This window comes from Tetrao urogallus, assembly GCF_951394365.1.
Source record: "Tetrao urogallus genome assembly, chromosome: 1".
Lineage (NCBI taxonomy): Eukaryota > Metazoa > Chordata > Aves > Galliformes > Phasianidae > Tetrao > Tetrao urogallus.
Genome location: NC_136813.1, coordinates 111,986,947 through 112,059,035, shown reverse-complemented (window position 1 = coordinate 112,059,035; position 72,089 = coordinate 111,986,947).

Below are 72,089 nucleotides of genomic sequence, written 5' to 3'. Positions count from 1 at the left end.
CCCACTTTCACTTGTGTTCTTGAATCAGATTTGGGAAGTAAATGAACAGAAACGGGCATTATTATATATCCCAGGAGAGCTGGTGCTTTCCAGAATGCTGTCTGTATTTCAGAATTGCTGTGCTTTTAATTGTCTTGCAGCCCAGCTTGTCTTTGCATCCAGTGGGTTTTCTCTCTGGCCTTGTAAAATCCATGAATTTATGAAGTATACTAGACAAGAACCCTTTGCTCTATCCTGTGCCATTCCTAACTTGTGACACAAATAGAAACAAGACTAATTCTGTAAGATTCTCGTGAGAGAGGAAGGTATGTGAGGAAAACACTGTCTAGCCTTCTGAGGTCTGAAGTCTTAGGCTTGTTTCTTGGATTTAATTCCTTAGCTGTGTCACAAGTTTTGGACTGCTCAGTTCCTCTCCCTGGGCCGTGTATTCCAGTTTTGAAGTCATCTAGATTCTCTGTGTTAAATGTTTATGATTTTCTTTGTCACTTAGAGTCTGTGAATTGTCCCTTATTTTGTAGAAGGGGAATTCACTTCCTAGTGGTGTCGACAGCAGAAATATGTGAACTGTCCACTTCTGTTATGGTCATGATGAGGTCTAGATTCACCACTAACCATATCAAAAGGAGGCTTACGATGGAGAATATATGACTACCAACTGCCCTTTGCTCCTAAGAAATAGGCTTTTGCATTCTTTGTATCCTGGGAAGGAGAATCATTGTTCTGAAAACCATGCGTATTCACAGCATGATGTGCGTGATGAAGAAGGCGCTCAAAGAAAGAATTAAAGCTAGGATGACATCAAAGCAATTCTCCCTTCCATGGTGGATTAATTACGACAGAATGAAACACCAGCTAACTTGAAAATAAAAGCCCATGTGTGTAAGTAGACTATGGCAGTTTATTCTAAAAGTGAGTTCTTCTCTCACTCCTCAAACTACAGCTCCAACAACATAATCTCCTACTTTGCTTTCTTTGACTCACCTTCTCAAATTTGCTGGCCAACCCATATTGTTGCTTTGAGATTTTTTTGCTGTTCTGTGTCTCTTGGTTGATTCTCAGAGCTGTAATAGATAATTGCTGGACCTAGTATCTACTGATACTACATTGTGCTTGGCATGTGATATAAAGGGATGTTACTTCAGTGCTCCAAGCCTCTCAGTAGACTTTGAGATAAAAAGTTCAGTGTCCCAGCTGAGCACCCAACACACATAGTAGTTACATAAGAAAATGGGAAGAAAGAGCTTTTCAGGCAGGAATCTAAGGAGACAACCTCAGTCTATGTCCTTCTTAAGATGGACACTATCCTATACGTTAAAAAACAAACAAACAAAAAAGAAGTGTGACTAATCTTTTTTTTTTCTTCATTTTATATGTTACTTTATCTTAAGTGACTTACCCTTGCCCTTGTGTGGTGCTGTTCAGCATGCAAACATTGCAGATGAAAACAATCCCAAGCTCCAAACAGATAGTGCTGACTTCTGCCTCAGGAACTGTCACCACACTGAATTGCATTCAGCTGGTGAAACAATTGGGGAAAATAAGAGTTATAGAGAGTAAGTAGATGAGTACTCAAATAACAATCAAAGTAAACCGTGTGCATAAAAGGGATGTAAGACTCAAATCCCAAGCACATAATGTGGAAGCCAATTTGTAATCAATGGCTTTCTTTTCACATGTTCAATGAGGAAATATTTGTTTTCCAATCTCTATGCATTGTAAGACAAGGTGGACTGCTGTTTGAAGCATATTTTGTGCTAGTGACTTTTTCTCTAGTCTTGGGCAAGTTAGTGATTTTGTATGATTTTTGATAGCTGGAAACAGTGGTACTGATTTCTGCCATAAACAGCTTGTAAAAATGTTGATATATTAGGGGACCAGAACACAGTGATCTGAGTAATACATTTGTCTGGTACATTAGTAACATCTTTGTGAGCTCTACTTGTTTCCTTTCCCAAAGAAAATGTACTTGCATACAAACAAAAGTACATTTTCAACTTTTATTTCAGTACACGAACATGAAGACAGAAGAGAGACATGCAGTTGCACAGTTGTGCTAAATATGTCCTCCATTATTTGAGACAAAATTAGCTTTTGGACTCTACTGATTAGAACAAGACAGTGAGTTATTATTGAGAATATCAGTGATAGGAGAGAAACATTCTCTGAGCTTTATACCACACTTCCCATTCTTTTGTCAGCTTACATTATAAATAAATAACAAAGCAATTTGACACATGCCCATTGATTAAAAATAAAAATTGTCAGAGTGAGAGGAGAAAGACAAAAATATGAATTATTAATAACAATATTAAGCAATGCAAAAAAGATGCTTAACATGCAGGAAAGTCCCTGAAAAGTCACTTAGTGAAGGGGAAGAAAAGGACAGCCACAAAGACCTTGCCTCCACTACTTTGTGGCCACTTCCTCACTACTAGTCTAGCAACTTGATCCTTGAAGGTCAGGGTGGCCATATGAGAAAGGAGGGTGATTCTGTTAATTTTGTTATCTTGTTCACCTCTTCTCTACTATTTCTAACATGCACTACCAGCAAGCATGAAGACCTCATGCAAAGTATGGAGTAAATTTAAACTGATCATATTCATGACTGAATTGACTATATTGTGTTTTTGAGCAATCTTCTTGCCAGTGAGATTTGAACAACTGATTGATGAAACTGACATTTTTGTGGCAGAAGCTAGGCTAATTTAAACTCTTTCTAATTTGGTATATCACAGGTACCTGGGATTTAGTAAACAGATAGTAAGGTATGCAAAAGTATTGTTACTGCTAGTTGTAGTGTGTTCTGTATACAGTGTATTGCCCCAGTTGATGTATCAAACTCTAGCTGGAGTAATTATGCATTTCTTTTCCCACCTTCTGTTGCTTATTTTGGTTGCAACTATTTCAATGCTTTCATTTACCAGGCCAGTTTGCATGGCTGCTGGGTATACTGACCATCCTAGCAGTACTTAATTTTCTATCTATGGAGATCAGATTTCTTTTTTTTTTTTTTCCTTTTAAGTGGAAAGGAAGAGAAAGTATACTTGCAAAGAGCAAAAAAAGTAACTATGCGACTTCTCTGAAAACTGTAGAATCTCACTTAGTGACAATCCTGCTTGCTGAAAGATGATGATAATGCATGCTATCACAATAGAAGAGCTAATCAGAAAGTCTTCCTGGTCAGGTACAACCAAAGGTCCTGTTGTGGTTAAAATAATGGTGTTTGTAGTGGAGCATCGTATGTTTCACTTCCTCATGTCCAGTCGGAAGATTACATTATGTGTAACTGGAGAGATGATATCACAACGAAAATGACTGCAGGAGTAGTAAAGCTCCTAGTCTGTGCTTATGATGTTAATGTTTTGAATTAACAAACTGTTAATGAATTCACAACATGATCTCCTATTTATTGTGTTTTAACTCTGGAAAGCTCCCTTTTAAGCATCTTTGGTTCAAGTAGGGGCTAAGCACTTGTAGCTTTTATGGGTTTCATTAAGAGTCAGAAATGCTCAGAGCTTCTGAAAATGAGGTCACTAGCATTTAGTTGCATATGGTGCAGGTACTTCCATCTTATCTCCTTATTTCAACTTCGGTTGCAGTTAGCTGGAGAGTAGTAGGTACTCAGAGGTGTGATTCACCCTATCACAGTGAAAGGCATCCAAAATACTCTTGTGTAAATGCCCACTTCTGTTCACAGACTGTAAAGAAAGTCTGGATGAAGCAGTTAAAAAGTTAACCAAGATTCTTCTGTGTGTGTGCCTTGAGCTGAGTAACTGAAATTAGGGAGTTGTTCTAGAAGTCTTAGACTTGGCTTCTCTGGTTCTGTCTGTAAAATTGTTTTGTATGTTCTGAGAAAGTCATAGAATTGCAGAAAAGGTTTGGGCTGGACTGGAAAGGACTTTGTAACTTCTAGTTACAACCTACCTCCCACTAGAGCAGGTTACCTAAAGCCTCATCCGGTCTGGCTTTGAACAGGGATGAGGCATCCACAGCTTCTCTAGGCATCCTGAGCCAGTGCCTCTCAACCCTCTAAATAAAGAATTTCTTCTAATGTCTTCTTTAAATCTGCCCTTTTATTTTAAAGCCACTACCTTCTGTCCTATCACTGTACTCCGTTAAAGGATCCCTCTCCAGCTTCTTGTAGAACTCCTGCAGGTACTGGAAGGATGCAGTGAGGTCTCCCTGGAGCCTTCTCTTCTCCAGTCTGAACAAGCCCAGCTTGCTCAGCCCCTCTTCACAGGAGAGGTGCTCCAGCCCTTTGAGTATCTTCATGGCCTCCTTTGGACATTCTCCAACAGCTGCATGCTGGAGGTCCTAGAGTAGGATTCAGAGCTGCAAGTGAAAACTCATGAGAGCAAAGTAGAGGGAATCACTTCCCTCTCTCTGCTAGCCACGCTTCTTTTGGTGCAGCCTGGGACACAGTTGCCTTTCTGGGCTCCAAACACATGTTGTCGGTTGATGTCAAGGTTTTAATCCACTGGTATCCATAGGTCCTTCTCTACAGGGCTGTTCTCAATCCACTGTTTCCCATCCTGTATTTATTCTTGGCATTGTACCTACCCAGAAGCTGGACCATGCACTTGGCTTTGTTGAACCTGGTAAGGCTCTCACAGGCCCACCTCAGTCCTACTGAGGTCTGTCTCAATGGCATCCCTTCCCTCCATTGCATTGATTGCACCACTCAGCTTGCTGTCATCTGCAAACATGCTGAGGGTGTACTCATTCCCTTTGTTCATGTCACAAACAAAGCTGCTGAATAGTACTGGTAAGACAGACTTCTCTTATTTGGTACACTATGTATAGAGGTAAAAGTTCTTATTAGCTCCTAAATAGTTTTCATTTACTTTCTACTTTTGCATGCAGTATGAGTAAATGTTAGCGCTGAGTGATTGTGTCAGTTGGTCTCAGCATGAGTACCACACACTATTGCTAAATTTGGCTTTATAGGAATTACTGGTTTCTCTTAAATAATTAGTACTTCTAATCTGCTAGATCTGGTCCTCAGGGTTTTGGTGAACATTAATTTGTACATTAAAAAACTGAATTTAAGATAATGTTACTGGTTTGGAAAAGTTATATGAACCAATATTTGCTTAGCAGAGCCCAAGCACAGAACAAACTGAATGAAACAGAATGGCTTCTGTGGCAGGAGTGAGGTGATGGAGAAGGAAACAGCTATCCTTTCTCGCACGTACCCAGTTCTGTAGCTGAAGTCAAATAAAGACATGTAAAGAGATACTAGCATGCTATGCCTAGCTCCCCTGGGACTGGAAGGCAATCATTTCATAAATCTTCTGGTACCAGATTTAGCCTTATTCTAAAATATTTTTCAAACGTCTGCAAGGAAATTTTTAAATGTTTAAAGAATTTTGTCTTCTGATGAGTTTCTTAAGAAAATGAGTTGGCTTTAAAATTAAGCAAAGAGAGTTAAGAGAACCTTTGATAAGGAATGTTAAGAATCTGGGAGAAAGCACTTTAATAATACTGCTATAGTAATTTTCATCAGTCTTACTACACCCATGTGCAGTATTTCTACTCTGTAAACTGAAGCATATTTATTTAAATGATTTGCCAAATATCTTATCATGGGTAAGTGGCAAGCTGCAAATGGAACCCAGGAGTCCTAATTTGATTTCTTGTTGAATTCAAAGACAGTATTCAAAGCCTCTGAAAGAAAAACACTCAAGAATTCAACAGTAACACTCTGCGTGAGGAGTCTCCCATTTCAATAAATGTGTGGTTATGATATGTCTGTACTTCACTGACCAAGGTCCCTGAGGTTGCTTTCAATCCAAACCCATGTCTCCTTTGTGGGTGCACATTGCACTACCAGATCTTTCAGTGCTCTGAACCAAAAGTCTTGTTCTTAATGGACATACTGGGGAAAATACAGCCATCTAAAAACACCACTACTGCCAGTGAAAAAAGCAAGCATGAGTGAAATAAAATCTGTAGAGTCATATGAGTACGAGCTGCAGCTTGAATGCTTCTATCAGTGCTGGGTTTTGGGGTTTTTTTAGAGAAGTGAAGATCAGACAGCAGAGGATATTATTTATCTTAAAACTCTGTTCTATCTATTTGCCATCTCTGTGAGATCTTGAATAAATATAGATAAGTCTCTGTATTTTTAAATTTGTATTTGGAATTAGACAGCACACTGGATGAGCTTTACAGAGAGGTATTTCAGTGGGAGGTTTTTGAGAAAAGGCTCTACCCATCAGTTTGTCTTCCCAGTATATTTTGTAGTACATGATGACAAAAGGTGAGAGCAAGAGCAAACAATAACCATCTTAGAAAATCTCTGTGAACATTTGAAATCAGTAGGCTAAGTTGGCTGGTGTGAAAGTCTTGCGTACATCTAGTCCATAAAATCCAATCTCATAATCTTGAAAGGAAAATTCAGGAGTCGGGGGAAATGTAGTTCGACTTGATTTGTACAGTCAGGACTTATGTTTGTGAACTTCTGTCAGGACTGATCTCAGTATTTATATAAAATATAAAACTGATGTTCTTCCTTAGAATTCCAGTTTCTGCCAGAGTCAGAAGAAATGTTGTGTGTTACAGCCAGTTTACTTTGCAGAGATAGAGTATGAATTTCCTCAGTCGGGACATGGAGAGCATAAAGGGGAATTCCACGAGCAGTTTCTTATTAATATCTAATTTTGTGTGTGTTTGGCCAGAAACAGAAGGAATTTGATTTTCTTACATTTGTGCTGAGATTAAGACGGTCTGAAGAACAGATGGAAAGGTACAGCTTAATACACATGCGCTAGCTGTCTGTACAGTAAGTACTCAGTGCATTTGCTTAAACACAGATATTTGGTACAACTTGATGCATCTTCTGACCTCTTGCTGCTTTTCCCAAAAGCCAGGAATCTCAGAAGTGGCAAGTCATATTTGCTAGCTGTGTCCAAATATGTTGAAGCTGTAAGGCTTTTGCAGTGGCGCTTGAAAGCTACGTTGAAGCAAATGATTTGAGCCCTAAAAATAAAACTTCGCATATTTGTAACCACCTCTGGCACATGATTTAGCGATGACAATGCTACCATGTGATGGTTCAGGAAAAATCCTTTTTCTAGGAGCTATTAGAGGTGAAAATACAGATGATAGATGTAGACCCATTGATTTCATTAATGATTACTTGATTACATTGGTGATCCTCTGGCATTTTAGGTCAGCACTTAGGCCAGGATTTTTACCTATAAATAATCATTCTGTGTATAATACATGCAGTGGGCGTGATGAACAGTTAAGAATAATTAGTATACAGTTTAACTTAGCTGACACACTTGTGCTGAGTGGTATGAATATGACTTGAATTCTCACACTGGTATGCATTCGTGCTTACTATTGGTAGACAAAAAAAGTCTGGAAGTTAAATTGTGTTGTAACTTCTGTATTAATCATAGTGTCTGTGTAACAGATGTTTTTAAAAAGTGAGAATTTAAGTCCATGTTATTGTAGTTTGTGCAGGTTAGGAAGATGTTCTAAATATCTGCAGTTTATTAAATTCTCTAGTATAAAGGAAAAATACATATTATCTGAAGTTACTCAAAGGAGTATACTGTATGTTTTAAGACATCAGGTTATAATTTTATTTTTTTTCTTTTTTAAGATGCAATCCTTATTAGAAGCAACACTGTGAAGTATGAATCTTTTTCTTCTATTTCCCATAGTAGTACTCTTCTACAACTATTTTCTATCATGAAAATAAGCATAATGACTTTCAGAAACTTTCTCTTCTGCCCTTATTCCAGCAAACCTCCCATTGACTTCTGTAAGTATTTTACCCAAGTAGAGTCCAAATCAGAGCTAGCAAGATACTTCAGGCTTTTATGCTCTATTTAAAGGAACTTGAAAGCATAGATTTCTTCAGTGTTGAAATCTGAGGAGCTCTTAAATACTGCCAACTGTTTCTTAACCTTTTCCAGAAAGCAATCTATAGATACTTTCTGCAGAAACCTGTATTTTGTTGATCAGGTCTGAAGGATTTTGCTTTGTGAAACTTCACCTAGAACCAGACCTGCAGAAAAGAGATTACTAAGATCAGTTTGTTTATCTTCTTCTCTGATGTGTTCGTGTTCCATACTGGACAGTTATATTTGCTCTACCTTGATAAAGACAAAGTTCATGGTCTTTGCTTACACTGTGAAATGTACTTTGATTGTACACAGTATTCAGTGAATTTGGTGAAGACTCTGTCCATTAATTTTGTGACTTAATAATTTATTTTCTGGTCAATATTCAGGAGAGAAGATAAAAACACTCAGGTTCACATCCCCTATTGTCCTTGGGTCATGGTGTAGACTCTGGCCAACTGTTTCTGATGCAGAAGGTTTAGTAACTTTGATTAATTCATGATCACAGAGTGCTTTGGGCTCCTGGGATAAAAAGCAAAATAGAAGTGCAAAGCATTATTAATGGAAAGTATGCTTGACATGCTTAGTATACTATATTAAATATCATTTGGGGTTGAGTACATTAGAAGAGTGCGAGTAACTCAGCTGAAGGTAGTTATGGTGATGTCTCTAATTGAGAGAAACAGATTCTTAATCAGTGTATCACAACTACAGCCTTCATGGTAACTTCGTGGTTAGGTTTATGGATCGATTTTATTCCTCTGAATAACATATGGCCTAGAAAGTAGGTGCTGACAGCATCTTCTGAGTTTGGGGAACATATGCAGTTACTTCTGGTTTTGATGTCTGGGAATTTCTCTTCCTCTCAAGTCTGGATTTAACAATCCTTCAGTTGCCATTTAATTTCAAAGAGCAACAGCATTCAATGAAGCATGTATTCTCCCCTTCTCCTAGCAGTTGGTAGTAGTAATTTCTGTTTCTTTAGGAACTCTGTAAAATATAACGTGAATTCTGGATCTATGTACACTGGGACAAATCTTATTTGTTTTGAACTTATAGTAATACAAGATTTTCCACTGTGTCCCAAAGCCAGGATTCAGCATTTTAGGGTCTGTTCCTGTGTTTTGGGAAGCACTGATGGAGAGCTCTGTGAAATCATGGGTACATTACAGCACCAACTTTTCTTCAGAGCAGCTCAGCTACAAAGCTCTATTAGTGGAATTTCAGTGTTTATGCATAATGTGAGATCCAGAGGGATGTGCACATCTACATTAATATTTTGCTTTGCTGGCAATGGTTGCAGTTTTAATGAAAGTGTCATAAGACCTGGTGTTTTCCTTAAAAATTCCACTCTTGAAGTAAACAGATAATGTCAAGAACCTCAGTTTTTCTTGTGAAAGTTTCTAGTCCTCGTGATTGGAAAGAAGACACTGAATCATGATCAAAGCATAACGCAGAGACTTAGAAATGAGAAAAAAAAAGATATAAATATAAGTATAAAGCCTGATACTTATTAGATGGGTTAAAAAAATTTTAATAACATGTTTAGAATTTTCAGGGGGAGAATGGTGAAAGACGGAAGGGAAACAGTATGAGATCAGCATTGGTGGATCTCATTTGCACTTCATTTTGATTTTGGTCTGAAAAATAGTTTCATGGTCTCAATACCAGCACTGAAATCCCTGTGCAAGTTGAGTATCAGCAGCATGACCTGGAATAAAATTCACACCTTCACACCTCTATAAAGAACGACAGCAGTGGGGTTTTACTGCATATTTTGCTAGCCATTTAAACAAAGATTGCTTAAATTATGTTCTGTCTGTGCCTGTGTCCATAATATTTGTGTTACTTATCGGTGTTTTCATTAGTTGACCAAAAGGTGCACTGTCGTCATTCATTTGAATGGTGTTTTCTGCCTGTTTCCTTGGGTTTCTTTTCCTCTCTGTACTCACAAGTACTTGGGCAGTGAAAGTACTAGTTCAAATAAATGTCAAAAGCATTATTTTGTTATATCGTGCTGGTTTAATTCTTTAAATGGGGACTGTGTATTGGTAAAAGGTATCTGCCCATTCAGACTCTAGCTGTTAGGATTGCTATAGGAATTACTGGATGAAAACTGTACTGCAAGATACTGAGGGTCTTCTGTGGCTTTGAAAGCTATGAAATAGCTCTCAAGATTTAAAATGAATGTTTATGAATTTTTTTCTCTCCAAATTCCATTACAAAAATAACAATAACAATAAAACTTCAAATAAAATAGTTCATTTGCCTAGGGAATTGTTTAGTTTGTTATTTGGATTGTAGTACTGCCCCAGTTCCCAAACAGAATTAGGGTCTGTTTGTAGTAAATGTTTGAGTAGAAATTAAGAGGTTGCCCTGCTTTAGGTCTTCATAATCTACATCAGAGATTCATACAAATGAGAGGAGACATTGCTATAGGCAAAATGTCAAAGGACATTTTGGAGATAATCCTGTTGTAGAGATGGGCCAAGCTATTCCAAGGCAGCTTTGAATCATGCAGACTGTGGTAGGCACAGTACCTGTTCTGTGGATGACAAATCTCTATAAAGTGAGATTCTTTCCTTTTCCCTTTTCCCTCTCTCCTCTCTCCTTTCTCCTTTCCTGTTTCCCCTTTCTCCGTCCTTTTCCTTTTCCTTTTCCTTTTCTTTTCCTTTTCCTTTTCCTTTTCCTTTTCCTTTTCCTTTTCCTTTTCCTTTTCCTTTTCCTTTTCCTTTTCCTTTTCCTTTTCCTTTTCCTTTTCCTTTTCCTTTTCCTTTTCCTTTTCCCCTTTTCTTTCTCCCTTCCTTTCCCCTTCCCTTTCCCCTTTTCTTTCCTTCTTTCCTTTGCTCTTTCATTTTTAAATGCTGAAGATCTTGAATTCTGCTGAAAAATTGACTGTCAGAATATTTCTGATATTCAGCTGACAGTTTTGCATTTAAAAAAAAATCGTAATGCTGTCAGTAAAAGAAATTTTCTGCAAAACAAAAAAAAAAAAAAAAGCACCCATTCAGCTGCAAATAGATTGAATTTTTCACACACACACACATATATATTTTAATTAGCCTTTGTTGGGGAAAAAGTTGGAACCTAGTAATAATGCCTGTGACTCACCAGTTTCTTTAACTGACGTGGCTTGAAAACTTTTTGAAAAGAACCTAAAAATGCATATCAGTTTCTAAGGGCAAATACAAGTCACCCTCCATACTCTTTTTCAAACTTTTGGCATTCCTATTGGGGAGACTCCCCTGGATCTAGCCAGAAACAGTGTGTTCTGCAGCAGGTTTCAGGTGGAGATTATGTCCGGAATTTGAAGGCAGATCCTGACTGCTTTGCAGATGGGAGGGAGAAGTAGCACTTTTGTTTCTTTTACATTTAATTTTTTTCCATTTCCTAAATAGAACAGTTCCTTACAGGAGAAAATCAAAAGAGAGATCCAGTTCTTTTCCCTGCCTTCCACCTGTAGATAATCTCCTGTGAGTAAATTAGGGCGTATGCCAGGAGTGCTGCTTCCCCAGCCAGCAGCATAAGGAAGATGTCTGGCTATGCAGAGCCAGATTTTTCATCTCTGTGTTTATTAAAGTTAGAAGGAGAAATAAGAGCTTTGGAAACTTAAAACATAAAATGAAAACAAACAAACAAACAAATGCATCAGCTGGCACTTGATGCTAGGAATTTTATATAATGGTGACACAGAAACAAGGTCTTCAGCTTGTGTTTTCATGCAGCAGATATTATAGCTCCTCAAAAACTTGAGACTCTTTAAACTTCATTTGCTAGACCACCTTAGAGCAGTTATGAAGCTACTGTCTTTTTCCTAAGATCAGGTGGATGTTTTTGGACCCTGAGGGATAACAGTGAAGCTACGGAGAAAATGTAGTCTTCCAAATAGTTATGGTGCAGTTTAGGATGAAGGGAGCTGTATGCTAACAGCTCTTAAATAATAATCTTCATACTGCCACAGAAAGACACAGAATATTTAAATCAATCTGAAATCCTTCCAGCTAAAAATAAAATAAAGGGAATGGTGCAACTTGGCGAATGCATCTTGACCTCGTGCTATTTTTATGAGTCAGACAGATGTGGAGCCACTGATAAGCTGGTACCCAGGACTAGATATCAAATCAGAAATCTGTGGACTCACTCTTCAAATCCCAGCACTAATCGCAATGATAAAGAGCTACCTTTCGATTAATCCTGCCCTGGACTTTAGACGAAAGATACTGTAGTTTAATTACTGAGCGAAATCCACTTTGTCTGATCTGCCAGTCTGCGCTGTAATGTCATAATATAATCAGCTTCACCCCTGTCTGAAGCTCCAGGGCTGTGAAGTCCAAGGACTTGTTTGATTGGAAGAAATAAAACGATGTTCAAACAACCACCAGCCACAGTGCTGTAATTACCAAAATCTTGTTTGCATCTGTCTGTCATTTTTGCCACTGGTTTTTTATGACACTGAAAGGCAAGGAGAGATTGTGGTGGATAAGAACAGCGACCTGACAGATGACAAATAAGATGTGGGAGGGTTTGCTTGGAGAAAATAATCATTGTAAAATATTCAGGCTAATTAAACTGGGTCTCTTTCTTCTATATTTCCCATCGGCTTCAGTGACACATGCAAGTTCAAGCAAAGCCAGCCATTGGTACTGTCATCTCATAATTAAAACCTGTAACTGATCTGGGAGTGTCTCCTGCAAAGGTTCCATTGAGGGGACAGAACATGTCAGTGTGCGAGAAATACATTTTTACCCATGTGAGAGCTGCAGCAGGGCTGCCAACGTGTGCAATGTCCCCTACCTCTGCCAGCAGCGGGCACTGGCCGTGACTTGAAGTGACCATTTCTTCAGATAGAGGTCCTGGCTTACTTGTAGGAATCATCGAATGAGTCTTGAGCAGATGTACGTCTCATCTCCCAGAGCAGCATGGGATCATGTAACAAGTTCCACTAGAAGCAAAGGGAGGGTTTAGGGTGCTTGTGCTCTCTTAGTGTCTTGCCTTTCCGTGTCTTTCTCCCTGACCTCCTTTGTTAGGAGTGTCTCCAAGGCGTGTCGGTAGCAATTTCTTTTCAGTGGACCATACAGAAGTTCATTACCTGCTTCAGACTTGTTTCACAGTGCTCAGTATGTACCAATTGGGCAGCAGTAATGTCCTGTTACCTCTAACCACAGCTGTACTGGGTCACTAAAAGAAGGTGAGAAGATTTAAGTTTTCTAACAAATGCTTTGTTTGGATATCTTTGTGGCAATTCAGGGAGGTTTTGACAGTGGTATGAAAAGAAGCTGGCAAAGCTCTCAAAAATAGTTTGCACTCAGTTTATTGCTAAGACAGAGATTGCAATGACCAGAGAAGGAAACAAAGCTTTCATCTAGCTGCCCTTTAGGGAGAGCACTCCATCCTATGCTAGTGAGGTGAAGTCTGACTGACTTTCTTAGTGTCTTTTGACTGCTTAAGCTTTCTTCCCCAACCACCTTCAAGACCTGATTTATCTCAACTAATTTTCTTATTGTTCTACATTCTTTGCTTTCCCTTTTGCATCTGTCTTGGCTATTTCTAGCTAGATCTTCCTTTTCTCGCGTGATGTATTCCCTACAACCCATGTCATCTGATTTGCAATGATTCTCTCTTCCACCCTTCTAGCATGGAGATCGCATCCTTTCACTCTTCCAGCTCCACTCCCCTAAAAAACACTTGCAATTTCCATCTCTATCCATCTGTTTCCGTAGAGTGAGCTACTAGACTATCAGAATCACAACCACAGCTCGATTAAGGTCCCTGTGCCACTTCCTCATCAAAGGGCTGTCTTGTTCAGCGCCTATGACTAAAGAGGCCGAGCACAAGATACCTCAAAGTATTCTGGAGTTAGAGCCCGTGGGTGGATTTCTGTGCAAAGACCAGTTCTCTTCTGTACTGCAAAATCAGAGCAATGTCTTAGGGCAAAGACTGGGGATGAGGAAGAATAACATACAGCTAGCTGTATGTGTCTCTGTCTTAAACTTGCAGTGCATTTACTTTCTTCCTCTTTCTTTTGTACCCTGTAGCTGACAGTGGTGCCGAGCATCGCCTGTCAGCAGGGATGGCATGCAGGGTGTTTTGCAATGGAAATCTGGCTTTAAACCTAACTGGGTTTGTCACTGGTGTTTTAACTTCTGAATAGTATTTAAACATTTCAGTCTATGGACTGAGTTTCAGCAGGATCTATCCAGAAGAGGCTGTCTAGAGAATCATCTCTGAACCAGCTTTGACCAGCAGCAATGACCCCAAGTACTTTATTTGTACTTTACTTTTGGCCTCAGTCTAATCCTTTACTTTAGAAAAAGAAATGTCAGAAGGAAGATGTGCACAGCTTCCTTTAAATCTCAGGAGACTACTTTTCAGCACGAAGGAGTCCATCTAGTTACATGGCCTTGCTAATACCAGCACACTGCACTGATATTCTTGCTTCCCAGGGGAAAAATAGCAAGGGAACCTGAAAAATAGTTGTATGGACAGTAACTACAGAAATTATTTCTTTTGCAAATAGGAGGATAACGGAGGGCACAGGATAGTGCATAACGGCACTTTAAAAGGAAGGAAGAAATTAGTGTGATTGATGAGAATATTCTTTTACAACTGGAGAAGGATATATGTGGGGGAGTGTATGTAAATAGTCAGGTGTTTAGTATGCTTACAGGCATGAAGATGGGAGTATTAACGTATTGTCTGTCATATACTTTGGTGAGGTGTGTGCAGTTTTGTGTCCGTGTCACCATGCAGCATCCTGATTAAAACTTTGAGGCCTTCTGCATAGATATGGCAGGTTATGAGGGTAGCTTATAGCTACCACCACATTATCAGCACTGCCACTAGCACTTCTCAGAAGGCCTGACTTAGGGTGTTCCTTGCTGTATACGTTGTTTGAGCCTCTTACCTGCTCTAGGAAAACAAGCTTCTCTCTCTTTGCTCTCCATCTCAGTGGACTTGTAGGTCCCAGTTGTCTTAGAATAAGTTCCCTGATATCTACTAAGAAACCATGCTGCTATTAGCTCTAGTACTGTGTGAATTAATGTGTGAGGTTTTTTGCTGTGCAAAATCCAAGCAGTGATGATCTATACTTAAAGGACATAGCAGAGGCGGGAGATCAGGAGAAACGAGAGGAACAAGGAGAGGAGTAATTTGAGGATGGGTAGGAGAGAAAAAGAGTTAGGTTCATATCCCATCCTTCATGGGCCAGTGATGTCATCAGTTCTGGTTCTTCAGTATTTATATTCCTCAGCCTCCAAATTATTTGCTTATCATAGCAAATTAGAATTGTTTGAGTTGGAAGGGAGCTTTAAAGCTCATCTGGTCCATCTTCCCTGCAATGAACAGGGACACCTACACCTAGGTCAGGTTGGTCAGAGCCCCATCCAGCCTGACCTTGAGCACCTCCAGTAATGGGGCATCCACCACCCCTTTGGGAAACCTGTGCCAGTGCTTCGCTACCCTTATAACAAAAGACCTTTTCCTTATACCCAGTCTAAAAGACTTATTCATGGCCTTGTACTCATGCTTATAAGCCTTACCACTTAGGAATCCACATGCATGTGGCTCACAAGATCATATTTATGAGCATGTTTTCCCAGCTGATTCTCAGTTCCAGCTACCCAAATTCATGTCCAGTTACCAAGACATCTTTTATTCATTCAGGAGCATTTTATTTCTGCAGAAATGAAAGCAGAATTTAATTTAGAAAAATGATAAATTTGGAAAAGATTAGGTGATGAATTGAAAGAATACAAAGTGCAGTCACAATTTCCTGGGCCCCAAGTGGCATTAAAAACTTTGCTGAAAGTGAGGTGATATTTGTAAATATCAGCAGCCATTTCACTCAAATATGTGAATCAAATCTAACTCCTGGAGAACCAGGGGCAAGAACTAGATCTTAAGGGCACTCCTTGGCTGCACAGGTTACTGGGAAATAACTCATTTTCTCATTTAAAATTGCATTGTGTTAACGTATTAGTTCTAGAGCTATCAGCGTGTCATTTCATCATAATATCCTCTTTCTGCTTTACACAAAGATGTCAATGAAGAGAATTTTCTGTTCACTTTTGATGGCAGAGGTTGCCATCTCTCCAGGGAGAGATGCTGCTCAGAGAGCACTGGGGAGGAGAGGAGCCACATTCCCTGCTGAATGTATGGACCTGTGCAACAGCACAGGCTAGCTTCTCATGAAGGCACTACAGGGTTCCCTGGTATGATGAGGCCGCTAACTTTGGGATTGACTAAAAAGCCCATCTAGGTTCATACTGCTTTCTAAATGGAAGCTAAAGGGAGACTGAATTTAAGTCCGTGACATTCTGCAAGAGCAAGCAGAGAGTTAATATTTTTGGTCTCTGGCCTTCCAATGCTGCTAACAATATTTTGAGGGCAGAAGGCAACTAATTGTGATGTAACTTGAATGATTTCATTGCCCTACTCCTCTCACTCAGTTGGGACATTCATCAGCTTTCCGGTCACTGCTGACCTGGGATGCCAGAAATCTGGCAATCCTATAAAGCAGCTTAGCCAACCTGGAGATGATTTATCTACTCTGGTTCATTTCTGTAGATACATATATATTTTATCCATGTATGTGCAGAACACATCCATGCTTATAATTGTGTGGGGACTTTAAATTTTGGTGTGCTTTGTATGTATATATACTTAGCAAAACAAACAACAACAACAACGAAAAACCCGACTGAACTACATCACATCAAAGATGAGGGAAAAAACCTCATTTTTACATCTTGTTGCCAATCCCCTAATCTATACATTTTTCTCTAAGCCCACTGCTCTAGTAAATAATAAAATATCATTCTGGGGACTGTTATCAGTGGTAGAATCTTTCTCCCCTTTAGCATGAAGAGCAGCTGAGAAACCAGAGGGGCAGCTTGTGTGGCTGTCGGAGCCTCAATTGAATTCATGCACAGGTCTAAAGAGATCAAAATTGTTTGAATTGATCCTTTCTGTTGCTCCTGTGAAGAGAAATCCCTTAAGCCTTTTGCTTTCTTGTCATGTACAGTCTCCCTTTGTCAGTTCATGTCCAAGGTCCCCGTTTTCATTTTTCTTAGGGATAGCAAGAGCTCTAGCAATATCTGTCTTTATAGTGTCTGCAGTGAGAGAGTAAGAGACCGAGCGTGAGGCTATGGGGAGAAGGATAAAATACACATGGTGAGCATCTGACCCCTGAGAACCTTACACTGTCTCTGAGAACCACAACCTTATCAGGCATCACAGTTGTGGCTGCTGTGGCAAAGGATGACAACAAAAGCAACTTTGCCCACCACAATTATTATTCAGTTTTGAGACCTGGGTTTTAAAACAAATGCATTTGGAGCAGAGATGTGGAAAGAAAGAGAAACACAAGTGCTGCTTATTTGGGGCCCTGCAGACAGAAAATTATTGTGTTTCTAACACTATTGATTTTGTGCAGCAGCTGATATTTCAATCTGGGTGCAGCATGTCTGAGAGTCTACGCACACTGTCAAGAAGAAATATGATAGTGTCTTAAAAGATTAATAATATCGCTGGTCCTCAGGAGGCTTGTCTTAATTCACTGGCCTGTTCCTTGGCATGTACTGTAATTTATCTAGTCTGATTTGAATAGCAAATGGCAATCGGCTGCCATTAGGGAAATAGGCATCAGTCTTATTGATCCAGGATGGGCTGGATTTTATTTAAGGAGAGCTGCAAAATGTTATTAACTTCCGGATGAGAGGCTGCAGGTGGAGAATTTTTTTTTTGCAGTGTTCCAAGGGAGGCAAATTGCACCAAGTCTTGAAAGTCTTGAAATGGATAGGAAGAGGGGAGGATGTGGGAAGTGGGGCATCAGCTGCTACCCATTTGTTTCCAAAGACACCCATTTTTTTCAACACAAATATTTGTTTTTCAGGGCTCTTTGTATGATTTTGTCAGTGAGGGACTGAGTTATCTATGAGTGAAAGCGTTTGGTGAGAAGAAAGTCTGGTGGTTGATTTTCCATATTGATTGAGATACAGCTGGAGCTGCGTAAATGGTTTGTTTTCCAGTCCCCCTCACTGTGCTTAATAAGAGCTACACAATTAATCTCCGGACATCACGCGGAATATGTACTCCTTCTTACAGTCTGCTATCTATGTGTTTAGAGTTGCCACCAGTAAGTTGCCACCAGTAAGTTGCCACCTAAGGAGAGTGGCTGATGTGACTGGGAGGGAGATATAACCCCACAGCTATTGTTAAGGTTTGGTCATGGTTTTCATGTTCATACCAGTCCTCATCTGAAACAACTCTGAGGGATAGAAGCCACTGTCTTTGGGTAATCTTTCAGTGCTGCAAATATTATAGGTACTTTTTTTCAGTGCATGTTGTTGTTAAATATCATGCTAGAGCCATGAATGTGAGGAGAACAGAACTGGTGCAATTCCAGACTCTAGAAAAAAACAAATTGCTTGGCATTACGCGGATCCTGAAAACTACGTTTAAAGAAGTAAAATTACACTGAATACTTTGGAAAACTTCCAGTCTCATGACATGTCACAGTGAGATAACCTCCCCAGGGAAGTGGAGAATGCCCAGCTATTTGACACGCTTTCAAGTTAGACTAAGTAGAACATCAGGAAAAAAAGCGTAAGGAATACCCATACTCAGGAGGGAGTATGGAGGGAATGATTAAATACCATAGGTCTCTGCAACCTTAATTGCTGTAATTCTTTGATACATCACAGTCTCCCAGCAGGAATCCCCAGAAAGGAAGAATCAGGAGTGCCATCTATTAAAAAGCTTATAGATACTTCAGTTCCAGCAGGAGGCACTTTAAGGAGCAGTGAAGGAGTGTCGTGTGGAGGGACTTCAAACCTACCCTTCAGTGTGGTCTCCTGGGAAGCCAGCACTCTGGGGAGTGGTGCTGGATAGCAGCTCCTAGCCCTCGTGCCAGGCTCTGCAGGAGGCACCAGGCAGGACTCACTCTTTCAGAAGATGGGAAGTACGTAATGGAGAAAGGGTTGGGGCAGGGAGGATGTCCACAGCTGGTCAGCATTAGCTTTTGCCTTTGAGAAGCTTCTCGAGGCTCGCAGGGCAATCTCGCAGCATTTTCCACCAGCAGTCACAACAAGCAAAAAAAGGTGTGGGAACATTTCAGAAAATTAGCTTCTTGTTTCATGGACTTCATTTGCACCTAAAATATGGGCATAGGCAATAAAGCGCTACAGGAAATGGCCAAGCACAAAAGCAATAAAATAAATTGAAACTGACTTTGGGTTGTTGGGGTTTTTTTGAGCAGCAGTAATTGCTATACATTGTGATGTTTGCATAAGAAATTAGTTAATGTGTAGGAGAATGACATGTGATACATTTTATTTGCCCGATGACTGTAGTCTCTGAGTGAATGACTTATTAAGGTCAATAAAAAATTTTTTGCATGTGACTTGTAATAATACAATTGCTAGAATTTAACATCCTCTCATGCATAGTTGCCTAAAGGGGGGAAACTAAATTACACATACGTTCTAATGACCGACTGGCTATGCTTTTATTTATTTCTTAATGGTGATTTGAGAACAAACAATGTGTTCTAAATCGTTGGTCTGTCTGTCTTTCTGCCTGCCTGGGCAGGAACGTTATGGCTTTCTTAATTCTCCTGTGTGATTTATCATCTCCAATTCATTGTTTTGCATAACTCTGCTCAAAATGAAGAAATGTCATTATTTTGCAGTGAAAAAGTTGTCATTTGCATAATGCCTGCCATTAATTATTGTGAGACTAATGCAGTTGTTGATATTTTTAGGGCACAGTGGTACATCCTGCACCTTGTATAATGTCATTCTGAAAACATTGGTAGTTAATAGGTGCCACAACACTGCACAAATGCAAGAAAAGAGGAGGCAAAAAAAGAGGAAGGGCACAGAATGGAACAGGCTGTGATCTTCATTTAGGTTTTTTGTTTCCTGAAGTACTTGGTGGGAGATGGCTAGAAACAAAAACTAGAGATAAGAAGCTGTGACACCCAGGAGGATGAGGGAATGAAGAAAGTGAAATGCTCCATTCTGCACATGTTAGTTGAGATGGACAAAACTAAAGCTGCCTTGTGCTGGTGATCCCTGGAATATGAGAAAATTCATGGGGGTAGTTAGTGACTGTTATCCCATAGCTGGCACTTTCCCCCTCAGAGAAGCCTTTTGTTATTTGTTTTAGTGGCTTATTTATTTTTACATTGGAGTTATTTTATGATTTCATTTCAAACATATAAAGTGAAAATCCCTGCATATACATAACAAATATTATTTTATAATGTCCTCTGAGTCTGTGAGGGGAGAACAAAACAAACAGATCTGACCCCTATTAAGAATTTAATAAATCTAGTTATTGAAGTATAGTTCTTTATTTCATTTTTGTGGATGAAGTTCACTGCTATTTGAAAGGGTCTCTTGATGCCTGCCACCAGTATCTGGAGAAAAATATTCTTTCCCAGTTAGACTTACACATGGCCAGAGGAAAACATCTTTTTCATTACTTTTTCACTGTAAAGCTAGCTGATTTGGCCTACAGATATTGGGGGTGGAAAGAGAAAAGAGCAACACTGTAGGCATCCATAAATTCTGTACATTGAGAACATGAAGCTGGACCATTTCCAGTGCTTTTTCCAAGAACTTCCATTGCTCCTGAAGTACTTAAGATGTCATGTTTTTTGAATAACGTGCATAGTAAATATAAATCATAATAATCAAGTGAAGCAAACACTTGAGTCCCAGGCTGACAGAAGCTTTCCTACATGTCTTGTACAACTAATACTGCTGCTGCAAGATAGTTCAAATGCAATAGGCATTCTTCTATGCCTTTTTTTTTCCTTTTTGGTCCTTAACAAAGAGTGTTAGTGAGCAATGTGTTAACCTATAGCAGTGGTTGCATGCTAATGGAGAAAAGCTTGTTCAGAAGGCCTATATCATCATAACCATGATTTATAGTATATTTAGCAGGAAATAAAAAGCCCTGGGATCCTTTGCTATTCTATAAGATTGCTAGGTCCTCTCTTTGTTTGCTTAGATCTTAAAATTCCAGAAAGAGAAAAAAGGGCGATTTACTCCTCAGATGCTGCATTTCACTGCCTCTGAAGGGCTGTTGTTTCTTCTCCTGTTTTCTGCCATTAGAATTAAAGCAACAACAAAGAGAATTAAACCGCAAAAGTTCAAATAATGCTAGAGTCTAACTGAAACCCACAAAGAGCAGGAAATTCATCTCCAAACAGTGCCAGTCTGTCCTCAGCTCACCCTATTGTCACAGAGAACTGAAAGTTGTTCCTACAGTGGGTGATCTTACCGACCACAAGTGCTGCAATTTGTAGTCACAATAGAAAACAATAGAAGAACAGAGATGGAGCTTTACTCTTGGTTTCTTGGCTTCAGTAAGCATGAAACAGACTCCTAATGTACACTAGGGTAGTTTTCTGTGTATTTTAATGTGCTTAGAGCACAAGTACAGTGTATAAAGTGTATTTCACAAAGTTGTAATTCATAGTCGTGAACTAAATCCCAACAGTAAGTTGCAATCTTTAACATTACAGAAATAATCCACATGTCAGTTGTTAGTATCTTATACTCAGACATGCCACTGCCCCTGCTTTTTAGAAAATAGAATATAAAATACCTCGTGTTGGTAAGAATACTACAGATAACCAATCAGGAGGAGAAATTTCTGCAAAACATTGTAAAAACTAAGTGCTAAAACCAATAATCTACCTCCAAGGGCTTTGCAAATGGCACAGCTTTTAACCCCTAGAACAGCTTTTCCCTCTTGGTCCATCCCTGGTATCCCTACCCTATTGAAGAACTTTGCTGTGGACAAGCTGCAGGTCTTTTGGAAGAGCACAAATCTTAAGAGTGCTCCTTCTGTAGAATGAGTTCAATAGATGCTTGGCAGTCTTTTGAATAAGATTTAAATTGCCTTCCTGTCTTTGATGTATATTTCCTGCGTGGCCACAAAGAAGTCACATCATTTCTCTCATAATTTTCTTAAATGAGGAATTATAATCATTCCAGACATCTAAGGATACATTGTGAGGATCAATTCACGAAGATGGTTGAGATATTCAGACACTGCAGCGATGAGTACCACAGAAGGGCCAGAAACAAAAAGCATCTTATTTCATGAAAGACTTGGATGCCTCTCAGTAAACAAGGCCTGGGGCCACACACTAAACAGGGAGGATAAAAAAAGAATATTTGAATTATTCTCATGCCTTGTTGCTCCCCATTATACAGAACACAAAATGTATAATCGTAGCATGTAAGACTGTATTGTAACAGTGCAGTTGTTGTGACAGGCTTCATCTTGATATTTTCTTACTTTTGAGTGCTTTTCTCTGTGACCTTAATGTTTCAAGTTAGTTTTTAAAAGATGTTTTTGGGTGGGGCAGTAGATTAACTGCAGATCCTGGAGAAATCACTGCATCATGTGGCTGTTGAATACCCATTAGAACCGAAGTGGCTATCGCTGGTGACTAATTAAGGTACATGGTTTTTAAGTTAGGAATGAATTCCACCAACTGGAAAACCAGCCAGCAAGGAAGACCTGTTGTATCCGTATCACAAGTTTCCTGAAAGAACACCCTGTTCTCTAAACAGTGCTCTTGCTGTTTCACTCGTAGGTCTTTGTTCTTAACAGAGTTTAGCTATAATTGTACCTGGGAAAGATATTAATCAATATCCAGCAAGTTGACAATGCTATTGTAAATCATCACTTGCAACCCTAATCCATGTGCTCCATAAATTCATTGTGAAGCCAGAATCCCTGTGATCTATGCGTTAGCTATCTTGAAGCTTAGCTGCTCTCTGATAAATTTGTCAGACTGGTTCGTCCTGCTGTTTAGAAAATGGCAGAAGAGCCTTCAGTTTCATTGTGCAAAGTAATGTGTTCTGCTTTTAGATCTTTGTGTTTAAAAGCCCTGGTACATCTTTCTGTTAAGATTTTGTCCAATTTCTTTTAGAAACCATTTTTACTTTTGGCATTGAAAACATACCATGCCAGTGAATTCCACAATTTATTTACATAATGTGTGACAAAGCACTTGCTTTTGTTTGTCTTGAACCTGGTACTTGATAACTTCTTTGACTGCTTCCTAGAAATATGTAATTAGAATTTGGGAGCAGTTATTAACTGTTCACCTTGTTCTTATTTGTCATGATTTTATAAATCTCCTCTATATTTTCCTAAATAATTTATTTTCCAGGGCAAAGAATCCAATTCTTTTTCATCTTTCTTTGTGCAGAAGTTTTTCCATACTTTGAATATTTCTGCACTTTTTTCCATTATTTTAGATTGCTTACATCCTGTTTTGCAGTAGAAAGTCAAGCCTACATATAGTGTTCAGTATGTGAATCTATTATGGATTTATTTGAAGGGCATAATTATCAATTAAGTTTTGTTTTCTATTTCTGTCTCAATATTTCCCAGCCTCATCCTAAACCTCTGTGATCAATGCTGAGTATTGAGCTGGTGCTTTCACAGGCATACCTACAAGGATTCCCTACTTTCTTTTTTATGTAGTAGTAGCTAATTTAGATTCTACTGTGTTGTATGAATATGTGGGGTCATTTTCCCCATGGACGTTACTGTGTGTTATTAGCATTAATTTTCATTTTTCACTTTGTTGTGTGGCTTCTCAGTGTTACCAGGACTTTCTACAACATTTCAGTTTTAGCTTTTGCTGTATTTTTTTGAATGACGTGCAAAGTTGGTTGTACCAGTAGTCCTGTTCTTTCCCCAGCCATTTACGAGCATATTGAACACAACAGGTCTTAATGCAAACTGTTGTGGGACTCTGATAGTAGTTGCCTTCCATTGCAAGAACTGAAAGTTTATTGCTTCTACTTGTTGTGCAAACAGTTATTAATCTGAGAGGCTGTTTTCTCCTGTGTCATGGTATCTCTCTTTTAGAGTCTTTTGTCTTTTGCAAGGCTTTTCAATTGTTTTTGCTTTTCTTTTTTTAGCAAATACCACTACTTGAATCTCTTGCAGATGTGCCCATTGAATCCTCCTGAAAACTCTGTAAATTTGTGAAACAGGACTTTTCTCTGCAAAAAACTAATGTTGTATCTTCCCTTTTTTTTATCTGCCCAAATGTGTGTTATTTATTATGTTTTTTACTGTTTCTGTGTTGTAGTTTATAGACTTTCTGAACTATGTGGGTCTTCCTAAAACGCTTTTTTTTAAATTGCCATTAAATCACTTTCTATTCTTTTAGAACCCACCTCAATTTTGTGCAGGAGTTACTGGCTAAGTTCTTTCACGTATGATTTTCTTTATAACTGTTAGATTGGAACCATTTTTTCTTTCTGTTGCATATTTTCTCAGACTTTTCAGAGAAAGGGTTTCACTTGCAAGCCTTTATAAACTTTTCCATAATGAACACAAGTCCAGAAAATTTGAGCTTTTGTTCTGTGAAAATATTTTTCACCTCATCGTTGGCCTTACAGATCATGTGCAGGGCATTTGGGAAAGTTGTTAATGGTTTCTTCAGTATCTTCTTGGGCCTGAGTTGTTCTACTAAAGCTTTATTAAAAAATAATAATTTTAAAAAGCACTATTTATTCATTAAATATTACTTCCCCTCTTTGGATAGTAGCTTTTTACTTCTAATAAACCCTTCCGTTAGACTCATTTAAAAAAAAAATCCTATTAGAGATGTTCTTTCACAGGTGATTATGTATTTGTTTTGTGAGTTCAGAGTAATGACTATAAATGCATTACCATAGGGCAACTTTAAAAGTTCCTGCATCTAAAGATGTATCACAATTCTCTCCTGGAGATTTTTGCCCCCTTGCAAAGTATTTTCATCTCAAGTGGCAATCAAATTATGACAGTTTACAACCTAGCATAGTCAGGTAAATCAAAACTGTTTCTGGATTTCTTTAGTACCTCAGGCTGTAATTTGTTGTGCCTGCCAGACAAACTGCTGAGATTTTCCTCAAAATGATTGAGGCAGACAACTGGGGGTCAGGATTATTACAGCTATTCTCAGGTAAGGCTTTCCTGTTACATGTAAGAGACCTGAATCTCTGATAACACATCTTCTAAGATCTTAAAGCATTTTTCTTCTAACTTCTTTTCAATTTCTCTTTTACTACATTCCTTACTTTGAATAGATTTTTTTTTTTTTTCTGAAATTACATACTGCCATAGTGGATTTTGCTGTTATTTTTTCAGTCGTATAGATAAATGATTTTACTTGCATTGTGACCATAATTGCAAGATGGTGCTTTAATATGCAAATTGAAGTAGGTTTAGTGTTCTTAGCACTGAATTAAACTCGTTCCTTCTTTCATAGGTTTTCTAACTAGCTGCTGCTTCTCAAATCTTCCTTTTTACATTTCATGGTCACTGTCAACATTTGATGGATGTTGCATAGTATAATTCTTATCCCTTCTTTTTGGGCATGGAATTAAAAAACACAGTATTTCTTTTTTTCTTTTTTCTTTTTTTTTCCCCATTTTATTTATATACACTTTCTTTAATTCATAGCACTGTGCATTTTACTTAGTCATTATTACAAAGTGCAACACACAATGTCTGGAGCATTACAATCTCTGACATATTCTTTTTAAGCTTACTATAGTTGGAACCACTCACATCCTTTGTAACATCCCTCCCATTTAAAGGAATCTTCAGCTAAACTTCTCCTTCCTTGAAAGGAGATCAACTGTAAAAAAGAGTTTAACACAATATCTGACTTGCTCGCATCATATTCAGTCAGTCACTTACTCAAGGTAACGTACTGCTGGAATAAGAAGTTGTCAGAATGTGCTCAAGAAATGTTTTAATGTTTGTTCTACATATTGGTTGACACACTTTCCTGTCTTTTGGCTTGTCAGAAGTGCTGCATCCCGCAGTCCTAGGGATCCCTCTACCCCAGAGGATGTACTGGGAGCTCTCCCAGTAATACATTGTAAAAAATATTTTGAAGGGTTTTCAGAGTACATCAGAATCAGAACTATCTGAAGAGCATGGGAAAAACACTGAATAGAGCTCGATAATCGCGTTTGTGAGTAACCAAAATGCTCTGCATGCTCATGATCTGTGGAAATAATTAGTAATAGAAGCAATTTACCATTTAATTAATAAATGACAAGGGGCAAAACCTTGTCTGGGTTCACTGAATTTGGATAATTGAAGCTCCGCTGTATTTTAGAATCTGAAATATTAACCATTATTCTGTGTGCTTGAGATAATAATCATTTTAAAAATGTGCAAATAACAGGATCTAAGTCTAGTTGATATAGTGCCCTGCATGCAGGGAAAGTTTGTTGTATTTGATTGTTTTTTGAAGTGCCCAGAGTCTGTTTCCCTTAATATATAGATCTGTGTAAGCTTTCAACCTTTAACTACATTCCAGTGCCAGTGAAGGGTTTCACAAGGCAGTGAATAACCTCTCACTGAGAGAAGGGAGAACGGGTGCAGCAGAACATTTTGAAACTGGTTCTTACTTCAGCAGCCCACAAAGCAAGATTGATGGAGATAAAATGTTGAGATTGATGGAGATGAATTTTTTTTAATGAAATAAGAAGGAGGTAATAATTGTGCTCTGTTAGAAATACCCATTCAGAATGTGCTATAGCAAGTGGAAAGCTGGGACTGAAGAAAGGCATTCTTGTGTTACAGTGTATTCCAATGGCCTTAACTGCCCTAAACTTACCTTGTTTGCTACCAAATACAAGACATTGAATAAGAGTTACAGACGTCTGCTTTCCTCTGCTTTGCCTGCGTCTCTTGCCATCTCACATGTTTAATAGCACCTAACTCTGAGGCATTGTAGCAGCATGGCTGAAGAACAGGGATAGAACCCCTAATAGGCAGCAGCTTTAGAATCATTTTCAAGCTATCAAAATAGAATGCATTTTCCTTCTCTCCCTCATATTGTTTGTTGTATTCTATATTTTTATCTCTCAAATCTTCTTAATTCTGGCATCATCCAGAAACATACTGGATAAGAAAACAGGTGTGGTCAAAAATGAGACCACAGATTTCAATCTGTAAGGACAATGCATTGAGTCTAATCTCCTGCAGCTGATCTGTCTATTGCTAGTAACCTGTTTCTGGAAACACTGTTGTACCCAGGAGACTTACCTTTATTCAGTTCAGTTTGTACTATCCTCTTCAAGTATATGATAATTGTCTGAGGATGGGCAGTCCTTGCAGAAGCTTAATTCCAACCCCACCTCAGTGTTTCATTCACAAGGAATTGGAGGAATGTGCGATTAAACTGCTATGAAGTCCTGGCTGTGCGGGTTCTGTCTACTGCTTCCAAAGAGGTAAAAAGAAAATTGGTCATTTCATTCAAGTTTTTATTGTACTTGTGTCAAGAGTGCTGCAGAACTTAGCATGTACAGAGGTCTCTGCTCTTCAAGGGATCCATTACTGGAAAAGCTGGGAGTCTGTTGTGTCAGAAATGATGAGTTGGCACCATTCATGGTGGTAAGGGAAGCTTGCTTATGCAATGAGCCACATCCTGCCCTCCTAACTCCGTAAGTAACTCTATTGAAGTCCATGCTAATTACTTCTATTAAAATCAGTGGAACTATTTGCATCAATAAGATAAGTAGGATTTGGCCCAAAGGTTGGTTAATATCAATGTTTTTAATCTCTCATTTTCATAAACGCTATATTCATTCAGCAATATGAAGTGAGGTGAATAAAGAACATTCTGTGCTTTGAATAGTTTGGCATCATATGCAGACAGGGCATGTGATTAATACCATATTGTTGGCTTTGTTCTTTGCTTTTCAGTTGTGGCTGGCAATGTCCTTTTCATAACTGCTGATATCCCCATGAGCCTATATAATCACTCTCTACAGCTTTTTTGTGATGCCCTTAGATATTTCCTGCACTCTGCAACATGTTTTTGTATTCACTTATCCTCCCATCAGAACCTTAAAATGTTTCTGATGTACTGCTCTGACGTAGTCAGACCTGACGTCTGGCGGTGTGTTCACCTGACAAAGTTTCCAACCCAGACACCTTATCTGTGTTTTCATGGACATAACCGTCACACTACAAAGTCATGCCTTGTGGTTGTGCCTCTGGGAAAATCTGTAGAACTGCAGCACAATGCTTCAGTTGGCAGATAGGAAATTGTGCTTGCATTTGAGATAGTGTACTTTACTTGGCTACCAAAGACAGAATTAGAGGTAAATAATGAAAAAAATCCTGTTCTCATCATAGATTTACAAAGATAGATGCTTTGATGGAAACTGACAGTCTTGATACTTTCTCCTGAAAACAGCCAATTTATGATGCTAATAATAAAGTAGAATTTTGATTAATGTAGAAATGTGACCCAGGAATCAAATCACTGAAGTTATCTTCTTGTTTCAGTGTTGTTAAAATTACATAATTAAAGATATACACCTATTGAAAAGAAAAAAAAAAAGTTCAGTAGGTAACATCTAGTGTGCTTCTTTTCCTCCAGTGAACTTCCTGATAGTATTTAACTTCTTGGATGGACATTTATTGTTACCAGGAAACTTCTTTTGTAAAGCAGACCGTAAGGACTGGTGGTTGTCTGTGCTATTTAGCATGTGTCAGTGAAGTGAAAGCCTTACCACAGTCAGAAAAGATTCATTAATGTGCCATGAAATTCTGCGCTGCCTTCTCACAAGAGATTTCCGTTTTGTTATGTTCTCACTCATGTGACATTCAAGACCAGATTCTGCTTTCAAAGAGATTTGAGGTCATTTGACTGACATTAAAGGATTTTTACTGATTTAACAGCAGAATACATAATTTGTGACTACGCATGAAGTCAGAAATACTGTCAATATTATAATTGTTACATGGGTAAAACCTGCATGCATTTATAGTAATAATCCATTCGTTTTTTTATTAGTGTGAAGTTTTCAAAGGAAACTAGAAAATTCCCCTATATACCCACTCCATGGAAGACTCAGTGGAATTTCCTACAAGTTGTTAAATATCTGACAGGATTCAGCTCCCTACTTATAATGTAGGAGTTGGCAGTCCGTATGTCCCTATGAGTGCAATCTAGTCAGTTTTTCTGGATGCCTGAGATATCTGCAGGTACTGTGCAGGCAGGGAAGATAAGATTTGGATCAGCAGCTGAGGGCTGTGAAGGATTCATCCTTGTGAAGACAGAATACTATTACTCAAGTCTTTTCACAATGAAGTATTACGTGTTTTTACGGGTGCTGTAAATAGTAGCTTGCTAGCAAGTTGTATCTTGCATGGTTTATCCAGCTACATTTATGTTCATAATACACTTCATAAGCAGTTCATAAAAACTAATACATGATCTGTCAATATTTTAAGAATATTTTTATATGGTTAGTACATATTATACATTTTGTAAGCATATCACAAGTGGATCTGTAGGCTATAAACACCAGTTTGTTAAACTCAGTCCTTTCTAAAAGTCAGTAAGCTGTTTATTGAATCTTTTATTGATTATCTTCTGGTCATGGTATCAGTATGATCACCTGCCCATGTAAGAAGTTTAAAGGTTCTGGGCTGAGAGTAGAAGATAGACAGTCCAAATGAAATTCTTCTTAACACAGAATTGGACAGTAATAATGAAAACTCTTTTGAATTACACTGTTATTCAAATATTTCTTCTAATCAATTGTTGTAGACCCTATCTTTTAGCAATCATATCGAAAAAGATTCTTACTTGTATATACTTAGAGAAATCTCAAGAAGGCAAATTAATTATAATCCTGAACAGATGAAAATTCAGTAGCACTGAATTCTAGTTAAAAGCCTGGGAAGATTCTGATACTGCTGTTGCATTTACCCATTAATAGATTTCCCCATATTTCTGAAATCAGATTTGTTATCTCAGAAATATGAGGACCAGAGGTCACGAGTGAGAAATGAAACTAGGTTTTGTCATGTTCCTGTCCATTGCTTTGTCATCCATGACTGGTTTTAATTCTTAAGGATATAGGTAGCTCTATATGCATCCAATTGAAGCCGTATAGAATTAAGCGTTCTACCTAAGATTTCTAGTTTCTAGGCTTTGAAGCCTGAATAGAATGACTATTGCTTCATTGCTTTCTGTGCTGAATTTCCTGTGTCTTTCTCTAGAGTTGGTTGTTTTTTTTTGTTTGTTTGTTTTTTTGTTTTTTTGTTTTTTTTTTTTGGACCAAACAAAGGGAAATAATTGAACAATATTTAAGAATTTTATTTCTATTTTAGCTTGTAAATAACCACATTTCAGAAATTAAAGTGAGGGAAGGTATGGGAACCTTCATATTAGTATTAAGGATGTAAGTCAGTTGGGTAGGATGTCTTCATTCATGTATTAGACTTTCAGAAGAGTCTGTTAGCCTAGAAAAATATATCTGGTGGAATAGTATAGAAGGCCTTCCCAGAATTACTTCCTTCCCAGAGTTATTTCCACCAGATGGGTGAAGGAGTGGTTAGGCTTTGTTGAAATGCAGAATGAAGATTTGATTTCAGGAATGTAGAGGAAGGTGACATGTCAAGATAGGGAGAACTGATGATGTATAGATTATGGTAACCTGACTATCTGTCTCCAGCAGTTTTCATAAAGAATGTGATAAAGGATGTAACCTTCATTCCTCACATTATGTTTCCGTGCATGCTGAATCTTCTACCTGTTAATTTTTCAGGACGTAAAGGCAAGCTTTTTTTGTCTGAGCAGGACCAAGTCAAATAAAGTTGTACATGGGGAAATATTTCAGTACATTTCAATGTAACTTCTGAATTAATATCTGATAAGAAAATTTGATAGAATCATCGACATTGGAAGGGATCACTGTTGATTATTTACTCTAATTCTCCTGCTCAAAGCAGCAACACAAAGATCATGTTGCTCAGTGCTTGTCTAAATAAGTTCTGGATATCTCTGAGGATGGAGATTCCACAGTCTCTTTGAGCAACTGTCCAGTGTTTGACTATCCTGACAGTCAAAAGTTTTTTCTTGTATTCAAAATGAATTTCTTGCATTTCAATTTCTGCCTGTCTTCTGTTGTCCTTTCTCTGGAAAGCACGGAGAAAGGCCTTGCTTCCCTTCCCCACATCACGTATTTTTCTACATGAGTATGGTTCCCCTTCAGTCTTTAAGGTAATTCCTCAAGATTATTATCCACAAAATCCCTTCTCAGTGTCTTTTCAGTGCTTACTGCAGGGAGCAAGGTACTGTTTCTTCATTGTGAAAGGAGCGAGTGATTTGTAACATTTCTCCAGGAAAGCTGGGATGATCATTTTAAGTTAATAGTGGTACAATTAAATCGTTTCCTAAGGTTTTTGCCAGTATTCTGTTTGTTGATGTCTTTCATTATTTTTGTGAAGATAATCTACAGAGCTAAACATTTTTTTTTTCCTTTTATTTCAAGATCCTTTTTCTGCTGGCTTCTGAAGAGGAATAAGGTGATTTTCTGTGTTCAAAGAATCACAGAAATATTTGAATGTAATAAAAAACCTAGAAGCTCCTGAAAAGATACATCAAACTCAGTGCTTAAACCCTGTAGCATTGCCATTTGGGAAGGCCCTTTATAAAATTTTGAAATTCTTCTGTTGATATTTCAGTTTCAAGAGCTTATTTTGTTCTTAAATCATTTGTAGTTATGTGGGGGTTCAAGAAAGAAAAAACTCTGTGTTGTGCTAAGCTAGGAAGGCACTCCTGCAGCCTTCAAATTTTAGAACAACTTTAATGTTTCTCTTACTGAATTTTCTAAGTCAAACTTCTACTCTTCTGCAGTGGTTATGGGTTAAATTGAGATACTGCTGTAATGGCACATTTCAGGAAGCATGCTGCCTACTCTTTTTCCATGTTTTATTTGCTGTTGGCTATATAGGAGAGCTTCTGTTGTGCAGAGAGATGATAATGGTACCAGTTTGTAGTTGTATGTCTTCAATTTCAGTTCTTGTTTGTTAGAAAGCTCTACTGATCAGCTGTTGTCGATGAGCTTTCAGCCTCTTCTAAGATGAGCTGCTCATCAGACTTGGTCGGTTTGCTGCATGCATGTCATTCTTTGAGTTTGTCCCACTAGGCAAAATAATTCAGTTTTATAACTTTTCCTCACTATTTGCCTGTTGAGAAATCAAACAATTATTTTCTTTTTTTTTTTTAACCTTCAGATAAGCATTGTTGGTCTCTGAAATTCTGATTCTACTTGTTCGTGCGTGGCTTATGTGTCCTGCTTCATGTCGAACATGTTTGGGGCAGCTTCAGCTTTGTTGAGATTAGTCAGGAACATGTATTTACCACTTTGTCTTACGTGGTTTCAGACATCAACTAAAGCTTAGTATGTGCATAGATTTTACACTAATGTAATTGTTCTGATTAAATAGATTGATGTTTTTAATGAAGTAATTATACTAGATCAACTTCATGCATGGATATAGTTATACTAATATAAGATTGAGTTATATATCCATTCGGTTGCAAGAGCATAAAACAACATGACTGTTTTCTTGAGGCAAACATAGGCCTTATGCTTTTATATTTTAATTTATTTGAAAGTAAAGGGTTACTTTATCTAGTTTGAATTTTACATACCCTTAAATCTTCTTCAAGAAATTATGTAGTATATGAGTAAACCTAATAGAAGGAGTCCTAAGAAGGGATAGATGTATGTCAGATATTAAAATAGTTTGGCAGACAATGTGCCAAGAATTGAGAGGTATTTATGTGTTCACATAACTGTTTCCTTCAAGCAATATAAGATGTATTAGCTGTTTGTCCCAGCGTATATTTTCTCAGTGCATTGTATATGGAGGAAGGTAGATGCATTTCTTCTGCTCTGGTAACATTCACTCTCTTTGTCACAAGAAGGAGGAATTTTGCATTAAACAGATCCCTTTTATGTTCTACCTACAGAATTTCAAAGAATGCCGAACAAATGAGGTAGGAGTTTATACTTTTGTGCATCAAAGAAATGCTTAAGTAGTTTCTTATATGTCTAAAGGCACAATGTAGGGCACAGCTTCTCAAAGAGGAACTATATTCTGTAATCAGTGTGTTGTTACCTCAAGAATTAAATAATACTTTTCACTTTGGAGATGCTCTTAAACATGCTAAAACTATAAAATACCCTGCTGAGAAATAAAAGTGAATGGACACTGCTAAGAATAGCATAAATGTAGGCTCATTACAGTCATCACAAGACTGTTATTTTTAGCAGTATGGTAGTATTTTCTTAATAGGCACTTCCAGATTGAGGGAGCCCAGATAATACATAGATGAACCTAAAATTCCGTATTTTCTTTTTCAAATTTGTATTTTATTTCTAGATATATAAACTTTTCAAGTACTGTTGACCTCATGTTACTCTGTATGTTGTGCAGTTAAAAAAATTAGCAAGCTAAGAGGATCAATGATTTTTTTTTTTTAGTATAATTTTAAAATAGTTGTATAAGTCATCAGTGGATAAAGAGTAACTTTAACAGTGAATATGAGTATAACAATCAAGAAATGGAAATATAAAAACCAAAAATAAATCAAGTGATGATATGCGGAATAATTGTCTGCATAGAAAATATATATGTATTTTATTTAAATGCCTTCTTGTCTGTTGATTATCTTAAAGCCCCTTCAGTTGGACCATCAAATAGCGATTAAGCATCAAATTAATACAGGTCCAGTTTCTTGGGATGTTGAAGTGAATGAAAGAGCAACCATCCATAAGTCTTTGTTTCAGAAGTTTCAGAAGTAGTATTTTTAGATAGCCACACAATCTTGGCATAAAAGGTCTTTATAAGGGTGTTTTTGTTCTTCTTGACTGTGAGTTAAAGGATATTTTAGAACTTCTCTGTGATTTTTAAAATACCCTATTCATTTCTTTGTCCATTAAGTTATAGTTAATTTATAATGTTAATATAATATAAATAGATTTTAATAAATAGTTAAATACATTAGTTAAATATATTTCAACAATTATAATCAATGATAAGTATTTTAAGTTAAACATTATAAGTCATGATGATCATAGTGAATGTATAATAATAGAATACATTAAATATAATGCAAATAAGATAAATAAAAATATATAATTGTGCAGTTATTACCTGGATTTCAGTGTAGACTTTCTTAGACTTGAACATAGTTTTTCACTCCTGTAAAAAGATGAGCTATGTTGTATGGCCAGTATTGAAGTTTTGCAGGTTTGCATGAAGGTTATAGGTGAGGCTGCCTTTTTTGACTGCCCTTCATAACCAATGGATTTTTTTTCTGTTTGTACCTTATGTCTTTGCCCTATATACTCAATAGTTTTTGGTTTAGGGGTTCCTACTCCTTTCAGAGAGCCCATGAGTGATGTGTTGAATCGGCAGTTCATTTTCACTGTCTTATGAACAATTGGAAAGCTGAAACATGGCTTCTGCAAAGAAGGACACACAAACCTCCCAAGTGACTTTGTTGCTTAGCTTTGCTGTTATCTTGTGGAACCTCCTCCTCCAACACCCTTCTGAGCTGATAAGATGTGAATGAATAAAGTACTGAATTAGGACGTTAAGAGCATCCAGTGGAGACGTGCTATAATCTGTTTCCATAACTGGCCTAATGCAGGCTTTATCACACTACAACATCACAGAGACCTTAGTATCACAGCATAAAGTTTAGTCAGCTTCTTTTGCAGTTCTAATAGACTTAGCAGAACCCCAGCTAGCAGGAAAAAAAAAGGCTGAGACAGACCTTGTCCTGACTGTGGTGACAGGACAGAGCAGCTGGAAGCCTAACTGGTGACGTGGGGAAGGGCGGCACGCTGGTTCTGCTAACAAGAAGGTGAATACTCCTGTTTATCCTTCGGTAATGTGGGAAAATGCTGTTTATGCTTAAAGCCTGGGGAAATGCACAACTAACGCTTGGCCTTAAAATTGCCAGATTGACCTGGATCTGGAGTCGCACCTTGTTTGTTCCCTTTAGGGATTTGTCTCCTGAACTGGCACAAGGTGGCTCAGCCCTGGCCTTTTTAATGAATAGCCTGAGGGAAGCTGCTAGTGGTACCATCAGGGAACCAGGCTGCAGACAGGCTGGCAGTGATTGCACAGCTGTGCCAAGCAAGCTTACACGGAAAAACTCCAGGCAAAATAACAGTCAAATTTGTTGCTGCCTGCGAAGCTACGGCAAAAGAGGAATGTAAGAGAAACTAATTGTACACAGTCCTCTTTAGGCAGCCCACTGAATCACAAACCTTCCTACAGCCAGCCAGGCGTATTCATGTAATTGTTTGATTTTCGTTGTGTATCTGTCTTCATTTATGTTGTGTATGCCGCATATGTTTATATTTATACAAACCTTACTGTTGAACAGAAGCCTACTGTAAGTATGCATATTTTTGGTTATACCCGTATGTGTGTTTATATGTCTGTATATTTGTGTGCACGCACATGTGTGCGTGTATATATGTCTGTGTGTTTGAGAAACAGATGCACTGTAGGCAGATAAGGCAGATAAATATAGATTCAAATAGAAGCATAAGCCTATAAATATAGGCACAATATAGAGTGAAGGCAAGCGGATCGGCACACTTTCATTATTACTTTCGTTCGTGTAACGAACGAGTTGCTGACATTGAAATTACTGAAGGGATGACACTGTTGGCTTTCAGCAAATGTAGTGAAAAGGTAAGAAAACTTTTCAATATGAGCAGTAATTAAGATGGAAGATTTACCATCTTCACTTATTTGCTTAATACAATTTATCATATAATTTTTACCAGAGCTGAAAACAGAGAATGAAGGCTGCGTAATGTTTCTAATATTACCTTAAAATAAGCAAATAAACATAAAAATCCAGACCCACAGACTGAGAAACTGCTACCACTAGTTTCTGTTTTTACAGTAAACCTTGTGTGCTGTGTTTGTGAACTTTCTGCTTCTGCTGCTGTACAGATTTTCTTTGCTTCAGGTCCTACAGTCTCTTCAAATGATTTTGAGAGGCAGAGTATTGGGAAAACATTTAAGTTTGTGACAAAATTAACTTCAAGAAACAATGTGAGTGTGTATAAGTGTATATATGTATCAAATCCTTCTTTTTGCAAACCTCTGATGTCAGTTCTTACATTTTTTCTCTCTTGTAGCAGTTTCACTTTGGCCAATCCACAGCTATGGAGTAATTAGTTAGAGTCAAAAAGGTTTTAAACTTACTAGATATAGAGAAAGCACTGTAGTTATTCAGGATGGCCTGGAAAGTCAATTATTTTTTGTTTTAATTCTGCAACAGTTTGATGAGAGTGATCAGATTAATCAGCTGCCAAGAGTCAGGCATTCTGTTTCCAACTTCGCTTCTTGCTTAGTGTGGAATCTTACCCAATTTGTGTACTTGTTTCACCATTTGTGAGTAGAATGGGTAGAAGTTATGTCACAGGGTTAGGTAACTGAATAGTATCCTGTTTTGTTAAGAGGTCTCATGATTTCATTGAAACTACTCATGGAACAAGGTGTTTAATATCTCCTCGTACAACGGAGAGAAAAAATAAGAATATAACTGTACAAAATGCTATTGTTGTTTTGCACTGCACCACAAACAATCCCCTTATTTTTAATTTATTTGTTTTCAAAATACACAATTAGCTGATGTGGATTGACAAGTTTCTGTATTCCAAAGAACACAGTGCAAAGCAGAAGAGAGGTAAATGCCACCACACACTCAGATATGCACACACTCAGACCAACAATACTCAGTGAGATAAAACATGACCAAAGTCAGAAAATTAAAATGTCAAGTGGTGGAAGGTTTGGTGTCTTATTCATGTAATTCTAAAAGAGGCAGCTCAGAGCATCTAGGTTCTGGTCCTGAACTTCTTACACAGGTTGCTGCAAGCCACTTCTTACTCATCTTTTTTTATTTCTATACCTTAAAATAAGCTCTTCCGGGTATATATCAACATTCAGATATCTGGGTTAGACCCCAATTTAAAATCACTTAGGTGCTTTTAAAAAGAATTTCATTTTTAGGTCATGTGAAGTACCCTGTGAAGGTGCTAATTTTTTGCTCTATCTGTTGAGATACATGAATTAAGCTCAAGGAGGAGTCAGAAATTTTATAGGTATGAATAGTGAGAACCACTGGGGAAATTTGTATCTGCCACAGGAGACATTGGCACTTTTGCATTTCCTTGAGCTAGTAGAAGAGTTTTGTAAAGCATGCTGGCTTTGTTCAGGTGCTGTTGCTAGTAGGGCCCATGGCAGAAGCAGTCACAGATCCTCAGACATGCAACCTGCTGTTGGTCTGAACATTCCTGAGTTACTCAGACTCCCCTAGCATCAAACCTGTAGAGTGATATTTGAGAGGTGAGCTAACATAATGAAGTGCAGTACTTTAAAAGTTAACAAGCACTACTGCCTATTCCATAAACTCTTTTGAGCCCCTCCCAGTCTATTCCTATTCTAATACATATTATAGCATCCAGAGTAGCTTCAAAATAGGGTTTTGATTCTAGGGACTGAAACAAATATTAAGGTTTTTTGGATAAGGGCTACATTGAGCCCCCAGTTACTATAGAAATATGGTCTTTTCAAAATCTTGTAGGGAATATCTGCTATGAAAGTTTTTCTATCCCAAAGCATCATATATATCCCCCATATCATAGGGATTTCTATATTTTGTCTTCTGCATTCCTCCTCCCTTCTCTTTCTAATTCTGATACATTAAATTGATAATTCCTCACCAGATTAATTTCTAATGCTATATTGTGTTTGCAATAGAAAAAAATAACTTAGATATATCTACATATTTATATAAATATGTTTATGTAGAAATAAATTTCTACATGATCTAAGTCCTTGTATGTGTTGATTTCAGTCTGGATCAGATAATTGTAGCCGAGTTACAGAGTCTTGAAAAATGAGGTTTATTATGGAAACACTGACATAACCTCACTTATTTTGGTTTTGGCAGACACGACAATAATATCCAGAGACCTTTTTTCTGACTCTACTCTTTGCTAGTCTCCTTGGATTTTATTTTCTGAGTCTTTGCCAATTTTACTGCCATTCATTTTGACTAAAACCATCTCAAAAATATGTCAGTCTGCAGGAACCATTAGGAAATATATCATTACACATGTTTGGTTGGCTGGTTGGGAGGTGGGGAAAATTAAGTAACTTCTGCTGTGTCATGGTCATTTCCAAAATGGTGGAATCCAAGAGGTTCATGTGAAACAGCAGCCTATGGGGAAAAAAAATCAAAGTAAATTGCCAGGAAAAACATATTTCTTTCACTGCAAGGAAATACATGTTGCAAGAGGCCTGCAAAAGGTTTATTGATTATTTAACTAGCAAGGAGAGTTAGCAGGCATTTCTAATGTGTTTATTTTTTGTCTCTATCATTTTAATATTTTTTCATTATTCATTTTGCCATTAAAAGTCCATGGCAACCTAGCACTATGCTTTTCTCCTCCTACAGTCATTAAAAAGATGGAAACTGCATTGAAAAACATTAAGCTTACATACAAAATCATGAAATTCTAGAGTGATAACTTGTTTATAACCTTAGTGTCTCCCTTATGATAGTCTTTTCTGAGAAGTCATGTTGCTTTTTAGCAAATGCACAGCTATAGAATCTTTGATACATGCAAATAGTATCTACAGTTAATGTTTTTCTTTAATCAAAAACTAACAACAAAAAAATCCCAAGCTCCAAACCACAAACTTACCTGTTGTAGTGAAAAATAAGACTACTTTGCACATGTGTTGTGGGAAGAACATGCATCAGAAATGAAAAGCAGTAACATACCATGATGCAAAAAAGACCAGCAGTTAGTACTGCTGACATTTATTTTAGGATTTTCTGGCCTAAGTATTTCTCCATGATGCCCTTGCTAAAATATTTGGTAGAATTTCATAATTGAGTGGATTTTTAAAGCTTATAAAACTTTTTTTCTTGAAACATGAAACTAGCCAGTATTCACTTTTTAAGCTTTGAGTCTATCCATACTTTTCATTTTTAATGTTTTTTACAATAGATAGTTTAATCCTTTCTTTATTTCCAATTCTTTTAAGTCTCTAGATGTTCTTTTTTTTTTTCATGTTCCCTATGTGCAAAACAGATGAACTTTTGTTTATTCAAGATCTCATGAAATTGCATATGAGGTAAACATTAAAAATAGAAAATTTGCACAGCAGTTTCCAACATTTTTTGAATGATTGAAGGCAAGCTGATTTTAATGGAAACTTCTGTCAGCTCCAGTTGACAGCCTCTCAAGTACAACATTCATGAGAACTGAACTCCATAATTTGTGTCCCCACATTTTTAGGGGATTTGGATCTCTCTTTGAAGCTTTTCTGTACAGTACTATTGCTTATAACCTAATGTTCAAACTAGTGTTTAAATACATATCTCCTCTGGATGTTGGTAAAGTAAACATAGCACTGCTGGAACTGCTCTTATTGTTATGAGAGCTTGCTTTGCCATTCCTGAAAGTTCTCTATTTTCTCTATGAACCTCTCTTATCATATTGTTTCACGAGGTTAATATATTTTATGCTTCTGCTCTGCATCCAATAGGATGAGGACGTACAACATTCTGTGGACTAACTTAAAGTGTATTAACTGGTGCTGAGAATGTCCTCTTCACATGCTTTAAAGAACTTGGGATTGTTTTGATTTTTTTCTTTTTCTTTTTCTTTTTTTTTTAATGTTTGTTCTATGGGTCAGTCTTCCTGAGACACTCATCTTCTATAGCATCACTTACAGTTTGATCGTTAAGCATAATTTCTCTGGACACCAATACAGTCAGGTAGAGGTAGAGTTTGTGGTAGACTTCTGTGTCTCATTTCTTTATCCCAGTATTCTCATCGTCCACAGAGGAGAAAGTACTTGGACACATTTTTTGTTGGCCTGACCGATCACTAAAGAGTGCTAAGTTGAGAATGCATGCCCAGCTTTCTCCATCCTGTTCTTTTTTCTCTAAGAGTCAGTTTAATTTTAAGAAAAATCAGACTAGTTAGGCCACACATGATTTTGTGTATAAAACACTTCTGGGGTTATTTCAATGCAGTTTCAGTTTTGTGCAAACAAAATGAATAAGCATGTGTAAGACAGTGAATTACTGTTTTCCTTTTCTCTCTAACCTAAAATCCCAACAGAGATTCTGAATGCATGCTGGCTGGTAGTATCATAGTTAATGTTAGTAGATGAGAATCTGAAAAAAAAGATCAACAGAACAATCAGAGACTTTGTATAGCTGTTAAATTTCCCTAAAATAGGATCTATCTTTTTTATAATGATGTGGGCTTTCTGTTTGCTTGACCTGTAAAGAAAAGCGTGCTGTCCATTATATGGAGCTGGAAGAGAACGACATGTGAAATGCATGTCTTCCAGCAAAGATAATGCAAATGAAGCCTTAAGGGCATTGGTAGTTATGGGCTTTGTACATTTTGGTTTTGGATGTTTGGTTTTTGTAATCAGCATCCTCCTTTTTTTTTCTTTTTTTTTTGACGCTAGGCTACATGTCTGTTGTGGCTTGCAATAAGCCTGCTACTTTCAGTCTTTGTCAGTATGCTTTAGAGATTTTATTAACACCCTCTACATTCACATTGACATTATTAGCAAAATCCCCAGCCCAGTATGTGAATAAAGAAACTGGTGCCCAGTGGTTCAGAGTTGTGCCACCCTGGTGATGGCAGAGTGCTTTGTAGGACCCAGAGTCAAGTAGGAACAGGTAGAATTTGGAAACCCATGTCTTGTGTTGGAGACAAAAGATTCGGCAATGTGATGGGCATTCAGCAGTGGGAATGGGAAAATTTCAGCCTACTGAATCAATATGCTTCTTTTTATAGAGTTAGGGTCATGCCGGTGTCTAAGTCGTGGACTCCAGGTGTGTGTTTGCCTGCAAGAGAAAATAACAGGAGTATTTTGGCAGTCCTAATGGATGAGCAAAGCAGACTGCGTTTCTTGTTTCTGTTCTCCAGTTCCCATATTACCATGTTACCCTAACATCTTGAAAAATGCCAGGCTTTATAGCCCATAGTGTCTATCGTGCCTTTAACTTAAGTAGTCCTACAGTACAGCAGATTCTGAAGGAGTGAGTCAGAAGTTGATCTGAAGTATTGCTAAAGGAATATTTTTCTTAACAATAACCCTCATGGCTGAAAATGAGTTTCCTTTGCATCTTTATACTGGAGTGCCACAATGACATCAGTAACATTTTTCTGGAGTTTATAATGAGATTTAAGTGGTCGGTGTGGGAGGGAAGCCCCACTTCTGACTGGTGGGACTGGTCACTGAACATCTGCTTTGCTGAAGGCCTGGCGGAGGGCACAAAAACGCAGAGGAGGGAATAAGTGCTTGGTTCAGAAAAGCAGAATTCTGATCCTGAATGCTTTGCTCCCCTCTTTCCACAGGGCCACTGTTCACACATACCTTACATCCCCACCTCACTCCTCTGCCTTCCTCGGTGCGCAGCTCTCGCCGAGCTCTGAATGCATTGTATGGAGCAGTGTAAATCAATAGTAACTGCTGACCGCCCACTCGGGGCTCCGTTACGCAATATCGCATACCGTGTACACTGAGACAAAAAGGGAAAAAGCTCACACAGGCTTTACATTCAAAAGCTCTTGCATAATTTTGCTTTTCTACAGCCAAAAAAAAAAAAAAAAAAAAAAGGGAAATAACAGATGGGGAGCCTTGCAGTTTTTTTTCCCTTTTCTCAGGCTTTACCGAAGGGAGTTTGTTTAACATCCATGGTCATTTTCAGTGCCCTGTGCTGCAGATAAGCAAGCCGTACTTGCTCATGCATTAGAATAAGGCTTTCTTCCATCTTCCATGATGTGGTGCACTTCCCAGGTAATACGAGAAAAACTATTACAAAACGTTTAAGGCTGAATTGGTTATTTGTTTAGCCTCAGCAGAAAAAGGAAAAGAAAATCCCCCCTTGAACTGCTCGCCTGCATGTTACAAAGCGAAAAAGGGACACCGAGTACGGGAGGTTGGACTGAATTCTCTTGTGTCTTTTAATATCTTTTTTTTTTTTTTCCTTTCTGAAAAGCAAAATACTCTCGCTGCAATATTTATGTAAAAAGCCAGTTATGTAACTCTCGCCTGCCTTTCGCTTTTGCTACCTCTCCGGACTGTAAGGCTCCACTGTTTTTCCTCCCGACAGATTGCATTAAGACCTGCAAATCCCAGTGAAAGGAAGGAGCAACTGGGTGCCTGCAGCACAGGCTTTAATTTCGAGCCTTTTTAAGGGCTTCAGACTGGAAGACAATGGATCTATTTACGATCTTTTTTTGGCTGCTGGAATTCCTATTGAGTACTTTCCTGTCACAGTGTGCTCTGGAACATCCGTGGCTTCTGCACTGTGCTGTGCTCTCCCTCCCCTTCTTTCTCCTGTTTTTTTCCCCTCCAAACTTCAAATGTATACAGTGGAAGTGTCCGGTCACTCTTCACTTAACAGCAGCAAGTGCAGAAGCAGAGTAAAATCTTACGTTGCTCTAAACTTCACTTATTCATTTTTATTGCATTTAAGTGATTGATAGCCGTAGAAATGAGAAATTCCTTTAATAAGGATGAGCCGGGATATTTTTAATTGATTTCAGTCAAATGTAAATGAAAAATATATAACCCTGCTAATTGGAGGATTTAAAAAAAAAAAAAAGAGAGAGAAGGCAAGGGACTGCACTAAGAACATTTCATACTTTTCGATAACATTTCAGGAGGAAAATGTGCCTATATTGCAACCAATTTATTCATAGCTTTATCCTCTGAGGATCTGACCTGTTTGTGGTTGTGACTATTGTGTCGGGTTTGTTTTCTTTTGCCCTTTACAAATAGTTCTTGTCTGTGTACACATTCTTGGACAGATTCTTCCCTAGTGTAATGCTGCTAATTTTGTTGATATTACATCAGGGTGTATAAGGTCAATTAACAAGTTATAGGGCTTGATTCGTGGTTATTTTAAAGTGTCGTCCTGGCAATGTAAAGGAGTCATAAAGTGGGCATAGTTTATGTTTATGCTCACGTCGGGAATAAGAGATAATAGTTAAAGCTGACATCTTTTGACAATGATTTCTGAGACAAGTTTTGAATGAATAAAGGCTTTCTGAAAACAGGAAGTGGAACATTTTAAGCTGTATAAATATCTTATGTAAGTATGACGTGTTGTAAGTATATTGTATAGGATCCATTTCAGAAAATTGCTGGGCAGTACATAGATCTTCAAAGGGGTATGAGAACACCTGAATTCCCTGCCTGGTTCTGAAACCAACTCTTCAGCTCTGGGCAACTAAAACTTCTGCCTCCATTTCTGTCTCAGTACAATTGTTATAGGGATTATTGTAGATACTTGCTTTATTGTGTCCTACAGAAGTTTTCTCAAATTATTTTGCTATGTTCATAAGGTGGATTTAAATGCAAAGGCAGAAGGTATTGAAATAATTTGGAGAGGTTATCAAAGCCACTTCTGGCTAGTGTTGCCACAAAGACCAAATTGCAGGCACTAACTGTAAATAAATGCTAGCTGTTGATCAGAAGAACACCCTAACTGTCAGAGGATTCTGCCTTATAGGAATACCAGGGCCTTGAAAACTCTGTAGTTGAAAAGATGGAGCTGAATCAACTTATCAGTTGCATTTTATGACATGGTTGTATAAAGTGGAGGTGACTAACCTGCCTTATCTTGACAATCCTTCATCCAGGTGTCCCTAATAGCTTTCAACCCTTTATAAAATGCTTAGAAGATATGTATGTGATGAGTATGATTTCAGTGTATAACTTAATCAGGAGAATGGTCATATGTCTTTGAAAGAAAATTGCTTTCTGCCATTCTTCTCAGAGGCTTATTCTGTAAGTTTTTTGTCTGCCCTAATTACAGTGGAAGACTTATTTGAAACAGTTTACAAAACATGAAAACTTTTAGTGGTAGACAAGTAGAATTCACTCTTAAAGGCGTTTTCATGCTTTTCAATTATCAAGAAATTTCTTTTTATACCACTAGGTTCTTTCTGGCTTCCCAAGTCTCAAGTTCCCAGCTTCAATTTGTAGGCTTACACGTACTTGTAACAAGGCACTATTCTTTCTGAATGGTCCAATGCATACTTAATTATTTTCTGAGTAATTACTAATTAAACAAGATGAAAAACCATGGCAATACCTGCTGCTAAAAGTTTAGTTATTTATGTGCAATCGAATAGCAACCAGAATTGTGGAACTCTGTTTTCTGCAAAATACAAAATTTGATTTATATTTGTAGGGGAGAGGGTGGCTTGACTTGACGAGACTTTAGGCATTCACCCCATGTAGGAAAACTCTGCTTCCACAAATTCGTAGACAGAATAGGCAAAAGTGATGGTTCAAGCAGCTTGTGGAATGGGATGCTAATATTCAGTTTTACCAAACAGGATTTCATTTCATAACTTAAGAAAACTGTAGTATTTATACCTAAGCTGTTTGAGTCCTACCACTATATAGATCTGTGCCTTACCTTTCTTAAAACCAAGGTTGTTATTTTAGAGAAAAGCTTAAACATGAGAACAATGGAGTTAAAAACAGCAGCAACAACAACAAGAGCTCTACATTAAATTTGAGTTTTCATTATTTTTATTCCCTGACACATGCTTGGTGTTGAGTATATTGGGAAAAAAAAAGCTAATATGTTTTTGCTATATCCAACAATGTCCTGACTTAACTACAACCTCTTTTTTTCTTTCATAATTTTTTTTTTTGCAAGGTTAACCCCTTCTTCAAAATAGATTTGTTCTTCAAAATAGATTTTTTTTTTTTTTTGCACGTCTGACTCTTCAGTTTAGATTTATTACAGTTTGTGTCCTACACTGTCAACAATTCCCTGCGAATACAGTCAATACCGTCATGTTTTGTTTTGTTTTGTTTTATTTTACTTACAGGAGTCCCTCAGAGATGATGCCAGAAAGAATACTTGCAAGGTGGCTGTCACAAATGCATCAGATTCTTTTCTCCCATCACAAAACCTCTGTATGCTTGTTTTGCTGTTAAATCTGGTTCAGGCAGGTGGTCCTTGACACCTGCAGGGAGTAATTGTTGAAGTCCAGCAATGTGGAGAGGTTCTCAGCGTGGGCACAGCGCCTGTGGCAGAGACTCTTTGGAGAGGTGGACACATGGATGCTCCTTGCTCTCTCCTCGGAACAGTTGTTAATATTTTAGATGAGATATTAGGAGTAAATTCTTTACTCAGAGAGTGCTGAGGCTCTCACACAGACTGCCAGTAGAATCTGTGGATGTGGAGCTGTTCAGGGCCATGTTGGACGGGGCCCTGATCAAGTTGAATGTGTCCCTGCCCACAGTAGAGAATTGGAACTAGGTGATTTTTAATTCCCTTCCAACCCATACTGTGATTCTATGGTTCTATGATTTTCCTCGTTACAAAACACAGTGTGTTCTGTTAGAACTTAATGCCTGTTCAAAGCTAGCCCAGTGAGAGAATGGACCATGCAATGTATCATACTCACTTTGGAAAAGGTATAAATCCTCATTTCATCCTTTCATCCCTAGCAATCATTTTCTGCTAGTGTCTAGGGTGGGGATCATGGCAAAAGTCTTTTTACCTTTCAGATTAGGAAGCTTTAAAAGCGTTCTTTAAGACATGACTCTCAGCTGTCTAGAGAAGTTCTTGCAGGGACGAGATGCACCAAGAGTTCATCAGTGTAGGGGGGAGAGAGAGGATATTTTGCCCCGAAGGTTTTGCTGATTTATCTGTTATTTATTTGGGTTAGATGGACTCAGTACATTAACTGTATTGCGAACAAGAGCAAAACAAACTTGGTAAGTTTTGCAATCAAAACAAATAAAAATGTCTTTCATGGAAAGATTTTGTGGAACGATGTTAATAGAAAATGGTGCAAGAAACATCTCTGCCCCTAGATTTGGCTCCATATACTTCTTAAACTTTTTTCTTTTTCTTTTTCTTTTTTTTTTTTTTTTTTTTTTTTTTGCTTAAAGGCTCTATTCAATATCCTGATAGCCTTGTGCTCCTTTCATCACTTTAGAAAAAGATCACAAAGCTTCACCCTCGTCTTCTGGGATATTTCTTTTTGGCTTACAAAGAGTCAATGGCAGCTGAGGCTGGAAATGGTCTGTTCTGCTTGGAGAAAGGGAGGGGCAGGTCCATGATGGTTGTTCGGCCGTTTCTGAGAATCAGCTGCTTTTTCTTTATACTGCAAAGATTAAACAAAGAATGTTAAACATTTCCCAATTTAGCATTTATAATGGAAAGCGGCTGTAGGGCCACAGCTCGCTGCTGCAAGGGCAGGCGTTCATATTTGGAGTTGCTGAAAAAGGCTTTTATTTTCTTTGAAGACTTCTCCGTTCCTCTTCCAGCCTGGTTGCAGCACTTTGCAGTCAGGTGGAGGCAGCTTTAAATTTGTTACTTTCATTTAAGTAGGAGCTGATTTACTTTTGGAAATGGAAGTTAGAGCAGCCCAGCTATCTGCAAAGTGGAGGAGGAGGCACTGTATTCCTTTAACTTTTCAAATGTCTGTGATTTCACACCAACGGGCAAGCAAAAATTGCCTTCCTTAGCTCCTGTTAGTAATAATATGTAGTATTAATGATCTAACGTCTTAGCTTCAATTCTTCATCTCAGTTTCTAAAAAAAATATCTGTTGGCTTTGTTCAGTCATCTTTATAGTTGCATCCAGCTCAGAACCTTTGAAGTAAAACGTTGGAGTTTAATTTTTGAGTGCAGCAGAACGACATTTTTGACCTACTGACAGCACAGCTTTTTCCATAGCATTTCTGTAGTGATTACATGGGGAACTGTGACTTTCTGTTCCTCATAGCAAAGGGAAAGAACTCCCGAGGATGGCTGCGAATGAAAAACAAACAAAACCAAAAAAAGGAGGGGGTGGATTTTGACATGTTAGTGTTAAATATGGTTATATTGTTTTAGTTATTTGTCATTCTTTCTTCTTTTGTCTTACTTGAAGAATCCATAGTCGAAACAAATACCTACCTCAAGCTTTCTTAGTTGAAGCTGAGGGGAATTCCAGCTTTATGCAAATACGTGTTTTACTCTCTGCTGGAGTGAAATAAGTGTTAATAAAGTTAGTTTTTAAGAAAGCAGCTAAAAATGTCCTTCGTCTCTCAATTGGCCAGATTTCATAAATTCAGCAGTTTTCTGTCATCACATGTGGACAAAATCTAAACATCCCATATAATTAAAACATTTTCAGAAAGAATATTTCTGGTTCCTTTTATAAATTGTAAGCTCTATAAAAATCAGATATCCATTTTCTGCCTTTTCTAGCCTGTCTGCAAGTAGGTTTTGTCTAAACAAAATACACTTGCACTCAGAGCTCACAAACATTTGTGTATTACTTAGGTATAGACATGAGTAATTCTATTTCCCTCTTATAATAGCTTAAATAGATTTGTAAATATTTGCCCATCTTTCTGTTTCTTAAGGGAAGCTTTTCAAAAATTTTTTTTTTTTTTTTTAATTTGAAATAAGTCAAAGTGATTGCATTTCTTATAGAACGCTGGAATTTTTGGACTGTGCATCTGTTTAAGCACATGGAGAAAGACAAGACTGAGATCATGTAAGTCATGAAACTAAGGTTGAATAATCCATACTTTGTTCTCTCGCCATTTGTACAATTTATATCCAGATGCAAGTAATAAACCAAAAAAAGAAGAAAAAAAAAAGAAAGAAAATCTAGTTTGCATGTATTTTTAAAGTGATTAATGAAAAGCAAAGTTCAAATGAGGCCACAAATCCTGGTGGTGCACAATGGGTTGATTTATTTTGTAAATAGACCATGGATAATTAACCATAAAACAAAACTTTTTTTTTTTTTTAACTTGCATAATGACACTGGTTTCTTTTAGTTGCTGCGAGTCGCACAGAGGGATAACGACTTATTCACAACTGGTTGCGACTGGTTACAGCCAAGAAAGGAAAAATCCCAGAGCTGTTAGCAGAAAAAGGCTGTTAAAACCCTGCTACACTTGTAGTTTTACAGAGACGCATTTGCTAACGGCTACAGAGTGGGTGAAGTTGCCCTTGTACAGTAACGTAAAGAGAAGATATACATGCTCTAATGGTGCTTGCTGTGTTATCCTGTGCTTTGGCTTAAAACACATTAGCAAAAGACAGCCCTTGCAGCTGGCCTTGTGGTCGGCAACTTTATATTCACATCTAAATAACATTACTTTATGCTGTGTTATAAGCTTCTGTGATGGCTATATCCTTACTTCCCTGTCAGTGGGGAAGAGTCCTCCAGATAGTCAAAATAGTCTGTGTTGCTGCCAAATCCCCTTGTGAGCCAGACTGTGATGGTAGTTTTTCAGATATGTGATACGAGAAAACTGCATGCCCAGGGCCCCCCATATCTGTGTCTTCACATTCTGCAGTCATCTGTGGAAGAGATCTCTCATTCCCAAGAAGAAGGCCAGTTTGTTGTGTGAGCACATTCACTACTAATCAAAACTGCCAGCTGGGGTTATAGCACTGGAGGATGTAAATAAACTGGAGCATGAGATGTTCAGATGACAATATGGCAACTTTTGTGGTGTTTTCTATTAGTTGTCCATATTCAAGCTTACTTGTCTCTTGGCAGCTTGTTAGAATGATGAGAGAATTTCTGTAGGTAATGGTCAAGTTGCAAGAGATTGGATTCACCACAAAGGCTGTATCTATATGAACACCTTAGGCTGCTTTTACACACCACACTGTGCCTTAAAATTCTTTTGTTCACATATATAATCTTTGAGGTTTGCATGGAGCTGATATTTGTGCAGTGTTTGTGTGAAAGTTGGCTATGTGTGCAAATGGGCTGCATTTCACAGACAGTTTAAGGTACTTGCAAAAAGCCCCCTTCATTCACAGCTAGACAGAAGTAGTGAGTAAAAATGCTTAAAATCAGCACAGTTTTACATGTGTTTAATCAGTTTATCATAGGAGTGTCATGTGCCGGACTTCTGTGTCTTAAATTGATCTGTAGGCATTAGTTCTCTTCTGCAAATAAGGGGTACCTTTTTGTCAGCAAGACACCGTAGAAACTGAGAAGAGGAGCAGGTCATTAGTGTCAGTATCATGTGCTATCATAGTATCATGTGCTATCTCCATGAGCTTAATGTAGATCACAGGGCAAAAGGATTGCATGTGAAATTTTTAGACTAGATCCCAGATGCAAGACATGACCTTAAATTGGCTCTTCGAACTTCTAACAAGAGAACTCCTGAGTTCCCACTGCAAGCTAATACCAGCAACTACAAAACACGCGCTGCCACTTCTAATATTTTTTTAGGATGAAGGGTCAGTTTGAAGTAGCACTTAATTTGAGCAAGAGATTCCTATTTGTGGGTGGGAGTCACACTGCATGCAAGATGAGCATTCTGTTTTCAAGTGGCATTGCAGTGAAGACAAGACCCCAAATGTCAGTTAACTCTACTGTCTTTGGCTTCTGCTGAAGTCCTTCTGGAGAGGAAGCCAGTGAGAAAACACTTTGATAATGTTAAGTGGATGTGATCGTCCTGTGGGCTTTCCCTTGAAACTGTTATTTCTCAGACTTTTACTTATGGAATTTGTAGTGACGTATGGAATCTGCTACATACTGTTCATAAGTTTCAACTTGATTTTATTGACTAACTGAATGCTTTTATTTTGTGACAGTCTTTTTCTGTGCTCTACATCATGCCAAAGAGACAGAGGAGTGGTGTTGGCATATCACTGTATGAATAGGTCTGTCATTAAATATTTGAAATAGAAACATCTGAAATAGATCTTGCCTGAGAAGAACAATGGGGTAACTAGAGAAAGCCAGTTTTCTCCAAATTCACTTTCGGGGGCTGGAGTATTTTGAAAAAGAAAAGAAGAAAAAAAAAGAAGAACAAAGAGATCAGGTATTAGCACAGGGTCTTAAAAACATTGAAGCCTCTGAGGCTTGAAGTGAGATACAGAGGAAGCTGAGAGATGAGAGGAAAGAGATATGATTAGAAGAGGGAGCTTTTTTTTCTTCTTTTTTCCTTTTTTCCCTTGTCCTTGTATCTTTAAATCAACTAAGGAAAAGAGAAGCTGATAATAGGAAAGTGAGAGTCCCTCATTTTGGAAAGGCAATTTATATAGGAAATTGAAGTTTTTTACCATAATGTTGACCTAAGCCCAAGGACCATCCACTGCTAGTGCTGAAAATCTGAAGGATGAAGTTGTTTATGGGTATTTTGTGTTTTCTCTGGTCTCTAAAATTTGTGGTTTTGTTTTGCGGAGGTGAAGAGTGAGCGAGTCAGTCATATTCCTGAGGCGGGGCAGCAAGGCTCTGAAATGTTGCTGCTAGGAAGGGGTTACAGGCAGCTTGAGCTGAAGAAACGTGCAGGATGAAGGAGAGTTTGCTCAATTCATTTCAGACTGTGGAAGCTGTCAGCCCGTGGACCCAGTGTGCTGGAGGTACATTCAATAGTCCGCTTGATGTGGGGCAGGGAAAGCTCTGTTAGAGATGTGACAGAAGTAATTGTAGCTCAGGCAGTTGAGCAAGCCTTTGTATTTCTCTCATATGGTAATGACCTGTTTGAAAAGATCTACAGTCTCTCTGTTTTGCCCCTTTGCTGCTCTCTTCCCATGTAGCACTCCCCAGATCTAATACTTGAAATAAAAAAACACAGGAGAGGTAATCCCAAAAGTTCTCCCCAAGAGTTTCCCCATCTTTGCTTTGCAAAGTGTGACAGCAGTATTCCAGGAGGTGGGTTCAAGTTCAAGTCAGAACTGCTTTCATGGGGGACTAAGTAGTACAGTTGTTCGAATCCTTGGATTTCTGCTCCAAGCACTGCATTTAGCAATAAACTTTATAGAAAACAAATTATTTGGTTCTTAATGAGATTCTGTTCATGTTACAAAAGCCGTTCACCAAACAGCACAGGGGGCAACCACTTCTCAAAAGCATCTCAACACTGAAAAATATCCAGGGGTTTCCAATCACTGAGAACGATGTCATCATTTCAGGCCAAGCTGTACTTGAGCTCTCTTCTCATCTTCCTAAGGGACTGCTTTATATGTTGGGGTTCTTGCTGCTGCCTGGTTGAGGGGAAATCCCTGAATTCCTCCTGCTGTAGGCCACGATTTATCTTGCAGCTTCAATCAACCTTGCACGCTCTGTGGTATTTTGCTTTTTATTCATTTGTAAATGCATGAGCAGTGAGCAAGAATTGTAGTGGCTGAAGAAAAAGGAATTCCTGGGTACTAAAGATCGTCTTAATTTCAATTATTCTTGTATTTCTCTATACATCAAATTTAAAGATACAAGAGCAGACCAGAAACAACTAACATTATCCTTACTTCTCAGTCACAGTTCTTCTGTAGAACTCTCTGTGACTGTATGTGCCTCTTAATCCTGGTCAGAACTGGTTTTGATATTTTCCCAAATGGCAATAGTAATTAAGGGTACTTGACCTAACAAGATTTGTGCTAGTGGTTACATAAATGATTGTCTGAGAAAGCCTCTTGCTTTTCATACATCAGTAAGCCCTGCTGGTCTAAGAGTAGACAAGAACAATATACAAGCTAGATTATTAATAATAGTTAGATTGTCACTGATATGCTGATAGAATTTTAAAGTTATTACAAGCTTCTGAGGTGCATTAAAGAGTACTGAAGGACAGGGTTAGAATCAGTTAAAAATATCTGATGGAATTCTCTTCTAAGGAAAATACTTGTATGCTTGTTCGTAAATTAAAAACAAAAGCAAAAAGTAAGTAAGGAAGAAAGAAATGAATACTTCCAGGACTCAATTTATTTTCATTATCTATATTTCCAGATAAAGCTTTTTTGCGATAGTGAAACAGAAATGCTTGTTTCAAACTTTTCTTTCAAAAATGTATTCTATGTTCTAATATAAAATTTAAATCAAAACTGAAAGCAACAATCAAAACAAAATTATTTTGTCAAAACAAAACATTCAATTGATTGATATGATTTTTTTTTTTTTATTTTGTTTCATGGGCAATTTTACAGTACACTGTTTAATTCAGCTCTGAAAGAAAGGCAAATTTCAAAGTCTGTAGCTATCGTGTAAAGCAGAAATATTGGATTGTGCTCAGAGGAGTAATTCACCAGAACTCTGTTAAACCTGTTTAAAGAAAAAACCTACAAAATCTCTCATTCTATCAAGACAGTAAAGTTTTTTAAATGTGTGAGGAGCCTTAGACTTCACAGAGGTCATGCATTGATGTCATTTGGAGCAATGAACTTCAATGAAGTACACCCCCTATTCTTGAGATGTTTTTATTGTTGATCTGACTTTCTAGGGATGTTCATAACATTACGATAACAATCTCATGGATTATGTGAGATTCTGTTACATGACTTGCTCTCTCTGCAACAGTTGATCAGAATATGTCCCTTCAATTATATGTAGATCCCCCTTGGAAATATATTGTCTTTCAGTCCGTAACCTGGGAAGCTTCTATTACCTTTTCAGCTCTACTGGCTTCCTTCTCTGTTGAGTGGCTGTGGACCAAATTTTTCAAACTCTGAACTTGGTAAAATTGCTTGCAAAATCCATGTGTTTTCCTCTACATTTCACTTTCTCATGTAAGATCAGTATACTTAAACACTACAGTTCTTGACCAGTGCCACAATATGTGATGTGCCTCAGCAGCTTATTCCACTGAGTTACGGTTTTGACTAATCTGAAATTCTGAGCCTAAATCCAGCTCAGTGGGAGCACTCTACAAAAGAACAACATGAGTTTAAAGGGGATATTTTTGACTGAGCTTAGGGCTGAGGGTAACGATTGAAAGTGAAGCACATATTCAAGGATTGCTCTGTTGCTGGAAAGACTATTGCACATGGAATGTGAAGCACCTGACCTTGTCACAACATTGTGAGCACTGCTGTTCTCTGAACAAGGGCAGGTATACTAGCACACTCACACAGTACCTCAGTTATTCTGGTGTGGCTTCTTTAAATTTGGCTAGATACAATATCCTGTTCTTGAAGTTTTGTTTCTGTTTTTTGGACCTGTTAAGGGATATTTTGTCATACAGAACTGTGGGAATACAAGAAAGACTATTCAGAGCAGAAGCTATGGAGCAAGATAAACAGCACAGAACACCTGCTTTTAAATAAATATGTGTTCTAAGGACAGCAGTGTAGTTTGTTCAGTATTTCTCAGTCACCAACCAGTGACAAGATAGGCAAGAATATGTGCTTTGACTAACAGCTGTCTCCTGTAATCATTGGCTATTTTTTAATGCAACAAAGCATGTAACATGCTGTATCGGTAAGCACTGAATTTAGTGTTAAGAAAGCTGATTTAGCCTCTAGAGTATGTTTTGCACTGGTCTTGGGCATGAAGAGCTGGTATATTGAGTGTAAAGGCTTTTAAAAGTGTAAAAACAAAAGCTCCACCACTCCAAAGATCCATATTTATTTTTTTTTAAGTTTATGTTGCAGACATGCTCTCAGTATTTCCTGCATGCTAGTAGAGCATTGCATATCCAAAAGATAAGAATGTAAGCAGTAAAATATCCCAAGCAAACAGAAAGCATCTGCAGGGCTTGCTTAGCTGATTAATGTTTTTGGGATGGCTCTTTTTAGCTTAACATGCCATTAATGCTTTGCAAACTTATATATACATGCTGAGAGTTGTCCAGGAGTTCCCTTATAATGGTTACATTCAACTTCTGCACAGCACCTTGGTGCTTACAGACATGTAAGAGGACAGGAAACGTACACAAGAAACTGTTAGACCGTGCAGGATCTGGTCTACCAGCTTTAGTCACAGAAGAACATACTGTGCTATAAACAGGATATAAAGAAATATTTGTAAAGATACTTGGTGAAATCCTGGGATGCAACTGAAGTGTTTGTTAACTGTTGTCTTAGGATTGATGGTCCATGTCCCTTTGTTGTGCTGCTCTCTTTAATAAATAACACACCAGACTCAGAGGTATGATTTAACTGGAAAGATCTGTATCATTAAAAACTTGTAACAGATGTAGAGAGAAAGCTATTCTGCCTCCCCTTCTTTTTCAGTGCCTTTTCTTTCCCCTACTGTGATAGCTGAATCTCTCTAAGCCTTCTCTTCTAGCCTGCTATTTATTTGCCAGTCTGTCTTCAGAAAGTCAGTCGTTTCTGTGGTGTACAGGACAGATATGGACAAGGAGGTTTAGTCACTTGAATAAATCCTTTCTTGCAGTGTGAGTTTGGAGATTTCCTCATGTGCTCACATACTCTTTCCATCCTGTCTAGAGGCATGCTTTTTCTGGACAATTGAGATTGTAAGCATTAATCTAAAAGAGCTCCCAACTGGAGGATGTTGCCAACACTGTTACCAGAGCCTTCCTAAGAAGACAGGCTTCCTTTCAGAATCAAATCTTTAGGTTTGTACAGTCTTTTAGACAATCTGATGTCACTAGAGATTCTATTTCTCATAGCATTGCTTCCAGTGGTAGTTCCTAGGCAAGAGAGATGAGTTTTTCCCAGTATGGCTCCCACAAAGCAATTAGCAGTCCAGTAAACATGGAATTGATTTAACCTGTCTCTGCTGTGTAACAAGTTCATTTTGGATTCCCTTTTCAGATCCAACTGTTTTATATCACTGTAGTATGAAAAATGGCTGATTTCTGTGTCACAGACAACAAATTGTACAGTATGTTCTCAAATTCTTTCTTCTATAGCAGTTTGTAAAGCGTCTTCATTTCCATAGCCTTCTACTATTCAGCATGAAATCAATTTAGGATTAGGGTCCTTCATAAGGAGAAGTCCTTCATTCACTCTTTTGTATGAGAATTTAGGATTCTTATGCTTTAACATTCAATATAAATATGAAACTGCCATATTTATGGAGAAATCTTGATTCAGATTTGCTATTATGTGGGGCACATAAGAGATTGTGAAATATCTTTGAAGCTGAAACAATGGGGAGCTGCTTACCTCATGGTATAATAAGATAAAATAAGGTCATGAACAAAGTCACGTTTGCAAATTCAGCAATAGAGCTGAATGAATTATTATCAAAAAGTAATTTGGTTGCCAAATATAGCATTATTATCCAATCAAATATCCACAAGTTGATCAGTCTCTTTGGTTCAGGAATCACCGTAATTTATTTGATGGCTACCTTCAACATTTGTATTCTATGGACTCTCTGTCAGTGAAGGTGGAAGAGAGATGGCTGTGGTTTTAATGCTACTTAGCAAAAGCCTGTTCTGCAGTTTTCCTCTCTGGCATCTATCTTGTTAATTTAGTAGTAGTCTTTAATTTTGATGAAAGAGGCTAACAAGTTTAGCATTCATACAACAAAAGTTGACATTTAGCATACGGGAGATTTCATACAAGTTCACTGTTGCAAGGTGATGGAGCTTGATGATCCTTGAGGTCCCTTCCAACACAAGCCACTCTATGATTCTATGATTCACGAATTCTCATGCATCCTTCACATTACATTTAGATTATTAACCCTATGATTGAAATGGTGGAAAGAACAAACAAACAAAAAGGTTAGAGCAGGCTTAGTGCTGCATGAGTGAGATGGGGAACAGGATGCTCCATGAGTGCATTGGCTTAGAAGACCAGAATGAAGCTCAGTGCACATGTAAGCAGAAACATGTTAGAAGCTGCTGCAGGTGGTGCTGTGTTTGGAAAGGCAGCGTGGCACCTGTTCACTTTCCAGCCATCATGTAGTAGAAGAAAGGTGCCACACTGCAGGCCTGTGTTACTGTGTTTGCTTCCCTACCTCTGTTCCCAAGAGATTTGGAATAGGTACTGGCAAGTGCATGTGGCAGTCATTGTTTTTGCCTATGCTTCAGCATGTCCTGTTGACTTTAAAGAGCCTCTGTAAGTTAACCAACATACACAAAGAACTCTCAGTTAAAGGGCTGGGAACAAAACTTAGTTCCTACTTTACTGCCTATTAATTCAGTACGTATCTAATTTGAAATCTGTTTACTACATACACTTGCGTGCATATTCCTTGGCACATGAGCTTCTTGCCATTATGGGGCAGATCCCATAGATTTTCTGCGTCATTAATAGAGAGAGCCAGTCATTTAAAAAAAAAAAGGAAATCTTATTTGCCTGAGTCGTTAAGATTTTTTCTCACAGTTCTGCCTGTGGCGCCTGTCACTAGCAGTCAAATAAGGACAATTTTACCATTCTCTCCTGCTGCTCTAATTTTTTTTTTCAGTGCCAGTACATGTATTTGTTATTCTTTATAACTCCCTTTGAAGTTGGGAATCCAAGGGGAATCTAAAACCGACCAGATGTTTCTGCTGCTGGAGACACAGAAAGACAGCGAGGATTAACTTTAACTGAAACTTAGCACTCTACAAAGCCCATTACAGTTAGAATATTTTTCTTCGGGTAGATTTATTTATTATTTATATTTGCACTTGCCATCCTGGGTAGGTGATATCTCAAGTCATCTTGCCCGGGAGGAAAATGGATGATTTATCCAAGTAAACAGTGTATCAGCAGCTGCCTGCGTTGATTTCCCTTATGGGGTTTCAGTTCCATTACACTGCATGTTTCCCACCCACACTCTCCATCCAGCATTTCATGTTGAGGAAAATCATTCCCATCTCTTTAGCTCCAGAGGACAGACATGTGGAAGCATCCAGCGGGAGGGCAGTGTCACTCGTGTGGGGGGACAGGTGGTACATGTGGGAAGGTACCGGCTGGAAAGCAGCACTATGTTTTAGCTCCTTCTTGCTGTTGGAAGGTGGAAGAAGGGAATGGAAGCAGGCACAGGAGAGCGGCTGTGGGAAGAATGGAATACGTTAACTTCTTAGATGGGAGGCAGAAAGTTCTCTCGTGTGAGGAGGCACAGGAAGAAATACTTTTATTGACATCTGAATGCCATTGGGTTTTTCTGAAGGTGCAAGACAAGAGGAAAAAAATCTTTTAAACGGTCTGTGATATTAAATACGTTATGAATTCTTACAAGGTGTCCGTGTCCCAGTTCTGCCACTGGCAGAATCTACTGGTCTGTGCCTGCAGTCATGGAAATAGCATGGTCAGACTTTGTGGAGGTTTAGGATGGTAGCAGTGAAGAGAGCACGGCTTTGGTCTCTCTGCTAAGCATACACTTACACTACAGTTCAGATCATCTCCAGATTTCACAAACACTCCAGATATCTGGAGTTGCCAAGTTATCTCATATGAGTTTATGGGACTGACCATTGCTCTGCCTCTATGTCCCACCCATATGTAACTTTAGAGCACAGTGAATGTTTTCAGCCATAAAAGAACTTGAAAGATAATTCATGTTCTACAAAATGGATATCGAAAGAGAGGAGGAAAAACTCAAACTAGTGCCCCTGCTGAGGGAAAGAATAGCAGAACTTATCAGTGGAGCAAGCCTAGGAAGAACAGCTGGCTGGCCAACACATGCCTTACTCCTGAGCAGTCACAGCACGTTGTCTTTTGCTCACTGAGAACTTTATCTTTCTTGTGGGAGAGGAGAGCTGTGATAATTGTTCTCATGTTGTGTAGAGCTTGCAAGCTCCAATCAGGAATCTGTAGGAAGAGAAGCTTTGTTAGTATTTCTTTCATGTCTCAGCTGTTTTGTTTTCCTTACAGTCCAGCTCTCCTTTTTGCTGGTAAGTCAAGGCGCATCTCAGGCGTTTTCACGTTCCTCTCTTCTGTGGGGTTACATATTTTCCCTGCTTTTCTCTCTGTAGATTGACTGTGTTGTTTCAGTAACTGCCAGGTCTCGATGTTGCAGCCACCATAATTGAGAAATAGTGTTGGGCTCTGCCTAAGTTACTCTTTAATTGGCCAGATGGATTGCTAATGCCTTCACCCAGGCACTGCCCTCCATCATTAGCTGTTGGATTTGCTTCCTAATATTCCAAGGCCCTGTACAACACCCTAATTTGTTTTTAAACAGGGAAATCAGAACCTTGGTAATTACATAGAACCTCCTAATAACCATCAGGTGAAAACAAATGTACGATAACAAGCACTTTTCAGAACAGCAAAAGGATGTGGAATTCAGATTTGCTGGTGACTCCACGTACTTAAAGCTACTTTTTCTGATTTTAAAATGTAAAAAAAAATCAAGCCGTAGAAAGACTGGGTGGTTTCGGGTGTTCCATTTGTTTCTGAGGAAAGATAAAAAGAAAATAATCACATTTTCATTTTATATTCTTAGAATCTGAGTTCCCAGCTTTGTATTAAAGGAATACAAGTTAAAAATCATGGAATTTGGGTTCTACGTATTTTCTCTTCTGTATTTTTTTGTTAAGGCATCGAGGTAGATGGTATGAAAGGCATTTATATTGGTCTCTCTGCTGATGAAGCTTAACCTAATAATCCAGGACTTGGATCTGGCTGCTTCGATAAAAACACTTTCTGAGAGATTTTTCCATTCAACAAACAAGGAGAAGTTGTTTAATTGACGACATCAGAAATTAGTATCCTGCCAGGACTACGTTTCTTTGCATCTTATTACTTAGAACAAAAGAATTAACATATACTCATTCTGAATTTTCAATATTTTTTTTCCTAAATTAATCCAAAGACAAAGTGGAAAGGTCTACCATAGGATTGTGAGAGAACGGGGAAAGTCCCAGTTACTTGCCAGTTACTACTTTGTCCTAGTTTAAGCACTTGACTCGCTTCTGGTGATTGCTCCATTTTCTTGTTTTTTATAGCATGCCTGAATCTTTGAAATCTGCAGACATAGCTCAGTCTTTGAAAGGAAGAAATCCTCGCTCTGAAAATGCCAAATTAAGCTGTGATTCAGAATTCCCCTTAATTGTTAGCAACTTCATGTACAGAAAAAGCCACCACTCTTCTGGGGTTTTCCCCCATTCAGCTTTAGCCTAAACTTCTTCTTCTATCCTCTTCCCACTTTATGATGCAAACTGAAATGAACAAAGCCAACATAAAAGAAAATAACATAGTTCATGTCTAAAATCTGGAGTTCAGGTCTGTGTGGACTCCTCTCCTGCATTCTGATATTTCTGTATGTATGAGTAAGTCATTGCATTTAAAATATATACAGGAAGCTATGCCTAAGAAGTGTGTACCTTGTAAACATTTTCCTGTGTTTCCTGTGTAGTTTGAAAGAATGGCAAGGAAGGCAAAGGTGTGCATTTTAAAAATGTTTCTATGCTTTCGTAATACATCCACGGTCCATTTGAGACTGTTCTCATTAAACATAGGTATTCAGATACAGCATAGAAGTTAGCAAATAATTAAACAGATCCTGCTGAATTGTGATGTTAACACTCCAAAGCAGCCCATCCAAGTGGACCTGCAGGATACTTGCTTACTTTTGCCAGTTTGTGGTGTTTTGTTTTTTTTTTCCTAGCTGCTATACAGTGGCTTAAAAATTACTTCTTGTGTCTCTTACAACGGTATTCTTCCATAGAGTAACACTGCAAGGGAGAGTACATGGTGGAAAAGATTTACTGTGGAAGTGGCAGGTGCAAATGTATGGCTTATCTACTGTCTGTGGCATATTGTCTTACAAAGTCAAACAGGAATCCCTTTTCGACGCTTGCAGTTGGTTATTAGAGTGTATGCAATGAGTCCAAACCAACCAGGAGCCAGAGGGCAGATTGTATATCTGACTGTGAAAGTCATCATCAGGCCAAGAGCTCAATCAAGCCAGTTGTAAAAGCATCTAGTTTCTCAGAGGTAGGACTGGACTTATTTTCTGCCCAGAATGCTCATTTAGAGAGAGGGAATTAGATGGCCCATAATACTGCTGCAGTTACTCAAACACCAAGCAATTACTAGTGCTTCCTGCTGTACTCACTTTCTGAAGGTGCCAAGTGTGTGGATGAGATGGGGTCATGGACACAGCCTCAGTCTCCCCAGAGAGCTGAATTATCCCAGCAAAGTAGTCTGGACCTCAGCGGAGCATGTTCTTGACTGATTCATATAGTTTTGTGTTCTGATGGGCGTGGAATCAGAGGAATTACGCCTCCTGTGATCTCTTCCTCAAACAGTGCTCCTCCTTCCCTTGTGATTTAACAGCTGTCTTGCAGCTGTGGTTCTTAGATCTACCGTTCTTAGATGTGCACTTTGCCCCATGGCCTCTTTCATCCTCCTTTCTCAGAGCCCTGGTCAGACTCCTACTAGCTGTTGCTTTGTGTCTGCCCTCAGACTGCTGGTGCTGATGTTCTGACAGCCTACCCAAATCCTTCTTTGCTCAGAGGAAATAATAACTCTCATTCGGTTGCTTTCTTAGCATTTATTGTGACATCCAAAGACAAATGCAAACTCATCTCTAGAATCATTATTCTCTTTGAAGAACAACGGATTGTCAGGGGAGGCATTTTTTTTGTGTGGATTCACTTAGAAGTTCTGTCCCCCAGTGTGGTTCTCCAGCTGCCCCTGTCATATCCTCAGTTGTTGTTTATCCAACTTTTAATAATTTCCTTTTCATGCTAGAAAGGCCCACATAATTTTCTCTGTGTGTGCATGTATTTGTATTTACTTCATGTTTCTTTATATCCTTAAATTCATAACATACAAAATATATAGAAAAAACATCTATTGCACAAGATAAATGTGTTACGTATGCATAAATTTTACATGCATATATAATTTCATAAAATGCATATGGATCTTGTGTGCTTACATTTTAAGTGCACTATTGCAGTTTTTCAGGTATCTTAATCACTTCATGTCACACCTGATTCCTGGAAGAAACATACTGATACATGAATAGCTCCACTATGCCCTATTTCTATGCAGAAACAATTGAGAGAACACATCTTTGTACTACTGAAAGAAGTGAAGACTAGATATTGTTTTCTCTTACTCAAAAGTGAGAATGACACTTAGTTCACCTGGGCATCAGCAATTTCTGAGGGCATGTTTTCAGGATCGCCAGAGGTACCTTGAGGTACCTGTATAATTCTGGACTGGCTTTGATTAATGGCTTCTTATTTTGACTAATCTCCATTTCCAGTAAAGATGGGAGTTCAGGCCTGGATTGGAACCAGCCCAAGGTGGCCTGAAAATCCCTAGCTTAATTTGTTCTATTAACAAGCTTTCACCTAAAAGTGTTGAGATGAGATCAGCACAAGGCTTGCCATTACAGAAACGTGCGCAAATACGAGGGTGGAAAATTGCTCAGAGAAATTGTCATTCAAGTTCTCTGGGTAAGGTAGGAATATTGTTTGTTTTCCTCTGAATAACAATAGCACTTTTACTTGTAGCAAAAGAAGTGGGAAGAAGCAGCTGAAAGACCATCCTTCCATCATGACTTTTGGTTTGATTGTCTCCAGTGAAGTTAATGTTTAAGTGTTGGCTAGCATTCTCAAAAAAAAGGTGATGATTTGCAAATAAAAAGATACAACATTACTGTCTTAATGGGGGTACTGTTGTAATGGTAGGGGTGGAGGAAGCACGGAATAGGGGGGCAAATCAAGAGGGAATATCAGAAATGCAGCCCTTGCCCCACAGGAGTGAGTAGGATTTTACTGAGATCTTTTTTTTTGCAGTTCTGTGTCTGTAAAAAAACCCAAAAACCTTGCAGCCTTCATTTGGCAGAAAACAGTTAAATTGCAAGGTGCTAACCTGAAGCACAGAAGCCCTGGCTCTTTCCCTTGCTTCATCACAGCTCTCCAGAGGCCCCCAGGGAAGCCATGGGGGCATCACAGTTCTTTCTGCCTCCTGGGGAGGCTGGGGTAGAGGTGCTGGAAGTCAAGCAAAGCCCTGATGGGGTGACGGAGGCCTTCCAAGAACTTGATATGGAAACCAAGGCTTGATCTGAGGAATGGGATTCATTGAACTGAAGGTAGAAAGCACGTATCTGTGCTGGAAAATGATTCCTTGTACAGGAATCTGTTGTGAGTGTGCCACATGCATGCGTGGCTGCAAAATGCACTCAGCTTTTCTTTCTGTGTTTCTTTTAAGATGTACACAATAAAAGTGTAGCGTAGTGCTGGTTTTCCATCCTGTGTTAGAACAAGGGTAATCTATCATATTTATAAAATGAGGGTTTTACAGGCATGAAGGACTTTCATCCTTTGTTACATAAACGTAGGTGAGTTTGGTTCCTTTTTCCTCCTTTTCCCAAGTTCATGTCATACGAAGAAATTATTAAAACAGGTGAGAGTTATGGAGATTCATCTTTAATCTGCACAGGACTTTAAAACCTTTCTTCACATCACAACTTATTTAACTTCCACTTTAAAGACAAAGAGGAGCTCTGTGGCTGGGAGCTGAGGAATATGAAAGCTTTAGTTGCCTTCCTGTGAGAGGAATATGATAATATTCCCTGACAGAGAAACTATAAGGAACAATTATCCCAAGCTGTGTCTTTCAGACAACGCTGTCAGATTTTCCACTTCCTTGAGCACAGCTGGGCATGTGGTGCCAGGATGAGAAATTCCACAGCGGCTGGAAGCTGAGCACACTGGGTGCAGGGCTGCCCTTCAGCACTGGATTTGGGAGCAGACAGTAGAGAGAGGAGGAGGATGACTTTCTCAAGCTTTGAAATTGGAAGGAAAATCCAATTTGGTAGTGTAAGGAAGGACTCTTTCAAAGGTCCCATTCCCAGACTGCTGCTTCTCAAAGAGTTTTATATTGGGATTCAGACTCTTAACATACCTGCACTGCCTTTACAAAACAGATGCCACCTACATCCAACTAAGTGTTTGATTTTGAAAGGTTTGATGCTTTTTTAGCTTGTTTTCTTCTGTACTGCTGTTGCCTGAAGTAAGCTATTGAATGTGGGGATAGTGGCTTGGTTTATTTGTTTTCTGTTAGCTTTGTCTTGTTTTACTTTTGTAATTGAAGTGCTTGCTCAATATTAGCTAACCGAAACTGGGGGCTGTGACAGGTAAGGAAGTGATCCAGGTCGAACTCCAGTGGTCATTCAAATCAGAGGTCTCTGATGCAGAGTTTCAGTCCCACTTGCTTCACTTGAGGTCAGACAACAATGTTGACTCCATCTCTGACTTTTACGTATGGAGAACAGTGTGTGTGTTAGCTAAACTTCAACTGATAAGTTGGCTGCATCCAGAGAGGCAAAGGGGTGAAGCGATTCCAAACAAGCAGAGATGGTGAACTCCTGATCTGTTACTGTGCCTTCTATATACATTAGATTTTGTTTGATGTTCTGTTGGAAATATTAAATGATATAAGCAAATGTTCCATCTTCTGTTTTGATCAGTGTGTCCTGTTCTTGGTAACCTCTCAGGTTTCTAGCTTTTGAAGAATGGTTTGCTGAATACTTGAGTTAGATAAACTTTGGGACTCCTCTTAGATTACCTTCTTAAATTATCATTTAGATTGCTCATTACATCAGATTACTTTGACTTTTACCTGCTGCTTTGTCTTAGCGCTCAGAAGGAATGGTCTCTTTTCTCATTCTTTGTGCAAGTTTTTTCATAGAGCTTTTCCCTGGCCTACCTTTTTAATGTTTTCCAATTTCTCCATTGAAAACTTGGGAATTCTGGATAATTCCCTAGCTAGTAAGACTGTTCAAATAATGGACCACAAAATGTAGGCTGTTAATTATTTTTCTGTGCAATGGCAACGTAATGTGTGACAATGGAGCTTTTTGGTTACCAGTGAAATCATTTTGGACTTACTGAAGTCTGGGATGATTAGCACTTAAATAACATCATGCTTCTGAGGATATCAAAACACTTTTGTAGCATTTAATGAAGGAGGCCTTCCTTCCAGACCCAAAGGATATGCTTCACTACTTCTAGCTATCTTCATGGGGAAGAGAGGAAACTGGTTCATGGAGAGATGAGGGACTAGACAATGTTATAATTAGCAGCTGTATTGCCTGATCAGGGTCTCAGTCAAATGCAAACTGAAAGGAACTGCCTTTCAGTCCTGTGCGCACCTTACTGGGGCCCACTGTCAGCAGGGAAGTCTTTCAGGAACTGTGGCATTGCTGAAGCTCTCTGCAAGCAGACAAATTGGTCATGCTGGGCGAGAAGACCCTGCTTCCAGCTGATGCGTTGGCAAGAGAGAAGGGAGAACATGAACATCTATAAAATCATTCTGTTTTTTTTTCTAAGTAAGAAGTTTTTTTTATTCAGAGGGTGGTGAGGCTATGACACAGGCTGCCCAGAGAGGCTGTCGATGCCCCATCCCTGGAGGCATTCAAGGCCAAGTTGGATGGGGCCCTGGGCATCTTGAGCTGGTGGGTGGCAACCCTGCCCATGGCAGGGGATTGGAACTGTGTGGGCTTCAAAGTTCCTTCCAACCCAAGCCATTCTACAGTTCTAAAATAATAGATAGATAGCTGCTTCTACAGGGAGAGACTGGATGAGTGCAAGAGTAAAACAGAGGTAGGAAGATTGTGTGTGAGAGAGACTGATGAAGTGAATGAGTGAGCCCAAAGCATGTTGGACAAAGGAGAGAAAGGTGTGGAATACTAACAGATATTTGCTTTCAGCTACTAGAACTCAGTCATTTTGCTTCCTGTGTAAACAGCACCATGTAGCTGACCATTTTGTAGTTGATGTTCAGCTCCGAAAAATCAGGATGTCTAACTGTATTTTCCAACACCTTTGAACTGTACACATGTAATAAATATCACCATGATGTGTCCAAGCAGGATTGTTTTATGATAATGGTCAACTTGAAATTTTTACCTTTCATGCAAAAAGAGATGAGGTTCTTGAGCCATGGTTGCTGTGGCTAATCGTTCTTGCAACGTAAGAGTACTGTGGTGATCTTCTTTCTGTGCTCAGCCTGTCCATGAGACCCCAGACACTGTGTTAAATTATTTTGTAAATAGGTACCGCTGATTTTCAATGATTTTTGCCTCAATAATTATAGCAAAAATGTACTCTATCTTGTCTGAGCGTAGTGATGGTTTGGTATGTTTGTTTTCATTTGTTTACTTTGACTACAGCAGTATTTTGCTGTACTAAGGATATATTTTTAAGTTCTAGAGAGAACTTTCTAGGCGTAAAAGTACAGGATTAAATTTGCACTATGGACAGTGACTTAATGCCTTCAGATTCCTTATCACTGGAATTCCTCAAGGCCAGATTGGATAAGGCCTTGAGCAACCTTCTCTAATGGGAGGTGTCCCTACCCATGACATGGGTTTGGAACTGAGTGGTCTTCAAGGTCCCTTCCAACCCAAATCACTCTTCAATTCCACGACAAAGAGGAGAGATATACCTGTGTGTGAGTCCCAGGATTGACTGCTGTACTAGGTGAGTTTTCTTTTAAATTCAGTGTTCCACACTTAAAAATGGCCTATAAGCAAGGCCAGTATCATCAGACATACATGTATGGGACATTTAATAATGGTATTACTTGAAAAATGCCATCATTGTTGCAGTTATTTATTCATTTCTTAACATACACACAGTTGAAAAGTGTCTGTGTGATGATTAACAAGATGATTTTACACATTAATATCAGAATAATCAGACCTCATACTTTTAAGGCAGCAACAAAAAGATGCAAATACATTTTGGAAAAGCATTTTCCTATCTGTAGTTGTCACTGGTTGGTTTGGCTGAGTACGTCACGATAACTAGACTTCATATTACTAAAACATGGTTTCTTAAGACATGTCTTTCACAAGATAAGTTAAGAAAATGAAACAACAACAATATGAAAAACTTGGTTAAATTTTTAAGTCCATTAAACGAATGCTGACATTCAGACCAAGGCCACTGGTTCTCAGCTGTTTGTCCTGTATCCTGGATACATACAACACGAGAGAGAATTCGATAACTGGAAAAAGTTAGCCTGATATTTGGTTCCATGTTGGAACAGTGTGTTTATTTAATTATTCCAGTCATTGGAGGATGGTCTTTGGCCTAATTTCATGTTGTCTCTGTAGTACCAAGCAGATTAAACTTGAGCATGGTTTGGAATACTAGGCTGCACCACTGCTCTTCAAAGCTGGTTTTGATGCACAGCCATTGCTCTTCACTGGCTCCTGAGAGGCCTTTCAGATGTATGCTTTGCATTTGTATGCATTATTTTTACTCTTACTGCAGTTTTCAAAGAGTAGACAGAGCTGACTCACTGCTGTTGACTCCATGATATGCTTCCCATTTCAACCTCCACCTGCCCAAAAAGTTTAGTAGTTGGCAGTGTGTCTCCTGGAACTGATGTCTGAGCAGTGAACCATTAAAAAGCAAAATGAAAGGTAAAACTCCTTTTGGTTTGCATAGCAGGAGCTCTAGGGGTGCAAGTGAACACCCATTTTGCTGATCGTTGTACCTAGAGATCTGTAGAAAGATAAAGAGTTTCTTTCTAAGCAAATACACCTATTGGAAGTCAACAACCTCTCTTCCTTTCTGTATTAGCTGGTAGGAACACAACTGAAAAGTAGCTTTTTGTGTTCTTCATATGACAAACGTTCAAATATCAGGAAGATAACAAGTAGCTTAGTGAGGAGTGAATGGTGCAGACATATCCATATTTTGGTTTTATCATTGAATCACTGCATGAATTTGATCACTTAATACCTGTGTCTCAGTTTTCCCTGGTATTTAGTGCAGGTTGCAAAAATGCATACTGCAGTCTTTGATGCTATGGTTTATTTCTGTATATTCCAAGAGCCCCAGCAGTGCTTTAGGTAATGTGTACCCATGCAGTGTATGCTTCAGTAACTTACAGTTTAACCAAATTGTGACTGGTAGAAACTTCATTATGCTAACTTTCCCCATCAAAACCAAATCTCTGTTTTAAGCCTCTGTGAAGCAACAGCACATTTCTGGATTTTGGAAAAGGCTCAGATATACTTGAATGAATTTATTAATGAAGTATTCCCTCACAACAAACAGATTTGTGCTCTCCTATAATTAAACAGTACAGCAGTATTACTTCTCACCTTCCTTTTAGAGAAAGCGAAAACAAGCACCATGCAATGCTAGATAGTTTTCTCCAAAATGAAAGTTTTCTTGCTTTTGAATACTTGCGAGTATTGTATTATCATAAACATATGTTTTATTTTCTTCTATGTTAATATACTTTTTTGTTTGCATTCAGATATTCTCCTGAAGAAAGAGTGTTGTTCACACATAAAAATCTTAAATGAGACAAACTTGAAACAGAAGTAAAGCTAGCACATCTGTTTTAATATCTCAGAAAGTAAACCAGCTGTGTATATATGATATATACATGCTAGGGTGCATGTTAAATTAGATTTTAAGAATTTGTTTCAGCTTAATAGCCTAAAATGTTATTAGTAACATAGGTAAGGAAATTACTTAATAAAAAATATATGATTTTTAACCTGACAGTGTCCCTCTTAATTAAGTTATGAGATCCTTAGATGAATGATGTTATAGAAGTACAGTGTGTAGCTTCTATTATTTATAACAGAATGCCAAAGAGCTAGCTCATACCGATTAAAGAAAGGAAAATCTCATTGAAATTTGCCATTCTGCGCAAGTGAATGGTGAATATTTCTAGAGAGTTCATAAAGCCTTATCTCAAACATAGCACACATCTAGCTCCTTTTGATGCAGGAATTACACATGTTGGGAAAATAATGGTGATACTATTAAATTAATAACAAGAATATTCCTAGCAGAATCAGGAATGTGATGAAAAATACAAATATTTCAATTGCGTTGACTGATGAAATTTGAATTAGAACTGTGGGTACCCTCACCTAATTTACCAAGTTGGAATCGCACAGATTTTGTTGGTTTATTTATAAGATCTTCAAGTTTTCCTAATAGTCAGCTAATTGAGCTCCCCTACTAAAGACCCCTGGGGGAATTATTTCCTCGTGCACTAAGCTGGTCCAGGCTGTCTGTTCTTCAGCACGGCAAGCAGTATAGAGCTGCAGCTCTTTAATCTTCAGATCTCCTAACGATGACAGCAAAGATTTGGGGTTTTCAAGCTTGACTCTTGACTTGTTGCAAGGCTAAGGAGGGATGGTGCATGATCCACAGCAGAGCTGTGCTGGCACAGGGCAGTGCTGAATCATTTCCGTCCTTCATAGCAGGGTGGGAAGCGATTCAGCAGGGACTGCAGAATCAAACCCTAGCAACTCACCCAGGATCCCAGCTGCAAGCTAGTCCAGCTCAATTGTACAGTAAAACAGCAGGACCCTTGAGAAAGTTTGTTATCACTCACTTCTCAACTGCTGTTGGAGGTCCCTGACCTCAGTTCTTTCTTTGTCTATGGCATGTGTCTTCTGGCTTACAGCACTATAGAGATCCCATGTGGTAAATGGCTTTAAGAGAAGGAAGCATAAGAGAATCATGAGGGTAACTATTCATAACTATTCATTTTGTTGGTGTTTCACTTTTCATCAGTGAACTTTTACCTCTGCTAACTTGTTGTAGCAATTAGCTACTTTGGAAATTAAATTCTCTACAGTTTAAGCGTGTAAAATACCTAAAGCATTGAAATTAATGGTAAATTTTTGTTTTGTTTTCTGAGAAGGCTTTTGTGTTCATTTTTATTTTTTTTTCTTTGATGTTAAGTGTTCGAGTCATTGAGGTAGAGTTGAGTTGATTAGTATCTCTTAATTTCTCTTTCTATTGCCTACCACTCTCCTTAGGGCTATATATGGAATTTCAATCAAAATGTATGTGGTATAAGCAGACTGCAGAGAAGATCTTGTAATGTATTTGAAACATAATCTGCTTTCAGAAAACTCCTGAACAACACAAATAATGAAGTAATTCATGTCAAAGGCTTGATTCTGGGAATACAGTTTAAGGACTCAAAAGACAGAATTCCTAAGCACATCTTCAAGAAAGTACATGTCCTATCTTAATATGATTATCATTTTAAGCCAGTTTTCTATAGCAGTTCAAGCTATAACTGATAGAATATAATCAAGTCTTATGATGATCATGCTTGGCATAGAAAATGAATGTACGCAAGGCTTTGGCTTAGATTAACCATGTCCACAGATGTGTTCGATGCATTTCCTGTTTTGCTTTATAAGCACCCCCAGTCCAATCCTTTAGAGACATTTTTATCTGCTAATAAGCATAATTACAGTAATTCCCACTGTCATTTATAAAATTATAAGGCACTTCTGTAGTCAGTTGTGGAATTGAAGACTGCTGAGTTTCTCTGACCAGGGAAGTTCTACTGAATTTCCTTAGAAGTCACTGGCACACCTAGTCTAGCAGTGCTTTTTCTACTAGATCATTAGTCTATTAAGAACCTTTGACTGCACAGAGATTTCCACCAGATAGATGAGAAGTTCTGGTTCACAACTTGGCCCCTCTGTACCATTTAATACTGGATGGAGAGTGTCTGATTTTCCTCTGAATCTTGCAGTTTTGAGTCTTGACTGATTGCACTCAAAGCTTCATCACATGCATTTCTGCAGGCCTACAGCATTTAAACCCAATGTGGTGAGGGGTCTTGGAAATCTGACCACCTGCAGAGAGTTTTCAGGAGCGTTGCAGAGGGAGGGAAGTGCTCTAACACAACTCCACTGTAAATGGTGTGCCTTGAGGGACCTTGAGGTAGGGAGGCTGTCTTGAAGACCTTCTGGCGCTCGTTGCAGTTGTGTTATATCTAACTTCAGCCATCCTTTCTCCTTTTGAGAAACTCCTTTGCTGTGTTTTTCACACGGATTGATGAAGATATCATCAATCCCACAATTTGTAAACCTAACGTTATTCTCCAGGACAAGAGTGTGTTTTCTGTGGACATTCATGACAACAGAAAACCGAGTCATTTATTAGCTTTTCATCTTTCCGTAGTTTTCAAAAATCTTGCCTCAGATATCAAACAGGTTTCACTCTTCCAGGCTCCACAGGCAATGAATAAGTGTCTTGCACTGTCTTCTTAAGCACTGGACACCTGCAAGTCAACGGTATAAATATCTAACTGATTCTTCTTGTTTGAAGGAGTCTCAGGCTTCATGTATTTAAACTCATCCTACTTAGTTATTCAATATAATACCATGAAGTTCACAAGACGTAAGGTAGTCAGGTGACTGGACACCTGAACACATCCAGAGACTGGACTTTGATTACATGTAATAGTGGTACATATGAAGCATCTAATACATTTCCCTATTACAAGAGTTCGGCATGTCCTTATAAACTGGTAGGAGTTTTGCCATTGACTTGCATTTAAATTGTGAAAGGATTTTTGTTTTGAGAAAAGATATCTCAAAGTTCCAGAACACGCACATCTGTTAGCCAGACGTCACTTCAAAACCCTAAGCTCAGTAGAAAGTTTTAGAGGCTTTGTGGAAAATAATGGACTGCTCTGGGGAACTGTGGAATATTGAGATTAATCATCTAGACAGAAGTTTGTGAGTCTAGGGACTATTCAGCTGAAGTCACTAGCAAAATGCTCTGGTAGGTCACTCCGTTTTACTGAAAAGGAATATCGTCCTTTTGACTTTTGAAATCCTGCTGTATAAAGGTGGGTTGGAGTACAGTAGTTCAGACAGGAACAGCACTGATAAAAACTGTGACTGATACTAATTTTCACCCTCACTGGTATTTCTTCCATGCATCTGCTGTTTCCTCTTCCTAATTCACATTATAGTGAGGTTTTTTGTTTATCCATATGAATGGACTAGCTCATGCAGTGGTCTCAAGCAGCAAATAGCTTTGGAAGCCAGACAAAGTGAACTAATCTCCAGTTTATAAAAGTATTGCGATGCTGAAAGAGCAAATGTTTCAGCAAGCAGCTTTAAAGAGGAATTGGGGTGTGGAGTTTCTGAAGGAATGCAGTTGGAGGTGACAGCATACAGGAAGGCCTAAGCTCAATGGCAGACTGACTAGAGAAATTTGATTATATGAAGAAGGGTAACGGATGAATCAACTGGAAAAACAGACACCAGAGAGAGCAGACAGAATACAAGAAAAGAAGCATTTAACTGTAGGAAAATAAAACCAAGCAAATTGAGCGGTTTCCTACAAGCCAGTCTTTGAAACGGAATGAGGCATGTGAGATTTTTAAAATATCATTTATTTTTCAGAGTGCTGGGGATAGGGCTGCTCCGACACAGCTCAAACTGCTTCAGAGTCTGTCCTGTGTAAGGAGTGGTGCAGAGCATCTCACCATCTCTGGATCAAAGTCACGAGACTAAGTACAAAAATTTGTTCAAAGGGCAACTCCAGCAGTCCTTAACCCCAGTGGCAAAAGTGCCAGTGTTCCATACATGAATGTCAGGAAAAAAAAAGAGGATACGGGGGCATTGAGCCAACTGTTCTTTTTTTCTTTTTTGACTTCATTGTAGAAAAGGCTTTGCAGGATGAGAAAGGGAGGGATCACCGTCTGGTAATGCAGGGCTCAGTAGATTCTCCACTGCTCTTTCCACCTGCCCCCAGTTTGCCTTATTCTTTGCTTTATTCAGCTGAGGCAGATCTTCCAGCCTGAAAAGAAGACTTTCCAGAAAGTTATGGGCAAGCAGCCTGAATGGGAACTGTTCTGCAAACTTAATTATAACATTTGCAGTTAAATGCAAACTAGTAACAATGCAGTGGGATTAGCTGCGTTCAGCAGAGGGAGGCCAGGTACAAATGCTTTAGTTAGTTGAATCTGAATTTGAATGAGACACCTATCAGCATTTAAAAGAAACATTCTCACCTCTGGTTCAGGCTTTAGTCCTCTTTTTTTTTCCTTTTTTTTTTTTTTTTCCCGTGTCTGTGTGTACAATAAAACCGTAGTCAAAGCAAAGCAAACAACTATGTTTGGTTCTCCTTAGGGCTATATTGAAATCAATGAAGCATCTTTGTGATCTGTTGTTCTTAAAAATGCATGCACTGAGTCACTCCCTCAGCATCATCTTCTTGCAGTCCACAATAGGATTTCACCTCGGGTTTCAGTGATTGCTTTGGAGGCAGAGGGGAATTGTGGATGCTTTAATTTTGCTCGTGAGCAGGCTTTCTTACCACCATTAGCCTCTCCAATTGCTGACTGGTAACAGAGGTGGTTGTTTGGGTGCCATTCCTTTCAGGTATTGAAGCCACTGTGAGTTTGAAAGGGCTCAGCAGAATGCCAGACACAGTGCAGAGACTTCATGCTGCACTATGTCAGCAGGCAAGCTCTTGCTGGAGTTGTTTGAGGTTTTCCCTATGTGACAAATGAGTTAAAAAGCTGAGGCAAGATTCTGATCTTTTACCCAGGCACGACTCCAGCAACTTTGAAAGAGTTACTTTTGACTTACAGTGTTATAACACAGATCATAGTCTGGGCTTCAATCAGGGCTTCAGCATTTGGCCTTGCTTCTGTGTAGGCTTTTATTAATTTATTTATTTTAGAAAAATGGACAATTACATTGACTTTAATAACCCTTACCTCAAAGTTCACATGAAAGAAAACTTTTTATTTAAAGGGGGAAAAAAAAAAAAAAACTCTAAAAAAAAAAGAAATGTTTAGCTATGGTCAGCCAGGGTGGGAAATTCCATTGTGGCTGCAAGCCCATGGCAGGTAGAGTGGAATTTAATGAAGGAAACTGCTGTGTTTTTGTGTCT